The 60948-nt window shown below is 38.6% G+C and overlaps 1 protein-coding gene and 1 long non-coding RNA gene across 2 annotated transcripts; both read left to right on the top strand.

The window, feature by feature from the left end:
* The first annotated feature begins 1829 nt into the window (after nucleotides 1–1829).
* On the top strand, nucleotides 1830–33329 carry SLC17A6 (solute carrier family 17 member 6). The gene is made up of 12 exons (XM_059474292.1): nucleotides 1830–2280; nucleotides 5235–5487; nucleotides 6451–6569; nucleotides 21060–21174; nucleotides 22796–22883; nucleotides 22984–23070; nucleotides 23995–24137; nucleotides 26201–26350; nucleotides 27753–27885; nucleotides 28582–28692; nucleotides 30198–30325; nucleotides 31244–33329. The coding sequence occupies exons 1-12, from the start codon at nucleotides 2195–2197 to the stop codon at nucleotides 31574–31576; spliced, it is 1746 nt and encodes a 581-aa protein (XP_059330275.1). The 5' UTR covers nucleotides 1830–2194; the 3' UTR covers nucleotides 31577–33329.
* A 14834-nt stretch (nucleotides 33330–48163) lies between these two features.
* Nucleotides 48164–49541, top strand: LOC132075149 (uncharacterized). Its single transcript, XR_009418721.1, has 3 exons — nucleotides 48164–48365; nucleotides 48738–48797; nucleotides 48896–49541. It is a non-coding gene; the product is annotated as an uncharacterized LOC132075149 (long non-coding RNA).
* Nucleotides 49542–60948: the final 11407 nt, after the last annotated feature.

Here is a 60948-nt window from a genome sequence, read left to right as displayed (position 1 = left end):
TACCTGTATCTATATAAACCTATATTAGTATTTATATACCTATATAAACCTACACCTATATACCTATATAGACCTATACCCATACACCTATATAAACCTATACACCTATATAAGCCTGTATCTGTATCTACATAAACACATACCTATATAAACCTATGCCTGTATCTATATAAACCTACACCTGTATCTATATACCCATATACCTATATAAACCTATACCAATATCTATATAAATCTACATATATATTTATATATATATATAAACCTATACCTATATCTATATACCAGTATAAACCTATACCTATACACCTATATAAACATATACCTGTACCTATATACCTTTATAAGCCTATACTATATACCTATATAAACCTATCCTATATACCTATATAAACCTATACACCTATATAAACCGATACCTGTATCTATATAAACCCATACACCTGTATAAACCTATACCTGTATCTATATAAACCTATACCTATATAAACCTATACCAGTATCTATATAAATCTACATATATTTTTATATATCTATATAAACCTATACTGTATCTATATACCAATATAAATCTATACCTACAGGAACCTCCACCAATATCTATATGAACCTATACCTATATCTATATACCAGTATAAACCTATACCTATACACCTATATAAACCTATGCCTGTACCTATATACCTTTATAAGCCTATACTATATACCTATATAAACCTATCCTATATACCTATATAAACCTATACACCTGTATAAACCTATACACCTGTATAAACCTATACCTGTATCTACATAAACCTATACCTATATAAACCTATACACCTGTATAAACCTATACCTGTATCTACATAAACCTATACCTATATCTACCTATATAAACCTATACTTATATCTATATAACATATACCTGTACCTCTATACCCGTATACCTGTATAAACCTATACAAAATCTATATAAATCCATACCTGTATCTGTATACCTATATAAACCCATACCTAGAGGAACCTATACCCATATAAACCCATACCTATAGGAACCTATACCTATATCTATATAAACCTAGACCTGTATCTATGTACCTACATAAACCTATATCTATATGAACCTATACCAATATAAACCTATACCTATATCTATATAAACCTAGACCTGTATCTATGTACCTATATAAACCTATATCTATATCTATAGGAACCTATACCAATATAAACCTATACCTATATCTATATAAACCTAGACCTATATAAACCTATACCTATATACAAAGCTATGCCTGTATCTATAAACCCAGACCTTTACAAGCCTATCCCTGTGTCTGTGTAAGCAGACAGCGGGTGTTATCTGTTCGTGGCACCACAGCAGCGTTATTGCGGCAGCGCCCGCCGTGCCCGGGAGCGGGGCCGCCTGCACAAGGCCTGTCCGAGGGCACCGAGGGCACTGTGCGGGCTTTACTCGCAGCTGTACGCGGGGCTGTGTGCGGGGCTGTGTGCGGGGCTGTGTGCGGAGCGCCGCGCTGCCCGAGGCGCGGAGCGGAGCGGGGCGGGCGCGGCGCTGTCCGCGGTGCTGAAGGGCCGGAGCGCCCGGAGAGCGGAGCCGCGGCCGCGCCGGGAGCAGCGCTGAGCGGACGGAGGGACGGACAGACGGACGGACAGACGGGCAGAGGGAGGGAGGGGTGGCGGGCGGGGGCCGCGGGCACGGCGCGGCTCCGCTCGGCTCGGCTCGGCTCCGGGGAGTTGGCAGCGCCTGCCCAGGGCGGCGAGCGCACCCCGCCCCCGCCGGGCGCACGCAGCGCCCGCACCGCCTCGAACGCTCCGCGCCGGGCATGGCTCTGCCCGCGGCCGCCGCTGCCCAGCCCCGCCAGGCCCCGGAGGCTCTGTGACCCAGCCCGGCAGCTCCGCACCGGCGGAGGAACCCCGGGCCGCCCGCAGCGCGCCCTCCCCGCCGCCCCTGCCGCTGCCGCACACAGGCGCGCTCCTCGCCCTCCCCCCGGCTCCGCACGCCGTCCCCACCTCGCTCACTCACACACACTCACACACACGCGCACTCTCCTCTCGCTCTGCCTTGAGCCGCAGGTGAACCGATAGCCATCGAATGAGGACGAAAAGTTAAGAGGTTAAAGCAATATGAACCATCGTTGCTCGTAGCGGTGCCGTATCCAGAGCAGAGCATTATCCGGCGAGCATCCCCAAAGGAATGGAGTCCGTAAAACAAAGGATTTTGACTCCCGGCAAGGAGGGATTGAAGAATTTTGCTGGAAAATCGCTTGGTCAACTCTACAGGTAAGAGCGATATCTCTTATAGGATTCTACTTGCCAGAAAAATTTGGAAGCTCTCCGTAAGCGCCCGTTGCTGCAGGAGGTGGAAAGCTTTGAGGTTAGCGGTGGCAGGGCTGGGAGCCGTTCTGGTTCTGCTGGATATAATCTAGATGCTGGAAACTAGTGCTGAAGCTGCTCAATATGGCACCCTCGTAACTTCCCTGTCTGACTCGTAGATGGTGTCAGTAAAGATGCAGCAAAAGATTACCCCACCTTTCTTCCACAAAAACGGGATCCCATCTTGAAATCCTAATCAGGAGAGAGCAGCAACCTGTATTATTGTTCCATCTTAATTTCCCAATGCACCCACAGGATCTTGCCCCCTGCCCTTAACAAATATATTTTAAAAAATACGGTTTTGATTAGTCTTGTCCTTTGTGTAATTCGTCGTCAGATGAAGGAAAACGTGGAGATGTATAAATAATTTATATCCGAACGATTTTTTTTTCTCCTGAAGCTGAAACATATAGAGGAATGTCTTTAATTATTTATCCCTCTGCCTTTAGAAACATCTGCTTGTCCTATAAATTATATACAGCTGCAATTGCTAAACTCAAAAGCATCACTTCTCTATATTTATGCGTGCAAAGAACATTTCTACCGTCCTCGAGCCCTGTAATAATAAACCCAGATTCTTGCATACCCATGAAGTGCATGCACTAAAGTTCACACATCGTTCTCCATCCAATCTGGTGACTTTAGTGACCTCCACAACGTTTGAGAATAGTCTGTGAAATTCCAACAATTTTCGATTGTTCCGTCTGCTGGAAATTACCCCGAAATATTTGGCTTGGGCTGTTTGGTTAGTTTGGTTCGGGTTTTGGTTGTTTGTTTGGGTTTTTTGTTTTGTTTTGGTTTAGTTTTGGTTTTTTACGTTTGTTTGGTTTTTTGGTTTTGGGGTTTTTTTTTTAATTTTCCGAATTGCAGCTCTAAGGTAACTGCGGATTTGCCTGCCCAGGGTAGGTCACGCAAAAATCTTTTTTCCATACCTATGCGGCAGTGCTGGGCACAGACACCAGGCTGTTCCTCAGCATGAGTCACAACTTCTGCTGCCATTTTAAGGGAAGGGGACATATCAGTGAAGCGATACAGACAAAACTGAGGCTTCCATTTTCATAGGAAGTGTACCATTGAGAAAAGCCAAAAGCGAAATTAAAGTCATCACCAATGCAATTAATTTCCTACGGTTTTTGGTTATATTTCAGTCATTTTCAATAGCTGAAAAATAATGATAATAAAAAAGGAAAATCCAGAATAACTGCTTAAAATGTAATTTAGGAAATACACCCTTTTTTTCGTTCTTATAGGGTCTACAACATTTAAATAAAACTATTATCTCTACTACTTGCAGCTACACGGTGAATAATGGAGAAACGGTGCTTGTATTTTCCAGCAAAACTCCGTTTGAATTCACACCTCGAGTAACAAACGCGTGATTTGCTAATCTTTTTCAGCTCACGGCAATTAAGTACTTTGTTTATTTTTCTTAGAATCTAAACCATTTTCTTGCCTCTTACACATTGATTTCCAGTCTATTTCCGAAGACAAGACGCCCATTCAGGGGGAAAACACTCCTACCCTTTATCCACTCGAACGAATTTTGAACAGAAACCCACGGTAGTTTATTTTATTCACCACTTTAACACATTTCTCAATGCCGCGATCTTTGAGCATGGAAATAACACGCACAAAAAAAAAAAAAAAAAAAAAAAAAAAAAAAAAAAAAAAAAAAGAAAAGAAAAGAAAAATCAAGAGAATTTCAGCTGAGTAGTTTGAGTAGTTTTTGGAGAAAATACAGGGATTTTCTCCCGAACACGGATAACCTTTTAAGCCTTATTCTGCTAAGTGTTACAGCCCTATCAGCCGGATGAATTAACCTGAAAGAGATGCTCCTCCGAGTGAGAAAACACTTTACAGCAGACTTGGGAGGCAGCGGTTGTAGAGTCCAGAGCGTCACGTATTTGCTTCTCAAGATGACAAAATTGGTTTTCTTTTCTAAATTTTAAATATCTCAGTGATTTCGGAAGAAGATTAAGGGATTCACTATGGGATACTTGCTCTATAAACCTGATTTTTCATGCTACCGACGCAGCATTTAGAAAGATTTAAAAAAAAAAAATGAATTCTGGATGTTCTAAATCACCTTTCGTGGTATTTTCCAGCTGATTGGAAACAGCTGCAAACAGCCTTCAGATTCCTTCAGATCGTTCTCTAGGAGACACAATTTCCAAGTGAAACCGAGGGACTGAGGGCAAGGCTGCTCTGGGCAGGTTGAACCTGCAGAGCGCTCCCAGCGTGCAGACCTTTGGGGAAGCCTTCTCCGGCGATGCCAGCTCTTATTCCTGGCTTTTTTTTTTTTCACTGACAGCCATTTTGCAAATGTAAAATAAATAGCAATATCTCCCTCTCCTCCTCGCTCCTCCCTCCCGTCTTTCCCTCTTAACATTTCTTTTGTTCGCAGACCTGGAGCGAGGCGCGCACCGGGATCACCCCCTCGGTGTTTCTGGCACAGAGAGGGGGCAACAAAACGCCCAGGAGGCAACAAAAACCTCCACGAGGCAACAAAATCTCCTTTTTTCTGTGTCTGTGCCCCTGGCTGCCCAACATGGCGCCTCTGCAGTGGTTCCAGATGCCGCCTGCTTGGTGCGCCCTACATATTCCAGCACAAGTCTTTAATGATAGATGAGCAATTCCCAGGCAAAGCTCCTCCCTGGGCTGCTGCGGAGGGCCGGGGGAGCCGGGCATGACTAATCCTCACTCCCACAGGTCACTGCTAAAGAACAGCTGAAGGTGAATGGGAAGCGAGGAGCAAATCCTCGAATCAATCTCCGAGCCGGAGGAGCGAGGGGAGCGGTGAATTTTAAGCCTCCAAATCGTTGTGCCTTCAGGCCTTGACCTTCCCTTCTTGTGTCGGGCAGAGTGCTAGAGAAGAGGCAGAAGCCCGGGGACACCATCGAGCTGACGGAGGATGGGAAGCCCATGGAAGTGCCCGAGAAGAAGGCGCCGCTGTGCGACTGCACCTGCTTCGGGCTGCCGCGGCGCTACATCATCGCCATCATGAGCGGCCTGGGCTTCTGCATCTCCTTCGGCATCCGCTGCAACCTGGGGGTGGCCATCGTGGACATGGTCAACAACAGCACCATTCACCGAGGAGGAAAAATTATAAAGGAGGTGGGCACTGCTTCCCTCGTGAATGCCACGTCGTCCCCAGCGCAGCTGGCGGCGCAACACCTGGGCACAGGTGGGACCGGGCCCGGTGCTCCCCGGTCCATCCCCCTGCCCCCCTCCAAGGACGGGAATCCCGTTCCTGAAGCAGAAACAACTTCTACCGAATATTTCTACTTTTCCATTCAGTTCCTAGCCCCAGTTTGTGCTGTTAATGTGCGGACAATTCGCCCCACGCCGTGTCTGTCCCACACAGCCTTGAAAACCGCAGCTATCTCCTGAAATAAACGCAGGGGATGGGAGAAGGAGGGCATCGAATAAGGGGCTGCTAGGGGGTGCATCCCGCCGTGAAGGAGGCGGGGAGGTTCAGCAGGAATGTTTGAAAACACCGGGGCTAATTGGCTTTGATAAAAGGCGTTAAATGATAAGAGAAACGATAAGGTTTAAAGCGAGTTAAAGAGCGGTGAGAAAGATGCGGTAAACGGGGATGAGGCTTAAACACCCAAATCCCTCAGGGCTGGCAGGAGGTGAGTGCGGGCTGTGCCAGCGCTGCCCAGCCGTGCCCATCCGTGCCCAGCAATGCCCAGCCGTGCCCATCCGTGCCCAGCAACGCCCAGCCATTCCCGTCCGTGCCCATCCGTGCCCATCCGTGCCCAGCAATGCCCAGCCATTCCCAGCCGTGCCCAGCAATGCCCAGCAATTCCCATCCGTGCCCAGCCATTCCCAGCCATTCCCAGCCATTCCCAGCCGTGCCCAGCCGTGCCCATCCGTGCCCAGCCATTCCCATCCGTGCCCAGCCGTGCCCAGCCATTCCCATCCGTGCCCATCCGAGAGGCTCGGGGCTCTGCTGCTTCCATCGCTGTCCTGGGTTTGTTTGCTGACCTGCCACGGGGGGCTCGGACCGAGGGGCACAATTACAGCTTTCCTCTCGTCTTTCTCTCCCTCTGCCCCGCTGCCTCGCGTGGGAAGAAAGCGAAGTTTAACTGGGATCCCGAAACGGTGGGCATGATCCACGGCTCGTTTTTCTGGGGCTACATCATCACGCAGATCCCCGGAGGGTACATCTCATCCCGGCTGGCAGCCAACAGGTAACAGCAAATAAATGGTGTCTAAAGGGGATGCACCCCAAATTAACCCCGCACAGCCGGGGCTCCCCTGTACCCCAATTTAACCCCACCAAAATCTCGGCTTAGGGAGGCAAGGACAGCCTGCAAGCTATCCCGGAGCTCCTCTGTGATGGTGTAATACTTCACATTTCACCAATATTGCTATTTCATCAGTATTGCCCAATGTTCCTTCCTGCAACCCCCCCGAGCTTGCGGGGGATTTTCTCATATTGGTTTCCTTTTCCTTTAGAAGGTCACTTAAGGAGGTTGCGGCAACGATATTCAAACAGCACGTATTCAGAGGCAAACTCAAAGATTCATTATTTCATCAAAGCTTGAGAGGTTTTATGTTGGTTTTTTTTCCCCCCTATGACTGAATTAAAGAATTTTATGATTTTTGTTTTAATGAAAAGGAAAACCGTCAGCGGGAATTTTTCATTAAAGCATAAATGAATTTAGAATGGCCGAAAAACATGCTTAAATGAGACTTCCACAATGAAAAGAAAGTGCAGATGGTCCGGGGACTTAAGGACTCGTTTCTATGGTGTCTGGCATTTTTTCAAGCACCCAGGGTGCGATTCTACCTGTTAATTAGATCCACTGAGTATTGGAGACACATGAGGCTTTCACATCCCTGCTTAATGCCACGGGCTCATCGCTTGCAAAGGTCCTAGCGCCACTCTGCAAACCGGCACTGAGTGCAAATGGATGCGAAACTCAGCCGTAAATAGCTTTAACTCTTCCCAGGAGTGGGCAGCGTGAGGGGTGGGCTGCACGGGCACCCACAGGATGAACAGGATGGTTTGTGTGTGTTGAGACTGAGAGGAAGGAGAGAGAGTGGCTAAAGCAAAAACATGGTCTCATAAATAAATAATTAAATCGCTTTTAGACAGACCTACAGTAGAAAGGAGTATTTACAGACAGAGAGATGCTCTGTAACTGAGGGAACACCAGTATCCTACCCTTAAAAACAAATAAATCAAAGCCATGGGCAGAAAGGCTCAGCCTGGTGAGCAGGATGGTTTGTGTGTGCTTCAGACTGAGAGGAGGAGAAAGTGTGGCCAAAGCAAAACATGGTCTCCTAAATAAATAAATAAATAGCTTTTATACAGTAGAAACGAGTGTTTACCAAGAGAGAGATGCTCTGTAACTGAGGGAAAGCCAATATCCTACCCTTAAAAACAAATAAATCAAAGCCATGGGCAGAGAGGCTCAGCCTGGTGAGCAGGATGGTTTGGGTGTGCTTGACACTGAGAGGAAGGAGGGAGTGTGGCTAAAGCAAAACATGGCCTCCTAAATAATTAAATAAATAAATTAATTAATTAAATAAATAAATAAATAAATAAATAAATAGCTTTTAGACAGATTTACAGTAGAAACGAGTGTTTACAAACAGAGAGATGCTCTGCAACTGAGGAAACAATAATATCCTACCCTTAAAAACAAATAAATCAAAACGTATAGTTTTTAAACTGGGGTGTCCATTGTCCTTCTGTTTACAAGACAGAGGTTCAGAAATCTGAAAGACTCTTTCAAACAGCCATTAACAGCCATTTAAAGGGTTATTTACCTCTTCTTCCTCCTTAATCATTTTCGAATCTTTACACAGTCTGTAACTACTCAGGGTTAATTGGAGTTTTGGTTGAGTAAAGGCTTCAGAATCTGACCCAGAGAATTAAAAGCTGTCTTCATTCACCCAAACAACACCAGAAAAGCCATTTGAAGCAATTCAGATGTTAAGGGGTGCAACTACAGAGATTTGCAAGACAATGGCGGGGACACTGCCAGGCAAAGTCAGTAGCAGAAGCACACAGGTTGTCATATCGAGTCAGATTTTTCTCCTTTTCACAAACATTTACATTAATGACAATAGCTGAGGACTACTCCAGTTAGGGTTGGTGTATTTTGTCTAGTTAGGTGTTATTGCTGTGGAAGCCCTTCAGGTGTGTTTTATCATTCCCAGACATCTCATTGCCCGTGTGTCCTGTAGGGAACCCAGTGGTGGTGTGATGAACACCTTCTCTTCTTTTTGTGCTTTCCACAGCCAAGTCAGTGACTGTAACTGGACCAGTGATGTTTTTCCCCTTGGGGGACTGATAATTATACGATTATCTAGAATTTATGAACCTCTCAAAGATTCAGACACCATCATGATACTGCTGATACTCAGTGTGGTCTTCACATTTCATCAGTCATTTGGGGAATATGCAGAAGTGCTGATAAACTTGTGGGTACCACAGGATCCAGTCGATCAGATGATGTATTTACCTTTTGGTTGACTGAATTCTGCTCAATAGATGACACTTGAGGGCAAGGTAACATCAGAGATGGAAGGACCCCTCTGAAAAGGAGCCTCACTGAGTGGGGTCTTGAGCCATGTGGGACTGGAAACACATCGCAAGCTTCCAGCTCTACCAGAGTAATGCTAATGCTCTACTAAAGTAATCAGTGTCATCCCAAATGTTTATTTGCCTTTATTTAGCAATGAGTGTGTTTAAGTCAATGATTTTGACCTCGGATTTTTTTTGTGGGTAGTTTGGACACATTGATACCAGTATGGGTGTGGAAAAATTAGAGATTGCTTTAGGGATCTTTAATTGCTTCAAAAAATGGCTCATGTGTGCTTGAGACTGAGAGGAAGGAGAGAGTGTGGCTAAAGCATAAAATGGTCTCTAGATAAATATCTTTTAGACAGATCTACAGTAGAAACAGTGTACAGTAGTAGTATGGGCGTTGGAAAATTAGAGATTGCTTTAGAGATCTTGAATTGCTTCAAAAATGACAGTATAAAGAGATGCCTAGTGAAAGAAACAGCAAGAACTGTGTATTCAGGGCACATGTACATAAAAACATTACTAGGAGATAATCTGGTAATCTGATAATAACTCCACTGGGAGAATTGCTTGGTATAAGTGTATGCTTTGGTCCATCTCTTTGGAAAGAGATGACAAGAATCAGCAATTGACAGCCCTACAAATGAAAAAAAAGCTTAAATAGTAACAATAATGACTACCCACTACTGGTCCAAGCAGAGAAATTACGTTGTAGTCTTTTTCATTGGGTTTTAAATTCCTATAATGGAGGTTATATTTTAGCTATTGTGAAATGTTTGCAGTAGAGGGATAAATAATCAAAATACAAGGGATAAACAAGTGTTAAGGGCTGTTGCCATAGTGAATTTTAGGCTACATGGTCCCATAAAAAAGCACATGTTTTGTTTATAATCTAGAAATTTAATAAATGGAAATTATTATTCCCCATTTCACATTCATGCTATTGCAGCTGTCTGTGAATAAATTATCTGCTGTGCTGTCACACACATATGGGAAGGTGCGAAACTGTGCTCAGTTTTATCACCTCATCTCAAGATAATTTGAGTATTATTATATTTTAAACTTCTGATACACCCTTTAAATATCCTTTATGTTGGAAATCTGTAACAAACCCCAAAAGCAGCACTGAAATGCTGTGGCAGTATTTCCTCACTGATTTCCTAAGTGAACTGTTTAAAGATTTGCTGTAAATCAGGAAAGATTATTTGAAATTAATGGGGCATTGTTAGGTTATGCAATAGAGAGTCAATTCCCAATGCAGTTACACATTTAAAATAGAAATATCAGTTTTGACTGTATGTGCCAAGCATTTTTTTCAAAAGTAAATCTGCAATAATCACAGCTTATTTTTTATACAATGAAGCTGAGTAAGGGTTTTAGCTCATTTGTGTGTACTCAAACACGAGAACCTTCTGACACAAAGAGACCCAAAGGACAGAATAGAATACCAATTTTTCAAAAGCTAAAATCACCTGTGATAATGACATATATTTCCTATTATCTGTCAAAGCTCAAGTCCTGGCAGTATTCACATTAAAAAATGTAACTACATGACCACACTGCATTTCTCCACAATGTAATTATCTCTCATCTATGCTGAACTCTTAATCATTGTCATTCTAATCTGAATGAAATTATGCAAGTTAGCATTTCACTTCAAATTAATCTTTGTTTCTCAAGTGCCATTCTTCTTGTTATTAAAGGCTGAGTCCTTCTTTCCAGCCAGTAATCTGATAGGATTATTTGTGTGAATAAAATGAATGATATTTCAGACAACTGTCAGTGCACCTTGTCTCAGTCCCACAGATTTTCACTGAAACTGTCATTGGCATGTCAGTGAAATCAGAATCTCCCTAACTCTGCTTTAATTAGGGCAAGCATAAACATTTAAGATCAAGTATAGGTTTAGAGATACAATGGAAAGATGTCCAGAAGTGCACATCTTTACATTTCCCTATTTTAAAAACAGAAATTATTCCATTCTTTTAGCAGGCAGGCACGTTTTGTATTTTCTGCTTTGCAAACAAAGATTAATTCACATCACGAGCAGGGGATTAGAGGCTGATTAAACAAGTGCCAACTTCTGAACTCCTGAGGACTTGAGCTGACCCTGCATCGCGAGGGAGCCCCAGAGCTGCCCTTGCCAGCCCCACATTTCACACCCATCCCCAAATCCTGCAGGCCGGGCTGCTCTCCAGCCTGGCACTGCTCTGGGCTCCTCTGCTCCAGGCAAAGGAGCCAAAACTGCACAAAACCCCCCAGGATGGCTCTGTCACCCTGCTCAGTGCAGATCCTTTGAGTCCCAGTGTGACCAGGAAGGGCGCAGGGGAGACTGGTGCTGCCTCTGCCATATGGTTCAGGGCCCTTCCATTTCTCTGTCACGAGTGATGAAGCTGTTTCCACAATTTAATGATGCAACAAGGGATTTGGGTGGGGGTTTTGCTTGGTAAAAGGGGGCCTCAGATGTGTGACAAAAATTAATAATGTATCCAAGCCCTTATTAAACTGGATTAGGTGGCGGGAGGTCGGCTCTTACATATTAATGCCTCATGAAGGGCTCCTAATAGGATTTAGTGCGAGGAGCACAGAGACACATCCCCCTCCTCCCATACACACATATCAATGAAAATAACCTGCTTTATCTTGATTTAAGAAAGCCAAATAAAGCTGTTGTACATGGCTTCTGGCCACAGACTCAGTTCAGTTTTAAGCAATTCTCCTATGAAGTATGTTCAGCCTAGGGAACAAGTGTTCCTCTCTAATGGCAAAGGTAGATTATTGTCTCTGGTTTTTGGGTGGCTGAGCTCATCTTCCACTCCAATATTCATGGCACAATCCCAGTTTTGTGGGATTGCCCTGTGCCCTGTGCTGTTTCATGCAAATTAAAGGCCCAATTCAGAACAGAACACTGCATTCTGTCTGCATTTATATTTAGGAAAACATAAATTGTCAGGGTGAGCGTTTCACAGGGGGATGTTCACAGGAGATGGGTCAACAGAGTCATTGGGAAAGAGCCTGTACTAGAAATAAATCAGAACGACTGTATGTGCCATATAATAGCTAAACAGTGCCTCCCCATGATGGCTTCAGGTCTGCTTAGTTAATTTGAAATACATAAACACAAGTAAAAGTTAACAAAAGCAGGGTTATTATCACCAAAGGGGTACTGGGGACAGCCAAAGGTGACACAGAGACTCCATCATCAGGAGGCATGAAAAGGCACTTTATTATTAGAAATCTACAATTCTTATGGAAACAATGGTGGCCCTAAGACCTGATTGGCCTTTAGGAATCTTCTCTTACACTAGTGGTGAACTATGAATAGCACACTCTGGAGAATCAAGTCACAGACGTATTTTATGAAAAATCCTTTTGCTAGGATTTTTTCTCCTGAGAAGCTGAGAGGCCTCAAAGTAAAAGAAAAACAATCATTATCTGCTGCTGTGAAATGCAACAGGGGCATCTGTGATTGGTCCATGTGAATTGTTTCTACTTGATGACCAGTCACAGGTCCAGCTGTGTTGGGACTGTGGTCAGTCACAAGATTTTATTATCATTCCATTCCTTTCTTTGCTAGCCTTCTGATGTCTCCTTTCTCCTTCTTTAGTATAGTTTTGATATACCATTTTCTTTTAATATGATATATATAATAAAATAATAAATCACGTTTCCTTCTGAAACATGGAGTCAGGATTCTCATCTCTTCCCTCATCCTGGGACCCCTGTGAACACCACCAGAGAATCATATCTGTAAACAACAGATTACAGTTACAGAAAGAGAGATAATAATTGTTTTAATTCTTTCTCTGAGCTTTTTCACAGCTTCCCAGGAAAACCCTGGGACAGCTATGTCTCTCTGTGTCCAGAGGATATGTGATTACCACAGGGTGATTACAGACTGAAAAAGACAACTAGACTAAGACAAATATTATCGGGAGTATTTAGGTTACAAAGGAAATGACCAAGTGAGATGATAGGTATATATTTTTTTTAAAAATCAATACAGGGAGTGTAACCAAATCTTCCATTTATCCTTGACTAATTTTTTCAGGACTAAATCTAAAATTTTCCAAATTTAGCCCTCCTTGTTGAGATATAACTACAGGAGTAGGGTTATGTTTGAAATTTGAGCTTATTTTTTACATTCCTTTCTCCACTGATGAAAATCCTTTGAAATCTTTATCTGTGTAAAATCCATGACACAGCTTTCATAAAATTACACCAGATAACTTCAGAAAATCCTAGAATGGTTTGGTTTGGAAGGGACCTTAAAAAACTCCCAATTCCAACCCCCATGTCAGGACACTCCTTTCAGAACGAGCTGATAAAGAAACTTCTTATTTATTAGGATTATATCGTCCCAATATGTCAATGCTGTCAAATAACTTTGCCCACAATTCTCTTCTAGTCCTGAGTTTCCGCAAATCCATACTGCATTAACAGTGGTATCTAAGAAATAATTTAATAATAATAATAATAATAATAATAATAATAATAATAATAAAACTGTCTCTGAACAAAACCCAGGGATGCTTCTGAGCATTAATAGCACACACTCTGTGCAACAGGTATCCTTAATCACCTCTATTTGCTTTGTTACTTCAGTCCAAAACAATTTGTACACTGGGTTTGATGCAACAAAATGTTATTTAGGTTGTTTTCATTGCGTAAAACCACTAATGTCACTGTCATTGTGCTCTGAAGGAATCTGCCTTTGCTCTGAGCAGTCCTGACACAATCAGCTGTGCCCCATAAATCAGAAAACACCCCAAAAAGCAGTACAGATGCCCAGCTTTTGAGTCCAGCACATAGTAGTTATCCTCCCAAACAACTCCAGAAAACATTTTAAAATTAAACCTACAGGTGATTGCTGCGGTAAATGTGTTATATATCTCTAAATCAGTTGAACCACAGCATGTTGGTAAGGTGATTTGAGTGAGACAGCCCTGGTTTGAAACATTATTTAGCAGGCTACATATTTAAAGAGCAAGCTGTCCCAAAGCTAATGAGCTAGAAGAAATGAGTCAGAGCTTTATCTAGAAATATATAGATATAATGAGCTGTAAAACAAAACCACAGGTTGAGAGATTCCCCAGCTGAATTCAGTCAGGAAAGAGGGAGGATTGGTAGAGTGAGCACAGGAATGAAGGAAAAAAGCAAGACAAGATCTAGAGCACCTGATTTGCTTAGTGGCGCAAAAGAAAATAGGATTGAGGCTGTGGAAAGTGAAGAGATTAAAACCATTAAAATAAAACAACATGGGTAGAAGACATAGAGTGGATATATGTCTTTTATATATATTTGTCTTCTCTATATAAGAATAAATATATATGTATTCTCTATATAAGAATAAATATATATGTATTCTATATATAAGAATAAATATATATGTATTCTATATATAAAAGATGTATACTGGATATATGAAAAAAAAAGTTGAAAAACTACTAAGTAGGCCAAATGCTGGTAACTTCTCAGCTGGAAACTGATCTGTTTATGAAAGCATAATGTAATACACTTGCTGGTAATAACAACAATTTGAATTTAATGACCCAGGGTTCTTTTACGTTTAGCATCCATTCCAATGATGCTGTCATCCAGCAGTGCCCAAGTTTTTATAAAATACACGTTGGCATGTCAAAAACCAGGTCTGTGAGCAGGCAATGGAAAACACAGCCTGAACGCTGTTTGTGGGCTTGGTGGAATCAGTGGCATCAGTGGGGTTTGAAGAAGGCAGAAATGTAAAGGACTTCTTCTTCTGGCTTGCTGATTCACATGGGTTTAATCTTTGCATGGCATTTCACATCAGTGCTTGATGCAGCCCCTTGAATCCTCTGCTTTGCCCAAAGTCTCGTGAATATTTTGGGATTTTTTCATTTTCCAACCTGGCAGATTGAACCACAGCAAGTTCAGGCCATCAAAATGCACAAGTTCTGTGTCAAACTCTTAGAAGGCCCTGATCATCACACCTGATACAGGTAGAAATGTGCTTTCTAAGGAGAGAAATGTGTCAGTTAAGCCCTGAAATTTCTATATATTCAAAGAAAAATCTAAGTTGAGGAGTTGATCACAAACTGTCATTAACAGAAGAAAACATTCTGAAAAGCTGCTGTAAAGCCCACAGACATTCCAGCTAGGTCCTGTCTTGCTTCTTTCTAGATATTGTGTTTTACTGGACAAAATGAAGCATTTAATACAGCATTGAGCCTTGCAGCTCCTCTCAGACAAAATATTGTTTGGATTGTGTGAAAATACAGCAGAGCCATGTCTGTGTTGTGTACAAGGACTCTCCCAAAAATTGCTGTTCAATAAAGAACAGAAGAGAGGCAAAACCCAGCCTAGGTTTTTATATCTGTTTCATAAAATAAGTCTTTCTTCAACATATTTCATGTCATTTCTATAAGGAAAACGGTAAACCAACTCACCAGCTTGAATCCAAATAAATTAAATTTATTTTATAATGGCAGGTTTTTACATCTAGTCTTTAAAGTGGGTTGGGAAAACTTCAGAAGAAAGCTTGTGTTTTCAATCGTCTTTGTTTTCTACACTATTTACCTAACAAATTTACCTAATGAATTTACCTAATGAATTTGTAACTATGACTTACAAATCAAGTATTTGATCAATACACATACTTCATCCAATGAAAATAATGTCCTCTAGAATATGATCAATATTCATGTGAAATTGTCAAATCAGAGGTTGTTCAGAAACAACCAGAGTTTACATTTCCCATAGGTTCCTGTTTACAGACAGAGTAGACCAAATTATAATATTTTGAATCTAATTTATTGTAGTGATGCAAAATGCTTTCACACACATCCCCACACACCCACCCACACCCTATGATTTCCTAGAAAATGAACAAAATAATAAACTTTCCTATTCAGCAGATAGATCTTCCATGACATGATGATCAGTGGCACTTTGGGGGGAAAAACTATTCAGTTACACTCCTGAATTAATTTTCCATGGAAGCCATTGAATGCTTTCTAAATTTTTGTATTTTTGAATCCAAATCTGTTCAAATACATGCAATGGTGTTTTGTAGTTGTAAGTGACCAAGGCTTACTGTTCTTTAATTATTTTGAATTTTAATGAAATTATGTTAATAATTCACTGAGAGATCATATATTTACACATCTTAAAACTACAGCATTTTCTTGTTTAAAGGAATGTTTTAAAAATCATTTTAAATATACAGAGTTACTTTTCAATCTTTTTTAAAGGACAAATTTAGTTAAGGTACTTCATATGCTTTAGAAAAGATTAATTCTATTTCTATTTCTAGACTGAGTAGATTCAGTCCCAAAAATCAGAATTTTACATTGATCTTCAGTGTTTTGTTGTTATCCAGAGAATAGAGATGTCAATATTGTGGAATTTATCAAATACATTAAAAATTGGCATAAATAAAAATGCAGGAGGCTCAGATGAGGAATTGATCCCACCACACATAGACACGTTTTAGTTTTATGTTCCATGAATCCTTCGCAGCAATTTTCATTGCCAGTCCCTGGGGTAGAGGATGCCTCTGATGAGGGCTCCTCACTTTCAGCTGTCCTGTGTGTAACTGGATATTCCATCCATCTGCCTGTGCCCTGTGCCCAGCTCGCTTTGGGGGCTGAGTCTGCCTCCAGCTGTGTAACCAAATCTGGAAAACTCTGCGGAATATCTGTAACACTGCAGAGTGCCCATGGAATGTGAGTTTCCTGACAAAGGAGGATGACAACAGTGCTGCTGCACAGATGCAGATATTAGAAATCCAAAAATACACTTGTTTTTCTTTTGTTTAAAAGAGAAAAATGAGCCAATTGACTTGGAACCCAAACAGATTAATTCCCCTTGCAACCTCATTCCATTTTAAGCCCTTCTCCTGAGCTGTCAAAGTAATTTCCTTTCTCTTCTCCTGTCCCAAATGTCTCACATTCAAATAAGATTTTGCTGTTATTACTCCTTATATTGCAGGAGGATTAAGTCACAGTCAATGACCTTTGAGGCCAGGGTCAGCAAAACACTGAAGATCAGTGTTAGATTCTGATTTTTGGGACTGAGTCTGCTCAGCTTCAGAGTAGAAATACTTCCACTCTAGAGTAGAAGTAGAAATAGAAATAGAGTAGAAATACTTCTACTCTACTCAGAAATAGATATAGAAATAGATAAATAAAGCATATTTTTCTGTTTCAGGACTGCTTCTGGTCACTTATGAGGACCAGAATTTCTTGGGGTTTTTCCCCTCTCCTTGACACACTACTACTGTATTTATTGTGTTCTTCTGTATGTGTTTATTTTCTTCCAGATGTAGTTGCACAGTTGCTGATTTTGAGTCAGGAAGGAATTTTTTTTGCAAGGCTAGGGGCTGCTGCAGACATGTCATGGCATTTTAATTCCATCCTAATGCAAGGGCCCAGAATTATGGCAGTGCCATTGCTCTATCTCTGTGCTATAACTCCAATTCCCCAGAGTTTACCCTCAGTCTGGTAGAGGTTTTGCTTTGTGCCATGGCATTGAAGCCTTCTGTGGGGTTTGGAGCGTGCCCAGGATGAAATGGATTTCCAAGGGTGCCTCGGGATGGAAGTGCAGCCACCTGGATGTCCAAGGCTGAGCTCAGCCCGGGGACTCCAGAGCCCAGCTGTGCAAACACATCTGGACGAGGCACCAAGGGCACAGCAGCTCTAAAAATGTGTGTCCAGCAAGGGCCACAGCTCCTCACTCAGTGTGACACCAGAACGCCAGGAGGGCAAAGCGGCGCTTGTACAGAATTGCACAAAAATGTACAAAATTGTACAAATTTGTACAGATTGTACAGATTGTACAAAACTGCAGTGGAACAAACACTCCTAAACAAGCTGGAAACGACAGTGGAACCACACACGCGCTTAATTTGCCATGGCTACATCAGAAATCTAAACTTTCTAACCCACTGCTGGAATTAGCCTTGTAGAAAAATTGAGCAAGATGCTCTCATTAAACATAAAGCATCATAAATCACTAGCTTAATAGAAGAAAAAAATGTAAGCAAAAAAAAAAATAAAAGGATAGCACAATTTGAGGGTTTGATGTGTGAGTCAGCAAAATGGTTTAGAAATGCCGTAGGAACAATCAGAATGTTCCATTTCCCAACTAAATATATTCAAATGTGAGCTGCATTCAAATATATTTTGATTGACTTTAGCCCAAAATAAGTTTTATTTGATCTAAATAATAATAAATATTGCTAAGTGAGATATTTAAAGCAATAAAAGAGTAAGGCTTTACAAAAAACAGCACTGTATATTGTTAGGTAGTATTTAGTATTTATGGAAATAAAGCTAAGAAGATTAAGGGGCCTTAAGGAGAAATGCTTATGATATTTATGATTGTGTGCTGAGAGATACAAAGCAAATATAGGAAGATTTATTTGCTCTTGATTAAGAGTTATAGAGGAAATGGACTCACTAAAATTGCCATGCATGACATCACTTCTAATAGGGACTCACAAAAAGCATCAAAAAGCCATTTCTTGCAAGAATCATAATTTAACTCTAACTTATTCTGCTTTCAAATCATTAGATTTTTGAGGAGAGAGAGGAAGTCATTGTTATAAAGCATAGTTCAGAGAGAGAATTGGCTCCCAAGTGATGCTGCAGAATTGTTTCATCATCCAAACCCTGGTGTAAGTGAATATTCACCGGTGCTTGTGTGTCTAAATGCAGGCCAGATTTCAATGTGGAGGAAGCATGTCTCTGACCATTCCTTCAGTTACATTTTCCTTGTCTTGAGAAGGAGCAGACTCAAGGAAAGATCTTCTCTTCAGTAAACATGAGGACAGAGGCAGCTCTGGGAAAATCAGCTTTCAGCTGTGTGCAAGTAGAAGCTGATTTCAGATACAGGATTAAAAAACTTGAGGGAATTTCCTTGAAGAAGCATTACCTACGGCAACAATCTTGTAAATCTCATCCTTGTAAAGAGATGGCATTTTAAAATATTCTATTTTCACGTGATTTTACCAGGACAAGACACCACTGGAGTTTATGTGAACATAAGGAGGTGTTAAATTCTAAGGAAATGAAGTGCAGGTAGTTTTGGAGTAGAAATTACACGTTAAGAAATCAAGAGTAGAAGACAATTTAGGTCAGAATATTCCTCACAGTGCAACACAATCAGGTACCAGCAAATGTATGGAACATGCTGACAAGCAGAGCCAGAAATATGCTGTACAGGCAGCTAAATATTGTTTTATTGACCTAGAGATCAAAGGGAGCACAATGAGGAGAGGAGATTTAGGGCTCTGTAGCCCTAAAGGTTCCTTACCATGCCCTTTAATATGGGTCAAACAAAAGTGGATACACTCAGCTTGCTATTTGAAGATTTCTTTCAGACTGTGATTCTGCATACATGTGAAAAACACCAATCATTTGTTTTCAAAATTTTTAAAGTTTAATAGTAATAAAATGGTTATTAAAAATAGTAATACAATTAGAGTAATAATAATTTGGACAATTTGGATTAGGACAATATGAGACAATAGAGAAAAAGAGTTATGGATGTCCAGGTACCTCTTTCTGGGCAAAATAAGCCCAGAAAAGGACCCACGTTAACAGAGGATGAACCCTTAAAAGCAACAGCCTGTTGCATATTCATACACCTCATCCATGATGCATAAATTCCATTCAAACACAGGATTCTGTCTGGGCAGTGTCAGCTTCTTCCTCTGAATCTTAACAGCGCCTTCGAGGCGGGAAGAAGTTCGTTTCTTCTGATAAGGGACCAATAAATTCTCTTTCTCTGAAAGATTCAGGTGTCCTGTGGCTGCTGTCTCAGTGTGAATCTTTTCTTTAAAAAAAGTATCCTACATAGCACAGTTTCTATTGTACCATTTTTTATAACTTAAACTATATTTAAGACACTACTTAAGAGAATTAATACAGCATAACTTTCTAACACAACACATACAATATTCATTTCAATATTTGCCAAAAGCCACTCATAAAATACATGCATTTTTCACAATACAGAATGTGGAATATTGTGCCTTTGAGGAGGACTTTCATCATGCATCTTTAGCCCAAGGTCTGTTTCTCAGTGACTCATGGCACTGTACCAGTTTCTGAAGAACACAAGTGGAGGTCAAAGGTTTCTGTCAAATCAGTTCCACATCAGATACTCTGATGTCATATGTCATCAGATTTATATTTGCATTATGTAGCTTTAGACAAAAAAAAAGACACAATAATGCTGGGGAAAAGGTTTCCTCCTACAAGAGGTGGATTAATGGAATCAAATAAAAATTCAATCAAATCAGTGGAATTGAAAATTAATCACCACGTCATGCATTTATTTAGACTTTGTAAGGTGCTTTACTTCAAATTAGGGTGCTGTGGAATCAAATTGAGAAATTTTCAGTGAGTAACCTCTGAAAAAAACAGCAGTCAGAATTATCTGGTTTCTACAGATATGTGTTTCCAGATTGATTATCCCTTTTGTCTAAGAAAATCCCAGCTCTAAAATTCTTTCCCATGCTTTTGGCCTGTATGAAAGTGAATTCTCTTCTGCTTTATAAGGAGTGAATGTATGGTGTCACTTTCTTACAATTTAAGCACACGAGAAACTCTTTTGCTGACCATCTGTTTCAGCACACCCTTTGGAGACAAATTCTAACTTTGTTTCCAGAGGGTGGAGAATTCAATCAGATTTGATTGAAATTAGTGTGAAAATTAAAGTGGGTGTTTATAGGTAAATTAATATCTATACCTGTGATTGCATAAGATATATTTCCTTAGGAAATGATGCTAAATAGATTGAAACACATCCATGTTTGGTCTTACAAAACAGATAATTACACTAGATGGAAGCAGACGTTTTTCCAGTGCAGTCAGTACATTCCCCATATAAAGAACAGTAAAATATCTATACCTGTGATTGCATAAGACATTTTTCTTTAGGAAATGATGCTAAATAGATGAACATACCCATGTTTGGGCTCACAGACAGATTACTACTCTAGCTGGAAGCAGACACTTTTCCAGTGCAATCATACATTCATATAAAGAACACATGTAGGGAACACCCACATTGATACATGAGCATATGTATGTAGAACAAGTCAGATGGGAGAGCACTGAAGTCACTTCCTTTCCCCTTTTTGCTGCCTTTGCAGGGTGTTTGGTGCTGCTATACTGCTGACATCTTCCCTGAACATGCTGATCCCATCTGCAGCCAGGGTGCACTATGGATGTGTCATCTTCGTGAGGATCCTGCAGGGCCTTGTGGAGGTATGGAAAACTGTAAAACTAATAAATGTAATAGTGTTTGTTAGCCTTTAACTAGCAGCTGTAGCTCTGCAAGGAAGATAGAAATGGTTGTAAATTTATTACTGATGGTGAGTGTAAAGGATTTCAATGTATGAATTACTGCTGTTTGATTTCCTTCAGCTATGAAATGTCATGGCAAAATGAGAAGCCAGTGAGATATGCATTTAGCACTGATGTTTCACTGAACTCCTACACTGCATAAGGCTGATACTGGTGTAATTCTCAACAGTTACTTGCTGGTCAGCATCACAGAGTAAATATTTAACAACAACCTAAGGTTATATCTTAAGTCCTGACCATGCTATGTTTTTGTTGGAATGAATAAGAGATTTACCATAATTTAAAAGAGGGAAAAATAATTGACCCTTTCCCCTTTTTCCTTTTTCCTTTTCCCATTTTCCCTTTCCCCTTTTTCTCTTTCCTTTCTCTTTCCTTCCTTTCCTTTCCTTTCCTTTCCTTTCCTTTCCTTTCCTTTCCTTTCCTTTCCTTTCCTTTCCTTTCCTTTCCTTTCCTTTCCTTTCCTTTTCCTTTCCTTTCCTTTCCTTTCCTTTCCTTTCCTTTCCTTTCCTTTCCTTTCCTTTCCTTCTTTCCTTTCCTTTCCTTTCCTTTCCTTTCCTTTCCTTTCCTTTCCTTTCCTTTCCTTTCCTTTCTTTCCTTTCCTTTCCTTTCCTTTCCTTTCCTTTCCTTTCTTTCCTTTCCTTTCCTTTCCTTTCCTTTCCTTTCCTTTCTTTTTATATAACCTTTATATAGGTTATTTTATATAACCTATATTAAATATATATAGATATGATGTATATGCATATACCATAATTTGCATATACCATAAATAATCACAAATTTGTGTACATTTGTAAATCTTAATCAGGAATTACTGTACACTCCATATAACATCTTCTAAAACTTAAACACTGCAGGTTTAATTTTTCCATTGCTAAGTTAAAGGCTGGTTTTGAAGAGAGACCTAAATGGTAGCTGGTTTAAAATCAAGTCAAATAATATCATTCAAATGCTTACTTTATATGCTCAAGTAGGTTCATTAAAGAGAGAGGGAAAAAACTTCTCTTAAGGGTATATTTTCTAAATGTTTATAGATCTTGTTTTCTAGTTGTAGAGCAGTGTCACTTTAATCAGTATTTCCTAAATTTTGCTTTAAATGTTAGGTAAAGAAAATAAGGGTTGGATAAATGAGTCCTGCATTAGAAAGACTTCAGAGAATCTGTGTTGTCATCCTTCCCTTGACTCTGGTTCTTGTGCGCTAATTCTCTTTAGTTATTTGGAATTCTTTCCTGGAAGGGGGAGAGCATGTTTTATATTTGTTTAATTCAGTCTCTTTAATGATTTGGAAAGGAAACATGGTTTATATTTGTTTCTTATGGTCTCTGTAATGATTTGAAGTGACACACAAAACCCAGCTTGAACAGATATTGACGCTTTTCTGCGGCTGTGCTCAGATTTTGCTGCAAAGGTGCAAAAAAGCATTCTCAGCCTCTTGTTGATAGCGATTAGAGACAAAAGCTCATGCAAAGACAGCCGAGTGAGTGCCTGACCAGCTTTAGCTAACCTGTGGCACCCCATTTCCCAGGGGGTCACCTACCCTGCCTGCCACGGCATTTGGAGCAAGTGGGCCCCCCCATTAGAGAGGAGTAGGTTAGCAACCACCTCCTTTTGTGGTGAGTAACTCTGCCTTTCTGCCCTCCCTCCGTTTGTAATGCATGAGTGTGCTGAAACTGATTTTTTCCTCCCTGCTGACCCCCGTGTCTTGTTTCGTAGGTTCCTATGCAGGAGCTGTGATTGCAATGCCTTTGGCTGGGATTCTGGTGCAATACACGGGGTGGTCTTCTGTGTTCTATGTGTATGGTATGCATTTCTGCTCCTCTCACCCCAGGACTGTGGCACCTTCCTCTACCCTTTCTAAAAATGCAGCAGCTACTGTTAAGAGGACAAAAAAACCCCAGAAAAGTGGGACTTTTAATCTAAAAATACAGCCTAGAGAAAAGAGCAATGAGAGAACAGAATTTAAAGAGAAGAGTATGTAAGGAAGCAAGACAATAAAATAAGAAAAGCTAGCTCACCTTGAAACCTCCATTACTTTTAACATAAGCAGTGCAAACTTCTGGGCAGATCTGTAGTATCTCTGCTCACATTAACACCTCTCACACTGACAAAGCTGCACATTTAGAGTGCCTGCCCTGAATAAGTTGTCCTGATTTTTATCTGAAGACCTACATAACTTTATCCACACCAGTTATGTTAACCTACACTGACAGAAAAGAATGCCCCAAGGGAATTCAGTCTGTGTTTGTGTGAATTAAGTGGAAGCATTATAGGAATTTAATAAACTACTCATGAAGTGCATTGCTGTGTTGAAAACGTTGCCAGAGTCTTCTATTCTGCAGGTAAAAATTTAGTGCAGTAATCAAACATCAGCATCTTAAAGCTGGATGGACCTTCCTTTACAGCTTGGTGAAATGAAATGGAAGCTCTTTCAGTGCACAAATTGATGTTAAGATCACTGAATATTCACTTACAGTGAAATAATCCTGTAAACAAAGCAAAGACTACTTCACTGTGCCATAGTCCTGCATGTATTTTGCACAAGTATTATTCACAGGACCAAACTCTCTGTTGTAGAGTTATCTCTACTGAGAGAACACAGTGAAGAAGCACTGACAAAAATCAAAATTTGCCATTTAAATTTGTTGTAATTCTTCACAGATTTTTCTTCCTTGTTTGCTGCTTTATTGTGCATTTCTTTTTAAAGTCTTTCTTTCTGTTCCCAAGGGAGCTTTGGTATAGTCTGGTACATGTTTTGGCTTTTGGTTTCATATGAGAGTCCTGCAAAGCATCCTACAATCACAGATGAAGAAAGGAGATACATAGAAGAAAGCATTGGAGAGAGTGCCAACCTCCTAGGTGCAATGGAAGTAAGAACATTACCCACACACTGGTTTCCAATGAGATAGTAAGAAAAATAAACACCCCAGCAACCAAAAAAAAGACAACAACAAAAAAATCAAACACTCACCTTCAGATTGAAAGGTGTATTTTGAACAATTTGAGCAAATGTGTTCCTGGGGGATGGGAAGATCTTTAATCTGCTGGTGGATTTCTGGGTGGATTCTGCTTTTGCACTAAGAGGTCACAGTTCTTCTGGCAGATAACTCATGGAATTTATGCCTCTTTGTCTACTCCAAATTACAAAAAAGAGGTACAGCTACATTTGAGACTGCAACTTTATTTAGACTTTTCTTATATCTTGAGCTGAAAAAGTCAGTTTCCTTCCTATATAGTAATTTCTGGAAGGTTTTCCTCTTCCTAAAAGCAAACTGCAGGAAAAGCACTGCTCAGTGTCTCTTGAGGTCCCCAGAACACCAGAAAATGCCCATCCTTATTATTTTATGTTTTGTCTGCCAGAAAAGCTGCAAGTTGCAATAGAGCATGCTTTGAGATTTCCCATTGTTGCAGGGAACAATTCAGAACAATTCCCATTATTTCTCATTTTGCAGGAGACATGTTATCAAGCCTCTCATAATCTTAGTTCTGTAATGGTTTAGTTCTCAAGAACCATGTATGACCTAAAAACCATGTATGAACCCTGAATTTTCCAGCCACTTAACACTCCAATTGTGCTAACTAATAATCATCTTATTTCTGTAACAGAAATAATAATCTTATTTCTGTAACTGCTGAAAAGCTTTAAAGAAACTATTGCCATGGTTGTTCACTGACTCAGGAAAATAAAAAAATAAATATTTAAGCCTCACTTCATCTGCTTAAATTTTTACACCACTCATTCCCAGTAGACCCCATCAAATTTCCTATTTGGTCAGAACACTGGTTCTTGATTGAACTCAGGAATTAACAATTTTTGACTTAGTAAAAACTTGGTTTAGTATTAAAGAAGGAACTGAAAATATTACAGAGTCATTTTTTGATAGCTGAAATTTTAGATGCTATTGAGGGCCTGTCTCAGTTGCCATTCAACTGCATTCAGGAGGGCTCATGGTTTTGAAAATCTGATATGAAATGAGTTACTTTGAAAGATGTCCACACAATTCTAATTTGGACTGTACAATTTCTATTTTTTACTGTGGCTTTTTGATTAAACATTTTTTTCAAAGTGATTATCTTGTATCAATAGTTTGGTTGCTTCTAAAATATTTAAGCTGAAATTCTTCCCATACCATCTAGTTTGGGAATTAGATTTTCTGGCTGGCTTCTCATTAATTAAGTCACTTAATCCTTACTTCTCACTTAAGTGTAATTTAATAGATATACAAGGTGTTGCACATATCTATCTATAGGCTGTTGTTTTGGGTTTTTTGGGTTTTTTTTTTAAGAAAAGGCAGTATTCAAATCAATGGTAGACTGAATTCAGCCTGAATTCTTGCTGAAGTGATTTTCCAGCACTTATCTGGGTATGGATTCTGTGTTTGGACCAACACAGATGGGTGGAAGCCTGGGTTTGTGGACAGGTGCTGGGACTCAGCAGGGTTCTCCATCTGTCTTTCTTTATTTCTTTCTTTCTGCAATTTATTTTAAAAACACAATAATACAAATAAAAATATATTGACCAAGCAGTTTCAGCTGAGACTTGATTTTAAAAAAGGTGGAATACTGCAGTTAAGGTTTAAATGCTAAAATACCTATTTGCAGTAAATCTGAAAGAAATAATGTAGTTAGTGCCAAATATAACTGTTTCCTTCCATGCAGCAATATTGTCCTTTAAAGACATTATTATTTAAACACACTCTTATTTTGGTCTAATGTTTATGTACATATTTATATGACTGAGATTAAAGGACTTGTACATGAGTGTTGCGATACAATTAAGTATCACTGAGTTTCTCCATTTGTGCATTTTGTGGTAACATTTATGTGCTGTGCATAGTTGTGCTTGTTGGACCACAGCTAAAGGAAAGGGTAAGGAAGGATGGAGAGCTGATAATGACCGTCATGGTAACTGGATCCCCTTTCTGTGTTTCAGAAATACAAAACACCATGGAGGAAATTTTTTACATCTATGCCAGTCTATGCAATAATAGTTGCAAACTTCTGTAGAAGCTGGACTTTTTACTTGCTGCTAATTAGTCAGCCTGCTTACTTTGAGGAAGTGTTTGGATTTGAAATAAGCAAGGTATGTAAAAAGAATGTGAAGCTTTTATCTTAACCAAGCAAATATCAGAGCTAGTATTTGTAGTATTTATTAAGAAGTATTGTATTCAGTGTTGTAGTATTACTACAATTAAGTATTGTAGGATTCATTAAGAAAAGGAAAGTGTTACACATCTTTATCATGGGTTTACATCTTAAATCCTACTCATCCCTGTTCCTGTTTCCTTGACCAATATGAATAAGTGACAAAGGATGGGGTAGGGAAAGGTGGAGGCAGAGTGAGATTTAGAGGTGATTTAAAGGGGGCTGCAAGTTAAGTGCTCAAACCCAGATTGTGCTTGGTATTAGAAATGTGCCAGCAGACCCACCACGCTCTGTCCCTGATGCCCCAGGGGTTGCAGAATCCCACCAAAGCTTCTAGAAAACATTGAAAAATGGATTTTTCCAGGTGTCTTTTAAAAAGCAGGGCCATCTTGTTCTAGGAAGACAGTATAATTTGTGTGTGTGTATATATATATATAACCTTTGTATGGTTATATGTATATATATAATGTATATATATATGTATATATGTACACATATATATATATATGTATGTAATGCATATATGTATGTAATGTATATATGTGTGTATGTATATATATATATATATACATACATATATATAATTTTAACCTTTCTATATGCACTTTTAATGTGGTGAGAGCTGCTCCCCCTTTCTCACTCAGGAAGGAGCAAAGACAGAGGCAAAGTGTGAGGTGTAGGGGTGATCTGAGGCTCCATGGGGTTCATGTGAAGTTTGCACCAGACCTGGGAGGTAAATATGAATAACAGATATATAATCTATTGGAGAAGTCCATATAATCTATTGGAGCAGCCATCACAAAAGAACTATCTCTTGTTTTGCCATGTATGCTGAGCACTTTGAATACCACCAGTGGATATTCAGTATTTTATCCTTCACTGCATACAAAGCTTTTCAGACACATCTTTTGCCCATGTGCACTTTGCAGTTTGGTCAGAAAGCAAAGACAAATGGCCATTGTGTGATGATGATCCACAGGGAATCTGTCTGGGCATGTGAGTCTTGCTGCAAAGCTGCACTAAACACCGAAAGAAATGCAGCAATTCAGTTCTACACCTTTGTGAATCATGTGAAAATTCTGACACGGGGACTGTAAGTGAGGGGAAAGAGCTTTAGCTTAAATATGAACTATGAAAACAATCTATAAACAACAAGTGTCATGGCATCAGAAGTTCTTAAAAATTCTCACTGTACTTCATAAAATAAAATGAAAGACTAAGTTTTAACACAGAGTGTGATGTTGAAAAGAAATAATTAATTAGCCGCTGAATGCTTCAGAAAATGAGGAATCAAAATTTTCTTATGGTTTATACTTTGCTAATTCTAATTTTAATTTCAGGTGGGTATCTTATCTGCTGTGCCACATTTAGTGATGACAATTATTGTTCCTATTGGGGGACAAATTGCTGACTTTTTAAGAAGCAGGCAGATTGTTTCAACGACTAATGTGAGGAAGATAATGAACTGTGGAGGTAAGTCTTTCTGTTTTATTTTAAAGTTTCTTGAAGGGATTTGATGCTCATACTGTGTTCTATATAGAATAAAGAGATAAACTGCACAGCTGTATGCTCTCAGGAGGAAACATTTCTGCATTTTTTATGCAGTGCAGATGTGGTTACTAAATAGAAGAAAACACAGGTGCTGTCATTGGCCATTTCCATAGAGTTATTTGGAATTTGGAAAACTATTTAGACTATTAAAGAAATAGATGAGGGGTTTTGGAGGGGAATTTGCCAACTCTTAGCCACTGACTCAGTCTTAGCTGCTAATTTAAACACCCTCTGCACTGAGAGAGCCCAGACAGGTACCTGAGATTTCAGCCCTGACTTCTGAGGTGCCAAAGCCTCTTTAGCTGTGGCAAGGGCTGGAAAATTCACTCTCAGGTTACCCATGAGAGCCGACTGGAATGGCCCAACCACATCACAAGTATTTATTTTCATCTTACAAATGACAGAAAGTGACAATAAATTAGCATATAAAGAGTAAAATAAGTATTATTTGAGAAAGGTAGAACATGAGTTTTTTAGAGATGAAAGAAATACCTGATTGTATCCCACTCTGAGGCAGTGTTTTATTTGTGTTCCTATGAAACATCATGGCATTCTAAGGCCTGCAGTGTTTGAGAGGGAATGTAACTCCATGTCTGGTTTTATTTAATATTTCACCAGGTTTTGGTATGGAAGCAACTCTCCTTCTCGTGGTGGGATATTCACACAGCAAAGGAGTGGCTATTTCATTCCTAGTGCTTGCTGTAGGCTTTAGTGGATTTGCCATATCTGGTAAGGTTCTATTACTATTAACACTAAAATATTTTATCTTGGGAGACAAAACATCTATCTTTGCTTTTATTCATGGATAGTAATTTAAAAGCCCACTCACTCTGGAATTCCCAAAGGACATAATTTATTTAAATATATATTTATTTAACTCTATATAATATTTAACTCTATATAATATTTAAATATATATTATTTATTTATATTATTTATGGTCATTATAAAGGAATGTACATTTGGTATTACAGATTTTATATTAGATTATTTCTGTTCAAATAATTCAATCTTTTCCATGTTCATTGCAGTAAATTAGATTCTCTTCTCCGTAAGGTGCTAATGTACATTACAGATTTTTCTTGAAATCAAACATAGAAGACAAATGGACTGGTATTACATAATACCCTAAATTTACACATCTTTGTTTAAATAGAAATTTGGGTTTTTTTCCCACTGTATACTGGTTATTTCTTTGTTAATACTGTATTATTTTATTAATTTGGGGCCTGTTAGCATTATATTATTTTGGGGCCTAACTACTAGGATTTATTTTCTGAATTAAAGTTCAGCTATTGCCCTTTCCTGCTGATTCATCAACCCTTTGCCTTTCCCATTCCCATTCCCAAGTCACCTGGCCTCCCTTGTTTTCCCACTGTGATTCTAGTATCCTCTCCCATGCTGGCTCCTTATGTCCCCAACAGGCTCTCTTTCATTTTGTGCCAAACATCCAAAATCTCCTCTAATCAAATCTGTCCTTAATGTCACACATTCTTCTTTTGGACAATTTGGGAAGTGTGCTGCACCTTCCCCAAGCTGACCACATCACACTGCCTGCCCTTTCCATTGTACCATCTGTATCCAAAGGTTTGGGTTCTGTGTTCACTTATTTAAGTATTTATTTTGGGAACAATTCATTCTGTCTCTTTAGATTATTTAAATAGTTACTGCATATATTTTCAACAGAGCTGTGCTGCTGAAAATGCAAGAGAACAAGTAAATATCTTTCAAAATCAATTAGTAATTCAGTTATAGATACTGTTTTTTCCCTCCAATTTAACACTGAGGAATAGAAAAAAACTCCCTTCTGCTGGTCTATGTGACAAAAAGAAAAATGTGGGCAATAGGAAGAGAGCATGTTACACACAGGAAGAAGAAAAGACATGTTATTTACAGCATGAAATGGTCATGAAAAGGACAGTGAAATGCAAATTATTTCCTTGCCTAAATATCTTCTGAGTTCTTTACTCCACACAGACACTGCTGGGAGGTTTTGGGGTTTTCTTCTGTAGTTTTGGGAGAAAATTAACCTGGTATCCCTTCAAAATATTTTCTTCAAAGAAAATGAAACCCCAGAGTCTCTCTAGGAGTATTTAAGCATTGTAAGTCTTTTAGAGATAAAGAAATGCAATTAAGCAGCCCAAACATGTTATAGCAAAAATGTCATGTCACTTTTCTCAACTGAAGCACTGCTCTGCTCTTGGTGTGAACACTCACTGACCTTTCTATTGCAGGATTCAATGTCAACCACTTAGACATTGCCCCAAGGTATGCTAGCATTTTAATGGGCATTTCTAATGGAGTCGGGACCCTGTCTGGAATGGTTTGCCCTATAATTGTTGGAGCAATGACAAAGAACAAGGTAAATGGAAATACCATTCTCAAATCTTCCAGTTTGGTACCACTGGTTTCAAGAGAAAGACTTTTCTATGATACAACTTGCCTGGATATCTATTGAAGTGAAGGGAGACGACCCATGTTTGTTGATCAGCATCGAAACTCTGATTTATTGATCTCACTCACACATTTTTATAGTGGTGTTAATTAAGCTTATACATATTACAAAATCCGAGCTCACCATAGGTCACAGATTACACATTAACCCCTCCTTTTGTTTTCAATACCTGTGGTTTGTTATTGAAACCAAGATTTGTGTTCTCACCCTGATATGAAAATTCTCAAGGCCTCCATGTTTGTCAACTTTTGCTTTCCCAAAACTTATCCAAGGACAAGATTTACTTGTTATTAAAAACAACCTGAGAACTTCTGCTGTTTACATAAACATGTCTGAGAACTTTTGTTGTTTACAGAAACAGGCTGTGAGAATTATCTGCTTACAGCAGCCTTTTACTTTTCCATCAGCTGTATATTTTCATGGCCTTTTTTCCTTCAAACCATGTCTGAGCAAAATTCTCCAACAGATATCCTTGCTGGAGTCTGGGACTTGCATCCAGGGATGCAAATTTGAGGCATGCTGCACTGTATGCCCATTAGGTTGATGCTTTTGTGGGCTGATGAATTTTTCACAGAAAGATGAATATAAATATTTCTGAAATGGATGCGTGAATGTGCCCTCACAGCCTCAACCCCTGATTTAAATCTTGCAGCTCAGAAGAATTAGGTAAATCTATGTGCTACTCTGGCTGGGCAAATTTCCTCTTTACAGACACGTGAAGACTGGCAGTATGTCTTCCTCATTTCTGCTCTTATTTCTTGTTTACATATTTGTGAAGAATGCCAGTATGTCTTCTTCATTTCTGCTTTAATTTCTTCTTTGCAGACTCGTGAAGAATGGCAGTATGTCTTCCTCATTGCTGCTTTGGTGCACTATGGAGGTGTGATCTTCTATGGCATATTTGCTTCGGGAGAGAAACAGCCCTGGGCAGACCCTGAACAGACAAGTGAAGAGAAATGTGGCTTTATTCATGAAGATGAACTTGCTGAGGAGACAGGGGACATTACTCAGAATTATGTAAATTACGGTACCACCAAGTCTTACGGTGCTACGACCCAGGTCAATGGTGGCTGGCCTAATGGCTGGGAGAAAAAAGAGGAATTTGTACAAGAGGAAGTACAAGACTCATACAACTACAAGGAAAGAGATTATTCATAACAAACCTAAATATTTGGTATATTTTGTAGTGTTTGTGATTAAATTCATTGTGATTGTTTGCACACAGAAATAAAATGTGGTATAAACATGTAAACACATATCAAACAGGAAGGTCTTACTGTAAAAAAAATACATCAAAGTGCAATCTGTATGAGTTGTGATGTTATCACTTTCATTAAGTTATATTTGTTCTATAAACATTAGAGTTTTAAGGGTTTACTGGTCAAAACTATAGAGGCAAGTAGATACTTTACAGCATACAAGAGCTAAAACTCATAATTACAGATTAAAGCACAACTAAGCAACCAAGTTGGCACATCTAATGCTCTTTTTAGAAAGCCAAAATTACTTGATCATTAAAAATGCACTTATATATTTGTTACACTGTATTGAGGCTGTGTTAAAGACACACATTTACTCAGTGCAATGTGGGAGTTGTGTGTTTAGCCCAGGACAAGAGCTTTCTTGAGGAAGAAAGGCTGAGTCCCAGGCATTGATGAGGATTGATCCAGTTCCCTTGCTGGTAATTGTGATTACATGCTGCAGGCTACTCTGTGATAAATAAAGGAATTATTTAGGAGTTTTATACTGAATGTTTTGGGCACAAATCTTTATTTCTATCCTTTACAGAATGTCATGAAAATATAGACGATGTCGTGTTCTTCCCTGCATTTATCAACTAATAGAAAAACAGTATAAAGTATTGAGTCTGACTTTTCAGGCAGCCTGGTAAATCCCTTTATCAAAATATAAGCTTTATTGTTCTATTCTTTGCAGTATATTCTGAATTTGTACTGGTGTCTTTAAAAAGAGAAAAAATACCCCAATATAACATAGAAAAGAATATAGTATTTTACAAAATTCCAAAGAGAAGTTTACTATGAGCAAATAGCCCTATAAAAAAGATGCATTTGTTTTGCAGGATATTTTGAAACCAATAGAAGAAACAGAGAATAATTTAACCCTTATTCTTCCCTTAATAGCTTTCATATTTTTACACATTGTGCCACAGTTGTATACATAGATATGTTTATTGAAGATACTGTAATTATAGAAAATGTCATTATTTTAGAAATCCCTGAAATAAAAAATGTATTTGTCTTTCAATCAAACCTAATAATAATAATAATGGACACTGAATATGAGTAACATAAGGTCTCACACTAAACCAAAGTGGTAAATAACTAGTGTTGGGTTGAAAGAAGCCAACAAGCATCATGCTTGTCCTTTGAGCATAACTCAACAGTGACTGCAACATTAGTGTACCAAGCAATAAGTGCAATGCATTATGAAGTGCATAACCTTCTAGATGATATATTAACCTACATTTAGCTTGTTGTATATACTTGGGGTTGTTGGGATTGAACCAAACTGAACCAACTGGAGTTAGCAACGCCAGACCACTTCTTAATACTCTAAAATGACAACAATGATCCATTTCTTAATTCAATCCAATGAATATTATTGTATGTAATAATCCATTCTGGATTCCTGGTCTGTTCATTGTATTGTGCTAGTGATTGGAAACCCTGCTACCGCAATATACAACTTGAGGATTGTTTTTTCTCCTTTTTTTTTTAAATGCAAATCATACCTTGACCTTAAGAAAAGAAGTATTTTGCTTTGTGCCTCAAAGTGATGTAAAACGTGACCATAGCTTTTGCTGTGTTTAATGAAAAAGATGTGGACTGTGTCACTTTTGTTGCTGCAAAAAGTGTTAATAAAATGCTCTATTTATCCTTTTATATAAAAACGACCACTAGAGTTTCTTGTAATTTTTAGATGTGTTTTAATGTAGATGACTACATTTATAGTGACTGCAGAGCAAATTCTGCTACTGACATGGAGAGAGTTTCTCAGCTGGGAGCTCTGCTCCACACCCAAACTTTCACATTTTCTGTTCTTGCTCCAGCCCTGTGGTGGGAGAGGGACATGTCCCCAGATGTTTGTGCTCCCAGGAGGATGGCTGGCATAGGTGTGCAAGGAGGATCAGAGTGAGAGATGCAGTGAACCCAGGAAAGACAGATTAATGTGTGTTAGCAAATAAGATGGCACAGATGAAAGAAAATTAAAAGGTACTCATTGCTGTTTGCGAAATTTTTCCTTTTCTCGATTATCCAACAAGGCTCCTTAACTGAAACATACTACTTCCCATCCATTTTTAGATAAACCCCACAGCAATCAGTAACATTAAGAAACACTATATTACATAGTAAGTATTTTTCTAATAAAATTTTTGCTTTTCAATAATTTTCTTTCACCAAATAGAATAATGCAGAAACATCAAACTGAGCAAAAGGCTTCAGAACACTGACCACAGCAGCAACAGGCCCAGTGCTTCTCACCTGAAAGATTCAAAAGTAGGACAAGTAGGGGCTTCAAAATTACTGCTGTATTTACAGCTCAGAAAATACAAACTAAATAAAAATCAATTCTTAATTTTCAGAATCTTACAGGTTCTCCATCCTGGAATTATTTAAATCATTTCCTTTTGTTAAATATAGGTAGGGGTTTTTTTCTTAGCTTGAGACCTTTGAATTATGTAGAACAAAGGAGAGACTTTAATCCAGGCATTAGACATTGTGCTGTTCAGCCAGCTACACCTCAGGAAGGACCTGACAATTGCCTATGACTGCTACATTGCTCAAGGAATCTCCACTTTCTTATTTTAGCTCTCTGCTTCTAAAGTCTCCTTCACTTCCTCTTTCAATGGCAGAGCAGAAGAACCCATTCTTTTGGGAGGAAGAAGGAGCATGATAGGTCCTAAGGTTTTTACTTCTTCAGCCTGCTATTCATGTGAAAATGCAGGAAGCAATTATCGGGAACATGACAGAGAAGGAAGAAGGGGGAAACGGAGAAAATAATTGGCATCTCCAAAGACAAGCATCAGCAGCTCTGTCTGCTTTGGGAAAAAGGAGAGTTGAGGGGACATGACCCCTCATCTAAACCCCCATATTTCTTCTTGGTAAATAGGTTTATGTTTTTCTCTTGCCACTTCACTTCTATAAAGTAGCATTGCTAAAATGTACCTCTTCTGGGCTGTGCCCTTTCTTCTCACAGGTTTCTCTTCTGCAGAGGTTCAGAGGCTTGCTCTGCAGGCCTGTTGCACATGTGTGGTGTTGTGCTCCCCTTTTGGAAATCTCAGAAGCTCAAATCCCCCTGTTTGTCAATCAGACCATGGTCACAGTCACGTCATGGTTTGGTCTGGTCACCAATTTCTGCTGTGCTCCCCATCTGCTACTCCCTGCTCACTTAACACGTTAAAAAAAAAAATTGAATTGTTCCTCACATTTTTATTTATTGCTTGGTTATCTTTTCAAGGAGGCAAGTAAAAGGAAGGGGTGGAATTCAGGCTCCATTTAAATTGTTAGGAAACATTGCGTTTAGATGGGCTGGAATAACACCTCAGATGTTCATCTTCATGTCCTCAAATGATTCCATACAGACAGCATCAGCCAAATTGACAAGTCTTAAAATATTTGAATGTCCCTCAGTGGTATCCCTTCCGTTAACACATCCTCTTTGTTGCAGAGATAAAGCTATCATAAAATGTTCTTTACTTTCAAAAGTGATCATGAAATTCAATTGATCAAATTTTAAAAAAAACTTGCCTAAGGGGAAAAAGAAAAGCCTCAAGGTAAAGGTTGGATAAAAGTTACAAAAGAATATCTGCAAATACGAATTAAATTCTCTTTCAGCATGAAGCTAGGAATAGGAATGAGGGTGAAAGTCAGAATAAATGTCACAGTTCAAAGCTGTACAGTAGGAAAGATAACATCACAGTCTCAGTTGCTGCCTCCGAGAGATGAAATGCTTTGTTCCTTTTATGATAAGCTGTGAAGCAGTTTAAAGGCTGGTGTAAGTCTAGATTAACTACTCAACAGCAGCTGCTTTTGTACCTATTTGAAATTTGTGTCTTTTTGCATTCATAATTTTCATTGTGTTGGGAGATTTAAGAGTAAAGGACCTAGAAATGCAATCAGATATTTCAATTAGTTCTCTATGGATGTCCTCTCTATCCAGCTGGTGTGTCTCATGTTACTATTTTAGCTTTGCTTGATGTCTCCTCACTCAGCTGTAACCCCAAGCACAGCAAAAATGAAAAGTATTTTCTGTCTGCTTATGAGCCACTACAGATCCTGTGTGCTTAATTATACTGAGTCAAATTCTTAGACAAAATCTGCCATGTTCAGGAATTCATGTTCAAAACTATTGTTGGCAAATGTCTCCTTGGTAAAATTTTAATATTAGAAACATATAATCCTTGTAATTTTTGGTTCAGGTGAAAGAGTTTCTTTCAAACACCACAGGTGAGAGGTTAGAAAACAATAAAAAATTACATTTTTAGCAACAGTTTTACCTGTGGCAGGCTCTAATCTATAGGAAAGTAGGTAAAGAATAAATTTGAAACAGACTCAAAGTCAGACATAAAATACATGGATAATCTAGAAATGACAGGAAATAAAGCACTGTAGGAAACTTGAGGAAAAGCTTACAGAAGAGCTGACAAAATTCCTCACGTTTTCACAGAGAATCATAGAATGGTTTGAAATGAAGGTACAGTGAGGAGAAAAAAACATGAGTACAAAGTCCTAAATATGTGGTCACCCTGTCCTGAGGCCAAGGCGGGGTCAGAAGTTGTCACATTCTGTGGCACCCAGCCCTGTGTGTGACACATTCTGTGCCAGGGCCACGGGGACACCCACACACCTTAGCTGCCCTCAGCATCTTCCCTTGCACCCTCTTCAGAAGTGATGCTTGGAAGCAGAACATGAATGATGAGAAAGCATATAAAAGATAAAGTATTGCATTGTTAATATTGGAATGTTGCCATTTAATTAGAGTTTGTATTGTATAGTCCATTGAGTGTGCCAACACTGGCTAGGTGCCACCAATGGGCCTGCACTAAAAGAGTTTGTGAGGAGAACATAATTATTTTCTTCAAGGTAACAATCAACAAAACTCTTTCAATTTTTAATCTATAAAATTCCAATTTTTTTTTTTTTTTTTTTGGTAAATGTTGCTTTGTGGAATTAACATTGATTCAAGTAAAGGCAAGGTCAACTTTCCTCTCAGCTGTGTTTTTCTGTGGAATTATGTCTGATCATAGAGTCAATAAAGCACAAACAGCTCACCCTGCATAGAGGAACCACCAAATGAACTGTGATGCATGTGATGTGCAATATATAATGTGTATGTGTATATATGCATATACAAATATACAAATATACAAATATACATATATATATACACATATATACATATATACATATATACATATATACATATATACATATATACATATATACATATATACATATATATGTGTATGCATGTATGTATATATATATGCATGTATTTATATATATATATGTATATATTGTGTGTGTATGTATATGATGAATGCGTGTATAAAAGATGTTGCTTGGCACATACATGCATGTGTCACTTTTGAAGGTCCATAAATGTTGGAGTCAGAAAGTGAACTTCCCTTCTTCTTACCTTGGAGTTCCAGTGTCTGTGTCGTTTTATTTTGTGTCCTACTGTGATATAATTATAAAATATAATAATAAAAATAAATAAAATATAATAATATTTAAAAAAATATAATAACAATCTCAGACAAAACTCTAATTTTTTGGCTCATTTTAAATAACCTGAAAATGAAATAAATTTAAAAATTATGTACATAAAGTATCTTTTCCAATATGTGTTTGAGCAAACATACGTTTGATTTTTTTTTCCATATATCTCAATCATACTTACCCCATTAAAGACACTTCTCTCTCATTTTTGTATCATGAAGATATTCAGTTTTGAAAAAGACAGAAATGAAAAACTAAGAAATCAGAATTTAATTTTTAGGCAAATTATTTTAAAGGACATTTTTGTGTGTCTATGTATTTAATATGAGTAAAGAGAAAAGGTAATTTTCTAAAAAGAACTTCCTAGTTCATTTGTTTTCTTGCCTTAGAATTTTTTTATTAGCCTAGAAACTTGCTCTTACACTGCCAGCTTTACACAACAGTAATTTACTATTTATATTACTAAATGTAAATACCCCATGTTTTATTTAGAATAGAATCCTTTGGGCCATCAGTGGCTTATTTGGTCTTATGCATTAATTTGATTTGAGAGGACACAAAAACTACTTAACAGAAAGCATACAAGCTGAAATAATTAGAGTTGCGTTGAAACAGCAGCGTTTCTAATGTTAAATAAAATATATGTATTTATTTTATTTAATGTATTTATCATAATGTTAAATAAAAATTATTTAACAATAACGATTTAACATTTAACTATTGGCACTCATTTAAGATCAGTTCTGATACTGATACTTCATTGCACAGACTATGGCACTTTGGAGAATCAAGTGCTGCTCCTCTACCAAAATATCCAGTTCTGCTCCTGTGGAGGCAATGTGTTTTGGTGTCACTACAATGAAGATAACTCAGGTTCCTCAGAATTGTCCCTGTTTCACTTGGCAAGCTCTGAAATTCTGCTCTGGAGCTGTCACCACCAGCAAGGAGAGTCTCCACAGTGTTTCTGCTCACTAGAATTCACTCTGTGTTCCCTTTTAACAGAGCGGAAATAGAGAGAAGGCCCTTACGATGCATTTTCCCCAAATTCTGGAATGGGTTAATTTTCCCCAAATCCTGGAATGGGTTAATTGTCTGTTAGAACGGAAGATTTCTTTTCACAGTGAAGTGGGTCAGCTTGAGAGCATCCCTGGGCTGTGGCTGTGGCTGCAGTGAATCCAGAGCCCCAGATATCAATCAGTCTCTCATATTCCAAGGAATGCTCAAATCCTTGTCATTGATCTTCTGCAATCTCCTGTCTCTGCTCCTTGCTTAGCATGAGTTGGTGAGAGCATCTGAAGCAAAGAAAACAGAAATTTGTGTGACACAGAGCAAAAGAGGGGAAGGTATGGCGCTTGCTCACCTGGGATGTGTCCATCTCCATTTGCCATGGGGCCCAAATGACAGATGTTCCAGATGTGTTGGTTCCAGCAGCACTTTGGTAATATGCCTTAATGCTCACCTAAATTTCTGTCAGTAGTAAAAACGGTAAGTCAAGAAAGACAATTCCATAAATAATTAAACAGCTCAGAGAAATATGAGAAAAAAGCCTCATGATTTGATTACAAGTGATCTGAAGCCCCTGCTTGGAAATGCTTACTTTATTATTTTGTTATTGATTGATTCAATCTTGAAAATATATCGCTTTTGATTATGTTATAAAAATAAAACAGTGAGTCCTAAACAAGTTTTTACCAGCAGCATATTGGTAGCATGGCTTAACCATTCCCTGTGGAATTGCTTCTTTCATTTCAAACAGCTTTGGCTTTCCTGCCTTTACAATGAAATCACATTCTTCCTGGAATAATCTCACAAAAATCTCACAAAGAAATGCAGAAAAAGGAAGGTGAGAGAAAAGAACACGACAGAAAAAAATACTCCAGATGATTCAGGGAAGAGATTTAAAGGTCAATATCAAAACAAGCTGCAAAACCAAACATCAGAGAAGACAATAAAATCAATTAGCAAAAGTCTATTGCTGATTTTGAAAGTTAACTATTTTAATAACAGGGTATAAACCTGTCACATATTCAAACACTTTTGGGCAACTTCAGTCACTTCCAGAATAAAAGGTCCATGTACTTTTTATTAGGAATTAAAATGTCTTTAAAAACCTTTTTTGATGAGCATACATTGCAGTTTGCATGAACAAGAAGTGTTTGCAGAATAGGTTGAAGCCTGGTGTGACATTGTGGCTCTGCCTCTGTTGCCTGAACAGAGAGTGCAGCAGCCACCTGGTAACACCTAAAAGTAAATTATGTGGATCTCCTGAGGAAAAATACTGCTGTCCATCACTTCATTTGGTGTGTGTGGCCATTAATTTGTGATTAATAACAAAGTACAGGAAGAAATAGAGATGAATTATTGATCTGCTTTTGGGCACTAATAAGAACAAGTTTACAGTTAATCTCTAAAGTGTGTTTTATCTTGTTGCAGTAAGAAAAACAAATTTAATTAATCCTCTGTTTTTCTTGTGATCAATAGAATGTATGACAAAAAAATCAGCACCATATTCCTAATAAGGCATTTATGAATGGACACTTTGGTTTGCAGATGCCATTCTCCTCAGTCGTTATCTGTAGAAAGAAGAGAGATTGTCAGTAACAACTTTGACAGCACGGTTTGGGGTAAATTTTGCAATATATTATTAAATTTGCAGAAGATAAAATGCTTTACTAAGAAAATACAGGCACACTTTAAGATTTGAGCTCATGTTTTGAACTAACCTGTAACAAGCCACATTACCAAGTAAGCAACCCTAAACTTTCAGGAGCATCCCCTTTTGCCAGTCCTACCTTCACAGCCCCTGGAGGTGTTTAAGAAAAGACTGGATGTGACACTTAGTTCCATGTGGAAATATGGAAATGGAATGACATGGAATGACATGAAATTCTATTTCCATATTGGAAATGACATGCCATTCCACTCCATGGAATTCCCAGTGGAATGACATGGTGGTGTTTGGTAATAGGCTCAACCTGATAATCTCAGAAGTCTTTTCCAACCCAATTGATTCTAAAAGCAACATATTTCAGGTAATCCTCCACTCTGATATGGCATGAAAAATGTGGCTTAATTTATGTATTTAATGGAAGAAATGAAAATGCCTACATGAAATAGCAGTTCTGATTTTAAATTTTAAAAACTCTATTAGTTCTAGTTAAACTCACCTTATGTGCTTTGCATTAGCATTTGCAATCCCCTAACTACTTGTTTTTGAATTTATTATAACCTAAAGAACAGAAAACCTCTCATTTTTCCCTTGAGGCTTTAAAGGAGGGTAAAGTCCACAGAGAGAAGAATAAACCCACATCCAATTCCTCCTGTCTTCTGCTGCCCCCAGATGATGCTCAGACCTCAAACTGAACATGTGCATCAAAGAGTCACTGGAAATTCTGGTTGCTACTCTCTATGTTTATGTATGTGTGTGTGTGTGTGTGAAGACTGAAGACTGAAAAGGCAAGTGCTAGCAGTCAGGAAACATCAGAATTCAAATTTGCACGCACAACCTTGACTGGCTTCTTTTCCACATACATGATGAAAAAATGCACAATGAATTAATACAGTTTTTCATGACATCTCCACGTCACTCAGTACAAAAAGCAATAGCATAAACTAATGAATATGTTTTCTTCTCCTTGCTCAGTGTCATCAGCCCATTTAAATCCTAATTTGAAGACAGAATGATTATTTTCCTTGCCCACAGTTCAGTAGTACTCATCACTAGAGTGTCCTAGTGCTTCAGACATTGATCTGCATTTCCTCAGCACCCATGCACCAGGAGTGCCTGGAGTGCATATTTAATAGAAAAAAAGTTCAAAACACATAAATTATAATTAACTTACAGGGCACTAATTTGAGAACTTTAATTGTGATGTTTAAGAGCAATTTGTGATAAATTAAACTTATGTTTACAACACAGCCCCCATATCAGCTGCAGTTACCAATGCTCTATTGCCATCAATCAGATGCACCCTGTGACCAGAATCAGGCTGCATCTTCTCTATCATGCCAGAAATAAGAAATACAGTTATTTAATATCTATAAGGAGTTTTGCTTCTGTTCTTTTAATGGCTTGTTAATTTTCAGTCTGGAAATTCTGGAATAAGAGCAAAAGGAAATCACTTCATTGGAGTGGCATTCAATCACCTCAAGGAAAACGTAATCCCCTTTTCCTACTAACTTGCTAACAATCCTCTGCCTCAGCCAAAACACTTTTGTCAATTAATGCAACAAGCTGGTTTTCCTTCATCTTCATGAACTGTTCTCTGTGTAATCAATTAGCCAATGATCTTTGTGTGAGAGCAGCAGCGCCCAGTTCCCAACCTGTGCTCCTTGACTCACTGCCCAACAGCCAAACCTGCAAAGTGCAATCACCAGCCCAGATCTATTATCTCAGCTTCATTTGATTCCTTAATCCAGAGAACCATTTGAACAGCAAAATGTTTGCCTCTAATCTGTCCCTATGCCAGTCCTTCCTGTGGCTGGTAAGAGCAGCCATAGAGCTCTCCAGCACCCATGGGATCTTTTCCATGGGGAGTCTTCAGGAGCTGCAACTCTGCACACAGATAAATATCTGTGCCTTTCAGTACAACAAAGTGGAGCATCTTTTTTCAAAATTTCAGTAGACAAATGTAATGATTGTACATGCGACTCTGGAGCCAAAATATTTCATTACTTTCAAAAATTTCAAGTATTGCATGTTGGTTTAACTCTCTAAATGAGTAATTATCCATTTCTGAAAGGTTTGCTTTCTATTCTGTGAAAGAATATTTTCGTTTTTTCATGTGTGTTGCAGAAACAGGCAAAAGGGGATGGGGATATGTTTATAGAAACAAAGCAGCAGGGCTGCAAAGAGATAGTCATGCAACTTTGGTAGAACAGCTCTATTCTATTCAGGTGAGTCAGGCCAGCTTAATAAGTGCAAGTGCTCCATACATCTGTAATTTAAATTTTGGACGATTTCAGTTTTGCACATTTTTTAATGAGTTAACACATAATGAATAAAAAGTCAGGCAAAACCCCAAGCAACAAATCAGTTTGAAAATGCATATCATGAAATTGCTGAACTACCTTATAAAGAACTTCTGTCTTCAAATATTTGGGTCATTTTTCCTAGCTATTTACTTAAGAATCAAAGCCTCTATATGCATTATAGCAAAGTTAGAAGAAAAACCCCTTAAGCAAACAGTGAATCATGAGCAGTTTAGACTGAAAAAGGCAACTCCACAAGGAGCCACTAGAGTATAAGAAATTTCACTTATTTGTAAATTCATGAGAGATACAGTTAGTCAAATCCAGGCAATGAATTATGAATGGTTCTGAGCAAAGGGGGAAAGTTGTACATACTGCACACCTGACAAAGAGCAGTTTGACATCCAAATTATGAGAAAAATACTGAATATAAAATAAATAGTAACTGAGAATAAAAAAAAATTTTTTTTATCTCACAGCAACCAATCTAGAGGTGAAGTATAGAGTTTGAAGGTGCTGCCCCTTGTTTAGATAAAGAATGAAATGTTTGCAGGAGTATGAATTATGTTATCTATCTCTCTCTGGTATTGCTGAGTTGCCTGCCCATCTTTTAGTTAATAATATCTCTTTTTTCATACAACTGTTTTTAAAGAGACAATTTGGCTACCAGCTCCATTTTCTGAGTGCACAAAAAATAGCAGTGTGGCTACTCTATTTGATAACATCAAAGAAGAGCTGGGACCATGATGTGCCAAACTCTCCAAATCTAGTTGTGTACTTGTGGCTATTCACACTTTGCATACTTGGACTTGTGCCTTGTGTCATTTATCTCTGATTCCTGAAGGTTGCCAATCTACCCACTCTGGGTCAAGCTGATTAGATACAGAATTCCATATACTTAGAACAAGCACCATGACAGAGGGGCTGGAACTAGATGACAATTCAACCCAAGCCATTCTCTGCTTCTGTGATGGGAGCTTGACATGGCAACTATTAGGATTTTCCTTTCAGAAAAATGAATTACTTTTGGGAATTTTCAGAAGAGAAATATTTGCCTGACTGAACATTTTAAACAGAATTCAACATCAAATATGGCAAGTGTGTTGAGTTTCATTTTTATTCTTTCATGAACACCTGTTTCTGTTTGTGCCAGAAAAGCTTATTAAACCAAATCTTTCTCCTTTTTCTCCATTTCAAAATATTTCTGGCACAAAAAAGGCCTTGCAAATAGACAGTAATCTATTTTTTTATTTTCACCACCAAAGTTAAGCATGCACACGTGACTTTTTCTCTGTCCCCCTAGTCATATGCTCTGCTCATATAAAAAATCTGGCATTTGGAGGAGAAAGAATTAGTCACTGGAGCAGTGGGGGAGAACTAAGGATTCCTTACAAAAGCTGTCTTCAAACCATGTGTCTGCTACTCACCACTCCCTTCATGGGAATTCTAAAATATGTGGCATGTTTTATGGGAAGCTGCCTTTTTAAAAATAAAATTGCAATAATGGGAGCAGTCTAACATCTGCCCCATGGTTTGGAATATGGATACTGCCCAGTGGAGGCAGATGAGAGGACAAAATACAGATGAAATGGGGAAACATGAAAGGTTATTATCTTGAGCCATGGATCTCCAAAATGCATCTTGGAGATCTTTATGGCATAGCCATGCTGTTATGTGTGCATCACTGTCTTAGTTTTGGCTGGGTGCTCTTTAATGTAGCACTGGTGTTCTTACAAAGATCATTGGCTAATTGATTACACAGAGAACAGTTCATGAAGATGAAGAAAAACCAGCTTGTTGCATGAATTGACAAATGTGTTTTGGCTGAGGCAGAGGATTGTTAGCAAGTTAGTAGGAAAAGGGGATTACATTTTACTTGAGGCACTTGAATGCCACCCCAATGAAGTGATTTCCTTTTGTTCTTATTCCAGGATTTCCAGACTGAAAATATGTAAAAACAAAATTACATATTTAATATATATTGCTGGACCTGAAATAGCAATTTAGCAATCTTTAGAAAAGGTTATGAAACATAATAATAACAAAGAAAAATGTCACTAGTTTGTGATATGTCATGGCCCTGCGATGAACTCAGCTGGTCAGAGTACTGTACTAATAACACCAAGGTTGTGAGTCCAAAAGGAGCCATTCACTCAAAAGTTGGCCTTGATGATCCTTGTGTGTCCTTTCCAACCCAAAACATTCTGTTAATATTCTGAGAATATTTCCTATTAGAAAGTAGATTAATTACATACAGAGGAAAGCCTTTGGAGCAAATTAATTTCCTTTGTTCATAAATTATTTTTTCTATATTCTATATATATATTTCTATATTCTTTTTACCAAAGCCTGCACTGTTATAAAATCCTAATTTTTTTGCTGCAATCCTTTATTTTCAGGAACAAATACTGAAAAGTGTCATAATTAGCCAACTATTTCCACTACATGGACAGTCTGCAAACAGAAATGCACCATCACTCCAGCCCCATCAGACACTGCACAGAGAACCTGTGGAAGCTGCTGGGAGCCACTGTCAAGACTGGGAAATTGGACATGCTGTGAGATCACCAGGAAACATTCCTGTTATTTCATCATCTGATGAAGAACACGTGCAGAGCAGCCCTTTTCTTACCCAGCTTGGCAGAGCACAGTTCCTTCAGCAAACGAAGGAAGCTGAATGTCTCTTGGCTCACACTGAGCCCCTTTCAGGATTACCACATACAGAATTTTATATTGTAATTTTTTAGTGGCACCAACATACTGTCCAAGGATTTATTCCCCCCTGACACTGTACAAGGCAAAGTCTGCTAAAACCTCACACAATGTGAGATTTTCCCATTTTTTTTTTCCTTTTAAAGATACCAGACACACAGTAAATATGTTGTAGAAGTGTTCTTAAAAGAATGTTTTAATTAAGCACGTGACATTTAGGAAATAGATGAGGTTGACACGCTTCTGGAATGTCAGTGGGTATATCCTTCTGTACATGTATGATAAGGTTTTTTAAGGATCAGTTGGTACATGTGGTGCTGATTTTGCACACAAAATGTACAGAAGAACAACATTGCTAGGAGCTTTAAAGCTGTTTTAAGTTCTGCTTTTTCAAATCCTAAAAAAGGCAATATTTAAACAGTAATTTTAATATATTTTTGTATGGTAGTTTATATTTTTTTTTTTGGCAGTGTTTTCTAATGTTCAGTAAAAGCATTTCCATCCAGAGAAGCTTTTATCACTCTGAACCTCCCAAGAGGATCTGCAGACTGAGAGAATGATCAATACTGTAGAAAACATCAGACACATGGAGCTTCCTTTTCCCCTTTAGAGCATTAGCACACAGTAACTTGATGCTTAAATACTTCCCTTTAGGTCACTATCTTTAACAATTCTTGAGTGGGAGGAGAAGAAATATATTAATAAACTCATAGTAAAATGTTTTTCTCCAAATAAAATTCAGTGCAAAAATTTATTTCTATGTATTTCTATGTATTTCTCTGTATTTCTATTTTTTGGAAAAAAAAAATCATAGAAATAAATACAGAGTAGAGACCCCCTAGCAGAGGCAGTTACTGTGCATTGCCAGTGAGTGCTGTCAAGATAAATAATTTCATTACTGGAACTAATTATGAGAAAACTCACTTGATTATTGTCTTACACAAGGAGTGACATCAGCTCATGGCTCAGTACTGGAGAGTAATGCAGCTTTGTGGGGCTTTTCAATCTAGCAGGTGGCAGACTGTGATATTGACAGGGAGAAAGACTAGGAGCAAAAGACAGTTTACTTTTAATATCAGAATTCTTTGTTGAAACTCTGGCAAGATGTAATATTTTGTTATTTCATTTTCTTTGCCCTCTGCCTGTTTAGAATTTACATGGAGGCAATGGTTCTAGCTTCAGATGTGGAACCCGTGAAATTTAAATTTTATTATGACAATATCTTTCAAGCAGCATATGTGAAATTGTAACAATACTGATATAAAGCACCAGCACCAGCACAAATCACTGTGAAAGCAGCATTTATCATGGGTTGGAAAATCTAAGTTCAGAAAACTACAAACAAAAAGGACCAGGACACATTTATGTGGTGGGCAGAGCTAGAAACAGTTCCCAGGTTCTAGCACTAATGTACTGTAGAACCATGGTTTTGAGGAAGAATTAAATATAGACCCATATTTGGATTAATTGGATTGAAGTTTGGTTAATTTCACCCCAATTTAATTATTGGTTCTCATACTGCACTTGACCCACGATTTGTCTGTGGTTGAGCTGCAGGGAAATACATTCTCCACACTCATTTCTGTGAATGGCACTCCTGTAACATCAGGCTGTGAGTGCTGAGTATGTCCAGCAATTCACAGGACTTAAAACAGCTCTAAAAATAATTATTTGATGGGGAAAATTGTTTCCCTATCTCCATTTTGGAGCCTCCATTCTAAGGCACAGATTTGTTTTTCCATTTATAATATTTCTATTGTTCTCCTTTCAGTGGTGAATTGCAAGAAACAAGATTTCACTGGGCCCTTCAATGAACCTCTTTGGGCTTCTTAGCTCTGCAGATTTGCAGTGAGTGAGCAACAAATGCTCCTGGAGGGATCAGAACAACTTCAGGGAATGAGATTATATGCACAGGCTGCTGCTCTGTCCTGGCAGCACTCACACAAAACAAGATATTAAAATTATTACGGGCATAAACAGCTATTATCTCCTAAAAACCAACACCTGTACTTCAGGTTCTACACCTCTCAAAGTGTAGCTATTATCTCCTAAAAATGAACATCTTCTATTTCAGGTTCTACACCTCTCAAAGTGTAGCTATTATCTCCTAAAAATGAACATCTTCTATTTCAGGTTCTACACCTCTCAAAGTGCAACATTTCAAAGAAAAATGCTTTGGCAACCACCGTAATCCTCTGTAAGAAAATGCAATTTTACTGAATTTTCTGCGTTCATATTTCTTAAAGAGCATTAAACATGAAATATGTATTTCCCTTAAGGGATAGGAGTCTGTGAATTCCTTTTTTTGAGAAATATATTCATTTCCATACAAACATTACAGAAGACTACAGAAGGCCTAATAGTTTATCCTTGAGATTAATAAGCAGAAGACCCCTCCACTTTCTCTTTCCTAAATGCAAGCAAACGTGTTTCTTGGAGCCATAAATCTCAAATATACAAGAAATCAAATTAATTTTGCAATAAAATATGCCTAATTTGGATTTCATGTATGAAACAGCAACATTCTATATTAAGACAACAGCAATGCTTTTAACACAGTGAGTGATAAAGGTCTTTGCCACACAAACCAAGGGCAGCAGTAACTTGTGTTGCCACCAACTTTCACAGCTTTCCTTACCTTCTCATTGTGCTGTACAATAAAAAATGCATCCAAGCAGTTACCATGGTAATTCCTGCATCACATGGTAGCCAGAAACTGTTGCAGAGATACAGAGCATTTCCTTAAAGAGGCGTGCATGGATGCACACAATTAACAGATAATAATTTTTAGGTAAGTGTCCTTGTACAGCACATCTTTAATTCCATCAGGTGTGAAAGTGTTAGCGGAGAAAAAAAAATCATGTGAAGTCTTATCAAGCTATACAACTCTAACAGTGAAAACACATTTGCACATAACTACTTCAATGAGCAGAAATTATTAATTAGATTTTAAAACTTTAGGACAGAATTATTTTTTCTTTAGCAGAGCAAAGAGTATTGCACATACCTTGAAAATAAATGTAACAAAACCTGCCAATTATTTCCTTTGTAAAATAGGCCTGAAAGCACTTGACAGACATGGTGAAAAGGTATCTGCATGGGTTAAATGAAACTCATTCAGTCACAGAGAAACAGCAAAATTAATCTGATTTGGAAATTCTGGATTTTTTTTCACATGTGGAAGTAATAACTTTCATTAGCTAAGGTCTTTTAGTCTTCAGTGGCAACCTAAACAAGTGTGAAAAAATCCTCCCAATTATTCAAACAAAATACAGCATTTCAACCTAAGGGGTAGCCCTTCCTTCACCATGTGAGAACAGAGCTCTTGTTTTCACCTGTGAAGCAATCTTTTATTTGAAAACTCTCTCTCTAAACTTCTCATTTGGGCTAATCTGAGAAAATGCCTGGTGTGTGATCAGGGAAGGACATGTCCTGTCAAGATCCTAAAACAACTTTCTGTATGATTGTTCAGGGGAAGAAACCTTAATATTTTTAAGATGAAGCTTGCTCATGTCATGGAAGTGAGTATGCAATGTGTTTTTCTGAAGAGCACCAGAGTACATATTTGGATTCACAAGTTTATCTCTGGTCCTCAAAGCATGTGAGATTACTTCTAATAGGAAAAAAGATACTTTTGGGAAATATTCATAATGCAGGCTTCTCACATGACATCCACGATATGATGCTATTATTATTTTCTTTAGTAAGCTGGATTCTGCTATAGAAATTATAGTCTTTGGCTTTCTTTTACAGTGAATTTCTAAGGCAGAAGTCCTAAGAATTAATCTTCAGACTGAACAGGGCTTGCTCCAAATGTTTCTGACCAAGTGATTATTAAAAGTGGGTCTGCTTGTGCTTTGGACTCAATGTGCACGGCTTTATTTGGATTTCAGGTCCACACCAAGGATGGTAACAGCAGGCAGCTTTCCATAAATGCTGATTCAGACTGGCAGGTACAACAGTATCTGTTCTCTTTTTTGCCCATATGTTTTCTGGTGGTGAAAAAAAACTTTTGATCTCTAAATAACCAAGTGCATCTTCTGAGTTACAGGAGTATGAAAAACGTCTGTGAGGATCAAGATGAATCATCTGACCCACACATATCTCAACAAACACATGGGTGTACACCAGAAAGTTTTACTGCTCTTAGCTTTTAGGCTACAAAATTATCAGATAACAAAATTATGTCATTTATTTCACAGAATTTTCAGTAGCAAACTGCTGGACAATGACTAAAGAATTATTCTGAGATTTGAAAGATTGAAACTGAGCTCCAAAGGGTTGGTTTTTGTCAGCCTCTCCTACCCTAATATGAGGGTCCTGATTTTCTTATGTTGGATAAGACAAATGACAGTTCACTATCCTACATATGATTTGAAGACTTCTGCCTTGATTGAGCTGCCCTAATTTCCATGTTGAAGATCCTTGTCTATTTGAGTTATTCTATTCTTTACAATTCCTTGTCTCTGAAGGTTTTCCAGTTCCAGTATATATTTGTGAGGTCAGAGGACCATAACTGTCCATGACACTTCTGGTATTGAAACATGGATGTATTCAATGGTTTAATGCTGTTTTCTTTCATTATCTTTTCCTATTCATGTAATTCCCAATGTTTGATTTTCTTTTTGACATTTGCTGAGCACTGGACATACCATGCACCTCTATATTATGATTCCAATGTTCCTAAATGTCCTTGTACCTTGAAATAAATGTCTTGTTCCTAAATGGTAGTGCTGATGTCAGAGCCCATCATGTTTCACATGAATGTGGAACAATCCTCCCCTTATGTGTGACACTTACCACATAAATAAACTCAAAGTTTCACAGGCAGTTTATAGATATAAATAATCCAGTTCAGAAATGAGGGCCAGAAATAGTAACCCATCAGTGTCACATGGAGAAGAGAGATCAGGTTCCCAATATCTACTTCAATAAATAATTAAATTCTTATATTACTTATTGATTGGAAAGGAGAAGCAAATCTCACCCTCCCTGACTCAATGCTCTCCCTGGACTGCAGGCTCTCCCCTTGTCTCAAACCTGCCTCCTCTCTTGCAGACCATGGATTATTGTACAGGGTTTTAGTGGCTGGTGGCTAAAACCAGAATGAAGGGAGGGAGAAACAGAAAGGGGAATGAGAAATGGGGAGAAGGAAGGAAGGAAGGAAGGAAGGAAGGAAGGAAGGAAGGAAGGAAGGAAGGAAGGAAGGAAGGAAGGAAGGAAGGAAGGAAGGAAGGAAGGAAGGAAGGAAGGAAGGAAGGAAGGAAGGAAGGAAGGAAGGAAGGAAGGAAGGAAGGAAGGAAGGAAGGAAGGAAGGAAGGAAGGAAGGAAGGAAGGAAGGAAGGAAGGAAGGAAGGAAGGAAGGAAGGAAGGAAGGAAGGAAGGAAGGAAGGAAGGAAGGAAGGAAGGAAGGAAGGAAGGAAGGAAGGGTGAGCGAGCTCCCATTTGTGAGCTGAGCTTATCAGGGCAATGCTTTCATTCATGTTTCATTTCTGGGATTTTATGCTTGCTTGGGGGTATGGATTATTGTACGCTGTATGTACAATTCTTGCTGTAGAGGGACCCTAATCACAGTTATAGTCTATAGTAGCTTTAGCAATGTAGTGACCACTGTTTAATTTATAAATGAAGCTTTTTAGTCACTAGTATATACTTCTATAATGTTTTTTCTGTCTAAGAGAGAGAAAAATACTTTCAAGATTGTGATATTTCTGGACACCACTGCTAGTATCCTAACTTCAAATATTTTCTTCCCTAAATGGGAAAAAGAATCATGAATAAGATTAGCAGTCCCTCAAGGTGCTTTAAAAATCCAGGCCTTTGGCATTTATATGTTCATTTGCAATTTAAATAAGAAGGATATAGTCAAATACCCTGTGCAACTCTGAAAACTATATCTTAAGATTTATGGCAATGTATAAAAAGCTGCAAAGGAAATTGTTTCCCCAGCAATAGTAAGCATTATTTATCGGTGTATTTAGCTGTATTTTCATTTTACAGCAAAGAAATAAAAGTGCTGGTAAGCCTACTGACTGTATCAGTGAAATTCCTGTCAAATATGGGACTGTTTTCATGAGTGGTAAAACTACTTTTGCTCAGCTATGTGTTGTGCATGCTGTGCTAAGCTGTAATGCAAACAAAAAAGCTTTTTTTAGGTATTTAAAATAGTTCATTGTTACTAACAGTTACACACAACCAGATTTACTTAAAGAAATATGGCTGGATTTAAAGATCACAAAGCCTCCAAAGACCTAAAAATAATAAATTCTTTAGGGGGTTCTGGAGCTTTTAAGTCTGTTTCTGCAGTACAGAAATCAGATGTGGATTCTAAACAGGAAACAGTGTCCTAATAGCTTACAGTGTTATTTTGCATAATGAAATTGTACAATTCAATGTGTACACTGCATAGCATAGTGCCTAAATCTGCCCTTCTGCAGGTCCTCATCGATTTTATCATTGTTTAAGTACCTCAAAACATAAAGAAAATTACTTTAGTTTTTTTTTGGGCTATAACATACTTCAATGACATGTATGGTATTGGTATATTCTATGCAACACAGCAAAGTTTTCACAGGGGCCAAGTCCACCTTTGGCTCCAAAGATGGAGAGGCCTTCTGGAAGTGAACCAGGGCAGTTCTGCTAAAGGAAGGATTATTACTTTTGAGAACCCTCACCAAATTAAGGATCATTATATTTTAGCACAATATTTGAGCATACAGAATCAGAGAATCCAGAATTTAATATTTAATCTTCAGCATTCACAAAGCATTAGTTAAGCATCAAAAACTGAGTGTTTACAGGGAAAAAAGTAAAACTTTTTGTGAGTCAAATATTAGTTTATTCAGGTGTTTGCCTGTGATGAGACTTTTCACTTTTAACTTTCTGGGCCATAGCAATGCCATTACATTATGCTGTCCAGCTTTCTTCCAGATCTATGGGGACTTAAACTGGCTTTTTATTTTCAATAGAAGTTGGTGATTCTCACAGAACTGCCTGAATTAGAAGGCTAAACCAAAACCAAAACTGCTAAGCATGGTTCCACTTTCACTGCAATGCTGACAGTTTAAAAGAAGGTGTTCAAATGAATCTCTGTCGCCGTGATATTTTCTGAAAAATCCCTTTGCCAGGATTTTTTCTCCTGAGAAGCTGAGAAGCCTCAGAGGAAAAGAAAAACAATGATTATCTGCTGCTGTGGAATGCAACAGGTGCATCTTTGATTGTTGGTTGTTTCTAATTAATGGGCAATCATAGCTGGCTCTGACACTCTGAGAGCCACGAGCTTTTGTTATCATTCCTTTCCTTTCCTTGCAAGCCTTCTGATTAAATCCTTTATTCTATTCCTTTAGTAAGTTTTAACATATCATTTTCTTTTAATATAATATATATAATAAAATAATAAATCAGCCTTCTGAAACATGGAGTCAAGATTCTCATCTCTTCCCTTGTCCTGGGGCCCCTGTGAACACCACCCCAAACCTCAGTGCTGCCCCTTGCAGTTTCCCAAGGTGGATGTGCTCAGGCCACACCACTTACATTAGGGTTCCACCTCTTCTTGGTCACCCTGAGGTGAGACCTGAACTTCATGCAGTTTGGGTGTTCCCAGAGCTGAGTCCAGAGTTTGTGATGTGTGATCACATCTGCCTCCCAGCGTGGGTGTCTGATATGCAGCAAGCCGTGGAAATGCTGGCACTGCTAAAAGGTTTATACAGAGGGAAAGCTCATTATTTGTAGAGTTCTAAATAGATGCTCCAGGACTGCAGCTTTGTATGCAGGCAAGCAGAAACAATACATGTGCAAACCCAGGGCACCACAGGGAATATTTCCCTGTCTGCTCTGGGTGCCCTGACCCCCAGGGCAGCACTGACTCTGACCCTCATCCATGGAGAAAGTTTCCCAGACTTCAGGACAGACTGGAATCCACAAAAGTGTGAAATAGATTGTAGAGAGCAGTGTGGGTGTATCACTGGGTGAGAAATTCAGGTTTTGGGATTTTTAGTGTGTTGTGGATGGAAGCAAGATGGAGGGCACAGGGTGTCATCCTGGGTTTCTTCTTCATGCTTCTTCTTCCTCCTTCTCCATGGGTTTGGGTGGCATTTTGTGATTGGGCAGGAAAGTCCCCATTGCAGCTCTTTGGGATCAGTTTTTGGGTTAAAAGGGAAAATAATCCAGGTGTCAGTGCTTAATTGGATAGTTTAGTCTTAAAAGCCCTTGTACCAAGAGATTGTTGGCCATTTTGTGCCTTCTAATGAAAAGCTGCTGAACTCACAGCAGTGAGACTGTTTCACTGATAAGAAATAATAAACACCTGAGTGTGAACATGAATTACTGTCTCAGGTGCCTTCAGTCCAGACCTAGAGAAACTGATAAATACAGAGAAATTAATGCAGCCCTTTGAGGACACCTGGCACAGAGCCTTTCTGTGGAGTCAGACCCAAAGGTTTTTCAGCTTGCTTCCAATAGCAGAGTCCAGACATGACGGAGAAAAAATTTTTTAGCAAGGACAACTAAACCAAATAGAAATAAAACTGTCTTCTAAAAAAAAGAAAATAACTATTTTGCCTAACAATGCCTTTCTCAGCCGAAAGCTGGAATACTCTGCTTTCATTGACATACCATTTAGCTGAAAGTCAAAAGAGGTGTCAAGAATAAAGCAACCTGTTTTGGCACTTCTCATCTGAAAGTTTGTAGTTTTTCTTACACACTGAGTGGAAACAAAATAGAATGTTTCAAAACATCTGTTTCCCAAGATTTTCATTTAAGAAATTCTGAGTTTTAGATACCTTTTCCCTAAATTGAACAGGAATAACTGTTGAAGTCTCCATTTTTCTACAGGCTGAATTTCCAGTTTTCTGTGTAGCATTCAGAGTGTTCCACCTGCTCAGAAAAGAACAACCATCTTTGGTCTACAGCCTCACTGGACTGGTGTGCTAAGTAATTAAAAACCTGTATTATTGAGCTGCCATTTCCACTCTCCTGGGAGAATGAAAAAAACCCATCAAGGCAGTAATACATCCAGCAGAGTCTCAATAATGCTTTCAAAAGTGCTGTCGCATAAGGTAGTTGCAAGAGCTGTGTTATATTTGTTGTTTGGCAGGCCCAGGACCCGAAAAACAAACAAACAAACAAACAAACAAACAAACTGACCAACCCACCAAAATTATGTCTTGAAATATATTAATATAACAAGACAGGCAATCTGGAGAGAATCATTGTATGGCTTCATGGTATCTTGTAGTCAGTTCTTGCACACCTTCATCTTGCTCACACAAATAAAGGCAGGCAGCTTAAGGAAACCTTTGCCTCAATGCATAAAGAAAATACTAAATATGTAAACATTTATTAAGCCAGCTTGTTCGACCACACCTCTGATTTCATACTGTTTGCTGCAAATGCAGAACATATGTAAGGGGAATAAAAATGTATAGGTTTGTACACACTACATGCTCATACAGCTAATAAAAAGAGATTTGTGGTTCAACATTTATTTAAAAGAAATATAAGTTAGTATAAAATAATTTTTAAAGAAATTTTAAATAATAGATGGTTCTTGTTGGAGGAATAGCTACGTGACAAAAGCCACATAAACATGCTCTTAATAACTAACCAAGAATTGGACGCTGTGTCCTTGAGCATAGCTGTGGTCCGATAACTAGATGCTGTAATTGAGAAAGAGGCATGAGAAAAAAGAGATGTAACTCCTAAGGAACGAGGAAGAGCTGATATCTATAGTATAACCAATAGACTGCTTGGTTTACAGAATATGCATGATCTTATTACTTATTGTGCATAAATGTCTGATGCTCTCTTCAATAAACGAAGCTTGCTGATTGTCATGTTGAGTGCCTCGAGTTTCCCTCACTGCGACAGGTTCTAACATAAAAAGATAACATAAAAACATAATATTTATAAAAATTAATATTAAACAACATTTTTGTTGTAAAAAAAAATAAAATTAGGTGGGTTTTTCGATTAGGCAGAGAGATTTCGGCAATATTTGCTTATCTTAGGTTCCTGCTTTTATGTGGGCAGCGAAGGTACAAAGCATCAGAACCAGAGCATCCCCTCCTGTACATTCTCCGATGCTGGCAAGCCTTGCTCATTTGTCAGGATGCTCTGTGCTCCCCTTGGTTTCACAGTGGCTCCAGAGCCATGGCACAGCACAGATATTTGTGCACACAAAGGGATGGAGGCCAGAGGAAGCTGGGAGAGGGGGGCTGCTGTTCCCATCTGGGGGATATTCTATCACTTTGGGATTCTGATATGGAAGCTGGGAGAGGGGGGCTGCTGTTCCCATCTGGGGGATATTCTATTGCTTTGGGATTCTGATATGGAAGCTGGGAGAGGGGGGCTGCTGTTCCCATCTGGGGGATATTCTATTGCTTTGGGATTCTGATATGGAAGCTGGCAGAGGGGGGCTGCTGTTCCCATCTGGGGGATATTCTATCACTTTGGGATTCTGATATGGAAGCTGGGAGAGGGGGGCTGCTGTTCCCATCTGGGGGATATTCTATTGCTTTGGGATTCTGATATGGAAGCTGGGAGAGGGGGGCTGCTGTTCCCATCTGGGGGATATTCTATTGCTTTGGGATTCTGATATGGAAGCTGGGAGAGGGGGGCTGCTGTTCCCATCTGGGGGATATTCTATTGCTTTGGGATTCTGATATGGAAGCTGGCAGAGGGGGGCTGCTGTTCCCATCTGCAGCTCTGAATGTGGAGCCTGGCTCTGGCCCACTGGGGACACCCACACCGGTGTAATGAGGCTTCCTACACATCTTGTTAAGCCAGCATTAGGCTGAAAAATACCAGTTTTCATCCACATGTCACCATCTCCGGAGCCCCGAGCTTGTCCTAAGACCTCATAAAATGCTTGCTTCCACCTGTTTCCACCAGTATCCCCCGGAGTTCACCGTGGATTTAATTGCCTGCCAGTTTTTATGTCTGCCTAGACTACAAGAACTTTAAATAATTTATGTCCTAATTACTGTTCATCATTTTTTAACTAGAAGGTTCTATTCCATTCACACTAAAGAAAATTCATGGGATTCATTCTGGGGAAATACTTTCAAGGAGCCACATAAAAATAGCGAGTGTGATCACAGTTTTGAAAAATGAACTTAAACTGGCTCAAGTAAAATTTCATAAAAACATTAATCATTCCCTTCTGATATGGATCATATTAATTTTGGCACAGATTCTACTCAATAATTTAATGTAAAATGTAATACCTCAGATTTCTGGGAGACCTTATGTATTGATCATCTCATTCAGGGCTACCATTGTGCTTGCAATTTGTATTCCTTTTTCCCAAGCAGCAGGATTAAACCCAACTAATGTTTCAATCAATCTCCACTAATACAACCCCAGGCTATCAAATTCATCTAAGATAATTTAGAGCAGAAGCCTGCAATGCCTCTGAGCTACAGTTCAGAATTAAACTTCTCTTTTTGGAAAGGGATTTTCAGTGTTTTTTTTCAGGACTACAGTATTTTCAGGAATAAGCTAATAATGCCTACAGTTGCTCTATGATTTGTGACAGGGCATCTTAGGGAGAGGGGAAACCATTTTAATGGAGTGTTGTAAGTTTCTTGAGTTCAACAAGTTAATGGAAGACACATGTCTGGAATGATTTTACTGCTAGCATTTTGTCTGAGAAATATGCACAAAGGAGAAAGAGAAGATGAAATTATAGGACAAGGGCAGACGAGAGGCTTTTTGAAGTTTTACTGTTGCTACCAGGAATAGCTGTAACTCTTTTACAGGTTTCTGGTATTTCTGTTAAGCAAATCCTGGCCATTATGCTAAAAAATCTGATTGAGTATCCACACACAATTGCTTCTCAGGTTTTGCCCAACTGGGTCTGTTTAAGAGAGTTGGGGCCAAGAATTCCAATGGTCTATGCAACCAGAAGCTCTAAAAAATTAATTCCTTGTGAATTTGAAAAATACATGCCTTTGTAGACAGAATTAGGTGTTGCAGGAGACATTTGGTTATTAAAATAATCACTTAAGAAAACAAAACTGTTAGAAGCTGACCACTTGAGAAAAAAAGAACAAAATGTACTGCTCAGACATATATTTGTATTACTTTCCTTAAATGAGTAGTACAGCATTTATGAGTAAATTTGGCAATATATGGATGTCTTTCCTGTGTTTGCGTGCTGGATCTGACTCACCAGTGTAGCTCAACACTGATCTCCAATTCCTTCTTCCCTGGAAGCCCTTCAGCACAACCTTCAGGGTCCTAAGTGCCACATTCCTGGGCAGAACAGGTGCTCACAGCAGTACTGAATGAGACTGTTTAAACATATGTATTAATGAAAATAAATTAATTATTATTGCATGTTTGCTGTTGCATGCCCTGGTGTCCATGCACGGCACGCTGGTGCCTGTCTGCATTGGGCCACATAACAAATACCCTGCAGGCATGGAACAGGGGAAAGAAGCTCTTCAATATTTTCAGGACAGAAAATATTGGCATTTCCTTATACTCAAAAGATCATGCAGAACTGGAACAGATGGGGGGGGAAAACCACAAAAATCTTCACGTCAATCCACTCAGTTCTGGAATTATAAGTTATATAGGAGAAAAAAATTTCCATCTGATTTTCAGTACAGGTTTTGGAGCAAATGTGCTATTCTCCACCCTCACCCCTCCCCAGAAAATCAAAAACCAAAATAAAAAGCTCAGTACAAAGACTGCATATTTAGATTACAAAAGTAATTTCTCACTTGCCTACATTGAGCTTGTTTTACTTAATACCTCATCACGTCTGAGCTTGGCCAGCCTACTTAGGAAGTGCAGTTCAGTTTTTCATCTAATACTGAAAAAGGTGGCAAAGATTTCTGAGCCAGTTCTCTTCCCCAGCCTTGTCCAAAGGCCTAGCAGATATTCTGGTTTTTCCCTTCAGCAGAGGTATCATATGGAAATAATAGAGGGCAGATATCAGTCCAAGGCATTTTTGTGCTGTTTGAAAGGCATTTTTGACTGTTCAGGAGCAATTCTTGACACAGTGCTCTCAGCTGCTGTGTTCTCCTTGTCCAAGCAGGCAGTTCCTGCAGCCCAGACAGAGCAAATACAGTGACCCAAATACCCTGTGGCCTGACAGATCAATGTCTCTGCCATCCCCAGGCAAAGAGCATCTCTGTGGGTATCTGTAAGGAACCAGCACTGAGCCACCCACGGCTGTCACTGTGATATTTTATGAAAAATCCCTTCGCCAGGATTTCTTCTGCTGGGAAGCCTCAGCTCCTCCCTGTTTTGCTGCTTTGGAATGTGATTTGGAGAACTGTTTACCCAGCATGTGAATTGTTTTAACTTAATGACCAATCCCAGCCAGCTGCGTTGGACTCCCTGGTCAGTCATGGGTTTTTATTATTCATTCTTGTCTGGCTTTCTATCTGTATCCTTTCTCTTCCTTTAGTATGGTTTTAGTATATCATTAGAATAGACTAGACTAGACTAGACTAGACTAGACTAGAATAGACTAGACTAGAATAGAATAGAATAGAATAGAATAGAATAGAATAGAATAGAATAGAATAGAATAGAATAGAATAGAATAGAATAATCAAATCAGCCTTCTGAGCACTGGGAGTCAAATTCTCACCTCTTCCTTCGTCCTGGGGACCTCACAACCCCACCATGGCAGCTGCATTCAGTGCAGTGTCTGGGCACTGGGTGACACTGAAGTCTTTTAAGGATGGCTAAATGTCACCCTATTTCTCTTCACAGAGAAAAGCAAGGCATGACTTAGAATATTTCTGAGACTCACATTCTCTGAACCTCAGAGAAAGGGAAAACACAATTCTTATCACTTTCTGTTCCTGTGTTCTGCCACAGCAGAATGCAATGTGGAGATTGTTCACCCATAGATCAGTGCAGAGTGAGTGCTTGGCAGATTCACTTTAGATGAAATGTAATCTATTGTAACATAGTATAGAATAATATAGTATAATAAAGTAATTAATCAGCCTTCTGATAAGATGGAGTCAGATGCATCATTCTCTCCCCTCATTGGGGGCAATAATACCTACTACAGCTAAATGCTCCCAGAGAAACACACATGTGTCAAAGCACCATCAGACTCCCACATCTTCTGCCCAGGCTTTAAGCATTCTGCCTTGCAGAAGCACGTTCTGCATGATTTCAAGCATACAGTGGGATAACTGGAGCAGTCCTTAAAGCCAAATAAATCATTTTATACCAACTCATGTACAAACATCTTCTCTCTCGTCATTAAAATTAAAAGGAAATATGTTCATTGTCAAATTGCCTCAAATACAAGATTTTTGCTTCCACCATAATTTTGGTTCAAAATCAGATAGTTGTATTCACTACTGAAGGTACTGATGTGTATTAATGACAGGAATGACAATGTGCAACCTCCTTAGCAATGCTAACATTGCTTTGCCAAATGCTTCATCCAAATAATTTTTGTATCAACAAGGGAAGTTCAGAGGATGTGGCTGCAATAAATTATTCTTCATGAGGGAGATTAAAGCCCTCTGACAGTGTCCCATGTGTTGTAATAACTGTGGGCTGTAACAGTTTCATCATGCTGTGGTATCCCTTGTAGATTTATTACCCAGCTAATGGTCTTCAGAGGGGAGACTTGTTAATAATTTTAATTCACTCCACACTCAGTTCAACACAGAGAGAGTTATGTGCACCATCACATTGTGAATTCTAACAGCCCAAAAGCCTGACTGAGCACAGCTCTCATTTACAAAGAATTAATCAATATCTAAAGGCAGGGATCTTTTTCAGGAGCACCCATTAGGATCCTGAGTTGTGTCTCCTAAAGCAACACAGAATTTCAAAATCCTTTATTAGTGTTTTACAGGACCTTTCTCACACAGCAACAACAACAAAAGCCTAACTAACTAGTTAAAAAGTCAGAACTCTCTTTGTTGCATACTAAGACTTTTTTCTTTCCAACAGAACCCTTCATGGAACAGTTCATGAGCTGCAATTTCTGTGAATATTTTAAAAAACAATAGCAATTTCTGTGAATATTTAAAAAACCCTAACAAATTAAGTATGTGCCTAATGTTTATTAAAAATAGTGCTGTGCCTTGGGAAAAAATTGTTAACTTGTGCAACACAACCATGGAAGATATAAGGAGGTTTTTATTTTCCTTAGGTGAATTGTGCTGAATCACTGACTGAAAATGAGATCATTCACTAGGAAAAGAACTCCACACATTTTATAGGCATTGTTCAGGTAGATATTCTCAGAAGTGATTATGAATTCAGGGGCCCAGCTGTTAAAAGAAACCTCTAACAACAGTGTTGCCATGTAAAAAATGTAAAAAGGAGGGAAACATATATGTGTATATATATATATATAATTTTAACAGCATAGATTTAAGTTTCAAGTTATCTAAAAGTTAATCTTGATGATATGCTTGAATCTGTCTGGGGTTAAAGCAGAAATTCTATTGGCTTCAGAGAGCACCCAAAACCAATGAGCATTGATTGGAACAAATTTAGCTTCAATAAATACACTGGATTACACTGCAAGCTTCAAAATTAAATCCTGCATTATATCTCATTACTAGCATTTTAAGGAAAGTACTGAAACCCTAAACCATGAGCAGTGAGAGTTGGCAGGAGGCACAAGTACCACCTGTAACATATTTGAACACTCTTATTTAAATTGCTGATTACCATTAGACACTAAGTAATGAGGATTTAAACATCTATTTTATCAATTACTTTTCTCCACTGAAGGAAAAGCAGCAGCAGAGCATTAAGATGCTCTAATCTCCTTTGCAGGATGAATCAGATTGGAAATATATGTGGGTTGATGAGATAGACATCTTCACTCCTATTCATTCCAAGTAAAGGATACAGAAAACCAAAATGCCTACTGGGATTCCTGAGCATGATCAAACTGGCTCTAGTGTGGCAGATTTGTTCTCATTCCAGTCACACTGCTGTTCATGGCATACAGGACAAAAGCACTTTGTGCATTTAGGCTAAGAATTTCAGGAAGAGCATTGACAGAAAGACACAAGGCTGTGTTCATCCTAGTTTTAAAGAAAACAAAAGAAAATTTAAAAGCACATCTGAAACAAAAATAAATCAGATTCTTATCCTTTT

Source organism: Ammospiza nelsoni, chromosome 6 (assembly GCF_027579445.1).
Source record: "Ammospiza nelsoni isolate bAmmNel1 chromosome 6, bAmmNel1.pri, whole genome shotgun sequence".
NCBI lineage: Eukaryota > Metazoa > Chordata > Aves > Passeriformes > Passerellidae > Ammospiza > Ammospiza nelsoni.
The sequence above is the reverse complement of the archived record's forward strand: the minus strand, read 5'-3'. Positions and strand labels throughout refer to the sequence as shown.

Coding starts and splice junctions, on each gene's coding strand:
- SLC17A6 (XM_059474292.1), top strand. CDS start 2,195: ATGGAGTCCGTAAAACAAAGGATTTTGACTCCCGGCAAGGAGGGATTG. Junction 21,175..22,795: donor TCCTGCAGGGCCTTGTGGAG/GTATGGAAAACT, acceptor CCCATTTCCCAG/GGGGTCACCTACCCTGCCTG. Junction 24,138..26,200: donor ACCTCCTAGGTGCAATGGAA/GTAAGAACATTA, acceptor TCTGTGTTTCAG/AAATACAAAACACCATGGAG.